Source organism: Rattus norvegicus, chromosome 8, assembly GCF_021556685.1.
Source record: "Rattus norvegicus strain SHRSP/BbbUtx chromosome 8, alternate assembly SHRSP_T2T, whole genome shotgun sequence".
Taxonomy (NCBI): domain Eukaryota; kingdom Metazoa; phylum Chordata; class Mammalia; order Rodentia; family Muridae; genus Rattus; species Rattus norvegicus.
The window spans coordinates 9,142,879-9,214,967 of NC_141541.1; the positions used below are offsets into that span (position 1 = coordinate 9,142,879).

General features: G+C 37.9%; 1 long non-coding RNA gene and 1 pseudogene across 1 annotated transcript; one reads left to right on the forward strand and one right to left on the reverse strand.

Moving 5' to 3' along the window:
• Nucleotides 1–639: 639 nt before the first annotated feature.
• Nucleotides 640–2,424, reverse strand: Hnrnpa1-ps14 (heterogeneous nuclear ribonucleoprotein A1, pseudogene 14; annotated as a pseudogene).
• Nucleotides 2,425–12,086: 9,662 nt separating this feature from the next.
• On the forward strand, nucleotides 12,087–59,677 carry LOC148003931 (uncharacterized). The gene is made up of 2 exons (XR_015628180.1): nucleotides 12,087–12,270; nucleotides 59,204–59,677. It is a non-coding gene; the product is annotated as an uncharacterized LOC148003931 (long non-coding RNA).
• Nucleotides 59,678–72,089: the final 12,412 nt, after the last annotated feature.

Genomic DNA, 72,089 nt, shown 5'->3' on the forward strand with positions numbered 1-72,089 from the left:
GTTAGCCTAGAATACTATATCCAGCAAAAGTTTCAGTCACCATAGTTGGAATAACTAAAATATTCCATGACAAAACCAAATTTAAATAACACCTTTCCATGAACGCAGCCACACAGAGGATACTAGAAATAAAATTCCAACCCAATATGGCTATCCTCAAGAAAATATGAGAAATAAATATTATACCATTAAAACCAACAGACGAGAAACACACACACACACACACACACACACACACACACACACACACAGCCACCAAAAATATCAAAATAACAGTAAGTAACAATCATTAATTCCTCTCACCATTAATAGACTCAGATCCCCAGTAAAAAAGCATAGGCTAATAGAATGGATATATAAACAGAATCCATCATTTGGCTGTACATCCCAGCAACAAAGATAATCATTATCTTATTATAAAGGGCTGAAAAATATTTTTGAAGCAAATGGACTTAAGAAACAAACTGGAGTAGCCATTCCAATATATAGTCTAACATAGACTTCCAAGTGAAAATGAACAAAAGAGACAGGGAGGAACATGTTACTCATCAAAAACACAAAAAAACAAAACAAAAAACAACAACAACAACAAAAATTCAACAAGAGGGCATCTTAATTCTACACATCTATGCCCCAAATTCAGTGGCACCCACTGATGTTCCCTCCTTGACCAAAATTGTCTTTGCCTCCAAAACTGCGTCCACAACCACCACCAGTTTCCAGAACCACTTCTACCTCTCTGGCTGGATGAAGCACTAGACATCTCTTGCTTCAACAGAGCCTTTCGTACTTGACAGTTGTGACCATTCACAGTATGGTATTTCTGAATAACAATCTTATCCACAGAGTCATGGTTATCAAAGGTGTCAAAAGCAAAAGCAAAAGCAAAATCCCTCCTTTTTCCACTGCCTCTGTCAGTCATAATTTCTCTTTTCTATTCTCTTTTCTAAATCTTTTATGTTTATTCTTTCTTTCCTTCCTTCTTTCTTTCTTCTTTCCTTCCTTTCCTTATTTATTAATTTATTTATTTATTCATTTATCTTTACACTCCAGATTTTATTACCCTCCTGGTCCACTCTCCACATGTTCCACATCCCATACCTCCTCCCCACTCCCCTATATGAGAGACTCCCATCCCACCAGACTTCCAAATTTCCTGGGGCCTCCAGTTTCTTAAGGGCTAGGTACATCTCTGATTAAAACCAGACCTGGGAGTCCTCTGCTGTATATGTCTTCGGGCCTCATATCAGCTGCTCTATGCTGTCTGGTTGTGATCCAGTGTCTGAGAGATCTCACGGGCCCAGGTTAATTGAGACCATTGGTCCTCCTATAGATTTGCCCACATCCTCAGCTTCCTCCAGCTTCTGTTCATTGTTTGGGTGCACATATCTGCATCTGACTCTTTCAGCTGCTTGTTAGGTCTTCTGGAGGGCAGTCGTGATAGCTCCATTTCTTTGTGAGCACCCTATAGCCTCAGTAATGGTGTCAGGTCTTGGGGACTCCCCTTGAGCTAGATCCCTCTTTGGGCCTGTCACTGGACCTTCTTTTCCTCAGGCTCTTCTCCATTTCCTTCCCTGCATTTCTTTAAGACAGGAAGAATTGTGAGTCAGAGTTTTGACTGTGGGATAGCAGCTCCATCCCTCACTTGATGCCATGTTTTCCTGTTGGAGGTGGGCTCAACAAGTTCCCTCTCCCCTCTTTGGGGCATTTCTAGGGTCCCCTGCTTTGAGTCCTGAGAGTCTTTTACTTCCCAGGTCTCTGGTACATTTGGGAGGGTGCTCCCAACTCCTCCCCCCCCCAAGGTTGCCGGTTTTCATTCTTTCTGCTGGCCCTCAGGGCATCAGTGCTTTTCCCCCACCCAATACCAGATCATGTTCCCCTCTTCCCCCAACCCCCATCTCCTTTCACTCCCTGTTCCTCTCTCTCTCCCAACTTGTTGTTGCTTTCTTCTCACTCCGAAGTGAAACTGAGGCTTCCTCATTTGGGCCCTTTAGCGTTTGTCTCTAACACATGGGCACAGTCATAATTTCTATCACTTCAATTTTTCCATAATGCTCAAAATAATCTAGTAGGTGATTTTCTTCAGTGCTTCTTTAATACCACCAACAAAAATATTTTCACAGTTAAGTGGTCACCTGGCTTCTGAGCTCTTGACACACCTCTCTTAGGTTCCACAACTCTTCCATCTATCTTGTGTGGTCTTGCATTCATGGCACCACCCACTTCCTCCACAGTGGCATATGTGACAATCCCAAAGTCCCTGTATCTCTTGGTGTTTGGATCTCTCATTACCATACAGTTGGTGAGTGTTCTCCATTGCTCAAAATGGCTCCTCAGATTCTCATTGGTTGTTTTGAAGCTCATCTCTCTGTTGAAGAGCTTCAGCAGCTGTTCCAGCTCCTTGGGAGACTCTGACTTAGACATGACAGCAAGGTGATGAGAGCCTTCAGCAATGCTTCCTCTGCAGCGTAAAAGAGCAGAAATGAATAAGTTAACGAACGTGCCCCAAGAGTTATTAAAAGTAAAAAATGATAAGCACTCTGTCTGGTTCTCAAAATAAATTCAATAGCTACCTATGCAAGTTGAATTTAATATAGATATTAATCATGCAATCATATCATTATGCAATTATAAAATGTGATAATTGCTGAGAAGAAAAATTATAGAGTATTTTATGTGAGTAAGATAGGAAGCTCTGATTTAATTTGGGGATTTAATGAAATCTTTCCTAAAGCCAATAAGTCTCACACACATGAGAATGCTCATTAATATGGTAAGCAGATATAAGTCTTTTAAAAATAAATTTAGGTTAGAAGGGCATACTGGGTACACTTTGAAAATGAGCTCACACTTCTTTGTACCCTTCCTGTTTTTGTAACATGCAAGAACGTTAGAGTGACTGATCCAGGACTGTTACTCATCTCAGAATTGCCAATCCTCCTACCTATCAGCAGCTGAAATGCGGATGCTCCATTGTCCCGGAAATTTATGTGGATTTTACTCTATATCACTATAGAAATATAGCAAGAGGCTGCATGTTTTCAGCTGAATGGTAACCTCAAGGATTCCTAAAATATAGTTAGCAGCAGAAGAGCAGCTAGGAGAAGAGGGACTCTGTTGTCAAACTGGAAGTCCAATGAATAAACCACATAAAGTAATAAAGAGTAGAGACAGCTGCAGTGATTCTTTGCTTTTGTTTTTGCTTTTTCTGTTTGTTTGCTTTTGTTGTTGCTGCTGCTTTTGTTATTGTTTTTAAACTTTAAGAACCCATAATAGTTGGCTACTTAGTTAAGTCTCAATAACTATTTATTCTAATATTTTAAATCATGTTTTTATATATTCACCAAATGTAATGTACTGGTCTGAGTGACCTTTTATAGAAGCTACTTGAATACAAGTTTTACAAGTTTTGTTTTAGTTTGTTTTGTTTGGTGAAAAAGTTCATATAATACAATGGGATCACAATAGTCTTTGTGTCATAAATGATAGGCTAAGATTGATGAGAATTACAAAATGCAAGAATATTGACTCATAATTCAGGCTTTCTTTGTCAGAAGGCACAAATCACATCAAATTCGTTTTAAATAACTCTATAACACTTGTTTCCAATTACCTATCTTACTAGTCTTGGCATAGTTACCAATTTTGCATCTTTATATCATAATGCTAAGATTCAAAAATACTATGAGGAGTTTGTTAAAAAGTCCAAATTTTGTTTTGTGATTCTAGCAATATACTAGAACAATATTTTAGGACAATATCCCTTTTTATATTTGATGACCTCTGTAGAGAGAGATTGAATTAATGACAAATAGAGATATGTTAAAAAAAGAAATAAGAAGAAGTGCAATAACTAAAAAGAAATTACTGCATAAATTTTCTGGGTTTTGACATAGGAGGAAGATGTCCCTATCTCCTCCCTGCAAAGTGCAGCAGTACATGCTAGTGCCCCCTCTGTAAACTCTTTAACCTACATATTGTAATGATTTAAAATTAAGTATGAATATATTTACATGCCTGCAAAGTCAAGTAACAACTATGTATATCTTTTTAATGTTTTTCCATAGTTTATACAGACTTACTACCTTATAAGTCAAGATGTCTTTACTTTATGGTAATTGAATTTTTTAATCTTTTAATTTTTAATATCTGTTTTTCAAAAGAGATGTGGGGGAGTCTGGTATGAATTGTTTTAAGAACTGGATGCTTTTTGGCAGAAATCAGCAAATTTCTCTAAATTTAAAACAAATAGAAAATAGTTTTAATTTTGTAAGATAAGAAGATTCCATGTATTGGCCAAGAAGGGAGTTAAAAGAGCCAAGTCAAATATGGAGGGAGCAGAAGTTAGATCATTTGTATTCTGCACAATATCAAAATGACACAAACTTTCCCTAATGCAAGAAAAATTTAAAATACAAAGATGTCCTAGTTTCATATCTATTTCTAGAGTAGAATAACCTTAAACATTGACCTAAGGGGAAAGAAGCCAATATTATCTTACAATTTCCAGTTAGACCCTATGGAATGAAGTACTTAAATCAAAGATGGTCACATTGTGTCTGCTGCAAACAGTGGTGATAAGTAAGGAATGCATGCCTACTGCATTTCTGGCTCTTTTCACTTGTGTATAGTTCAAAGACTACAGGGTGGATCTTTCTGCCTCAAAGACTCAATTAAGTAAAGTTCTTCACAGACTAACCCTCACTGAAATTCTCATGAGGTGATTGATGTGGGGTGTGTCAAGTTAACAATTCAAATCATCACAGAAAAAATTGCAATATAAATGAGAGGGTGAAAAACAGTTCTTAGCATGTGAATTGTTGAAAACAAATTAACTGAGAAACAAGTCACAGCCTGGATACACGGATGCCTATCATAAAAAGCCACATTGTCTGAAGCACTGATCTCCACTGTTCTCTGTGCATCAGGAATATGCAGAAGTCAGATCAATGTCAGGGGTAAGACCATATGAGGACAGGTCTGTCTGTATGTATCTGTGCTATGCCAGCATCATAAATGTCTACACTGGGTGTTTTCATGCTCCTTGTGTTTGTCCACATACTCAGCTATACACTGACCCATCCTGGCAGTAGATAAACAGAACATACCTACTTTCCTTTCCCGAATTCCCACTTTTATTCTCTTCCTTCCTGATCTTCTCCAGCATTGCAAAGACCCCACCTATCTTCCTGTTTGTATTGTTTTCTTTTCCCTTCCTTTTATATTCTCTCTCTACCCACCATTCATAATCTATGGTTTATTTACAGACAGGGAATTAACCTGGCAATTGTGTTTAAAAAATGAGATGAGAGAAAAATTTATGACTTTCTATTTAAATTCCTTTCTTTACACAAAGCTGTGCTGACACACCTAAAACATACTCATACAGCTTTTATGGAAACACCTGGTCATAAAAAAATCTGTCTTTCAATTTATTGTATTCATAGGCAATGACAACTGCTGAGACACTTTTATTCAAGTGAAATCTGTCACTCTAAATGTAGGCTAGCTAGTCAGATGGATTCAAGATTAACACTAACATTTGTCTTATAGAAAGTTCACCTGCCCCAAATAATTTTTGTTTGCTAATATGTTATATTCCCTAAGCTGGCATTTTTTTTTACATTCTTCATAGAAACATCAGTCATTGTGATTGATGCAAAAATGGGACTCTTGATGACTCAAGTTCTTTATTAAAGAACTTCTATTGAAACTCAAGTTCTATTAAAAATAATGGCACATTTACATCCATTGGAAAGCTTCATTAATACTTAATAACAGTCATTGTAAATAATAATTATCATACACATTCACCAAAGTGAACAAAGTAAATTTTAGTTCACTGATTTGGAAATCCCTTAATAATTGCCTCTGGACATTTCATAATGCCATTATTTTTGTAGGTAATTTAGAGTACAGACAACCTGGCACTATCTCCCTCAACTAGAAATATGAAGAAAATGATCAAAAATGAATAAATGAAATCAGAGATCTTTGGAATTATTGTTCATCCAGAATGAAGCTGTCATTGTTACAGTAACTTTTATAACTTAAACAATTGAAGAAAACACAGGTTTTAATATATTAGAGATTTTTCTGACTGTGTATACAAGGCCAAATCTGTAACATGGGTATATCTGACTTAGAACCATTAGGTCCCAGCACAGTAATTCAAAGCATTGATTTCCTATTATCCTGCAACCTTGGACAAGCAAGACAGCTCCTCAAGCTCAACTTAACATCTACAAAATGGTACTAGGATCAGGAAAATCAGGCAACCGTACATATGTAATAACATCAGCAAACATTATAGAGTTTTATATTGTTTTTCTGATACAATGTGACATTTTAAAATAGCTTTTTTTATTGGTCTTTTTTTCCTTACATAGACACCAGCAGTCTTGAAACATGGAATTGAACGTTTACAAAAATTTCATATAAAAATAATGTCAGAGACTGAGAACATAGTTCAGTTTGTAAACTGTTTACCTCAAAAGCATGAGGTTTGATCCCTTGCTGCCAAGTGAAAAGCCCTATATGTATGGCTGCTTCTAATTCCAGTGCAGGATACATTAACAGTTAGGAATCCTGGTTCTCATTAACCAGACAGCTAGTCTAGCCTAATCACTGAGCCCTGAATCCCAGTGAACGTCTCTGTCTCAAGAAAACAAGATTTTTAATTTCTGAGGATCAATAGCAAAGGTAGTTGATGTATGGCCTGCACACACACACACACACACACACACACACACACACACACACACACACACACACACACACACATTATATACCTTATGTTTGTCAGGGTTTCTATTCTGGAGATAAAACCCCATGACCATGACGAGGCATTGTTGAGAATGAAGGGTTTACTCATTTTACACTTCTGGGTAACAGTCTATCTCTGGAGGGACACAGCAGAAACTCCGGCAGGGCGGGGAGGTGGAAGCAGAAGTTCACACAGAGGCCACAGATGTGTCCAGCGTACTGGTTTCTTTTCCATGGTATCCTCAGCCTGTCTTCTTAAACTTTTCAGGATCACCATTTCAGGCGGGGAACCATCCACAGTGACTGAGCCCTTCCACATCAATCATTAAATAAGAAAATGCTTAGTATGACTCGCAGACCAACCTGGTGGAAGCATTTTTCCAAATGAGGCTCCTTCTTCTAATACTGTAATTGTTGTCAACATGAAGTAAAACTAGCAAGTACCTGATACTCAAAATGACATCCTCAATATTCAGGAAGCTCCAGAAAAAAAAAGATAAAATTAAGGACAAATGTAATCATACTAATAAACTCTTATTTGTACTGATGAGAATATAGATTACCTCACCTAAAGTTGATTTATAAAGTACATCACTATGAGTGAATGTTTCTCCAAATGGAGTAGACACATGATAACTTTTAAAAAGTTATTTGAATACTTTTTGAATTTGTAGAATGAATAGATGCAAACTAGCATTCAAACACTAAGAAAGCAACAGATATTGACTTGAATTTTAAACAGTTCAAAGTTTACAGTTTTCTGATAATATTTGATAAGATAAATTTAAATATAACAATAACATATATCTCCTGAACATTCAAATACATGCTGAGCATCTTCGAATGTTTAAAAAAAATCAATTTTCCGTTTCAAGCCCTGGATTCTGGAATGACAAACCAGAAATCTAAAACCAGTCTGAAATCAATTATTTCCTGATAAACACCTAGGCCATATGCTTTGGATCATTCCCCAACTAGCTCATAACCGATTTAACCCATTCACACTATGCTTTGTCTACCACTTGGTTAGTACCACTCCTTCAGTCTACCCTGGTTCTTCTTTTGCATAGTCTTCAGTGATTCCTCTGCTTCTCCCACAGCATATTTCTCAAATCCCTCTCTATGGCTCTCCCTTCACCTTCTTTTATTTTTCCACTACTTTCTAGAATCCTCGCTCTTCCTGTCAATGTCCCATCTCCTTTTCCTTAACTCATCTCATTGGCCTCCACCTTGTTTATTGACAGGTGATACTTATAAGAGATTCTCTTTATGATTAGATTTGAAGAACTCAAGGATCTTTGCCAAGAATACAACATATGCTTTGAGGAAAAACTTAATTTAAGTCACCATTAAGACCAGAGATATGTACCCAGTATCAGTGTCCACTACATCTTATCAAGATAACTGCCATTATGTAAACATATGACCTGCTCAACATACTCTCAAAGTTTCCCAGTACACTGAGATGAAGTATTTTTAGGAAAGTTATTTTGAACTTGGTAAAATGACCATTTATGAATGAATGTCAACCTCTATGGTTACCATGAATTAGAGGAAATGCTTCTTCTGATTCTGAATAAATGAAGCTATCCTTCACAAACAATGCTTACTAGCTTAAACTTCTGGCAGATGCCCATGATTGGGGTTAAAGGAGTGACCACTTCCTCTTTGGCAAGTTGGAAATAGTTTAGGAAAGATGAAATACTTGATTTAGAATCGCAAAAATACAGGGTAAATATCTAGAAGAAGACATTTAGGCCATTGGAAGATAGCTCGGGCAGTTAAGACCCTGCTGTAGTTATAAGGTCACTGAGTATGGAGTTCCACTCATCATCGAAGGAAAATCTGGTTATGGATATACATGTCAGTGACCCCAGCACTGGTACACGAGACAGAAATATCCACAAACTTAATTGGCCTAGCTGACCTTGTCAAATCAAAGAGTTCTGGGTTTAGTGAGAAACTGTCAAAAATAATAATAGAGGAAGATGCTAAAATTCTATCATCTGTCTTTGTACACGTGTGGGAAAAATATGGACCATATGCACATGTTTACACATGAACACATCCATATACTAATCTGTCTGTCTGTCTGTCTGTCTCTGTCTCTTTCACATACACACACACACACAGTGCTAATAAAGTCAAATGTCCCTGTTTTGCAATGTGCTTGGTTGATCATGCAGTGTGTCCCATGGACTCAGGTTTACAGTGCTAGAATTATCATGTGTTTGATTTATCTGTCTTGCTTTGAACAACATGTGCTCATAATTGAACAGGCAATTGGTATTTCTGTAACATGCATTCCACAAGAGTCACTCTATGCACCCAAATATGGTTATGGAAATATCATTTGTCTCTAAAGGCTTCTTGGCAACACAGTGTTGATTTATTCATAGTGTTTTGCAGCATACTATTCAACTCTCATAACATATCACTTCATAATTTTATTTATGTATCTCAGTTCCTTTGGGGCAAAGAATTGTGCTATTTCCCACACACCGGCTTCATAGTCAAGTGTCTCCTTTTCAATTCTGGTCCACACAAGCAAACAGTTCCGTTGGAAACATCTGAGCTATTTAGGAATGCAGACATAGTGTGCTTCTGCATTTCTTCTCCCAGAATGTTCTTTGGACTTATTTGCTTGTTTCTAAGTGTGTTGTTTCCTTGTACTTACCTGAGTTTAGTGTGACAGTGACATGTGAAGAATGTTAGCAGGATCAGCTCAGTGATGAAACCAGGTGAGTAGATACAGGTGACGATACCTACTACCTTGAAATATGATATTTCTCTTACTTCTCAGAGCATTTATTTCCCAGCCAACATTTCTTTGTATGCTACCTTGACTTAGAGTCATATCATAAAAATTTCTGCTGTCTTGGATACATCTGAACATCTGAAGGAAATAGCCCTAATCTATTTGCTGGCTCTTAATCATAGGCCTTTATCTCTCAAGTCTTACTCACTACTATTACACAGTCCTTACAAAATAAAGACAGGACATGGAAAGTAAAACTTCAACATGAAAATGGTATTTCATGCTGTATTTACTCTTAAGATAGTGCAGAAAGTAAGTAAAATTCACCCCATATACTAAAAGCCACACCACAGAAAATCTGTAATTTGTTTATTCTAAAAGATCTCAGAGATTTAGTTCTGTGATATACAGGTGAATTAGAAACTTACTTAATACACAGCAAAAAAAAAATCCAAAATGCTTCTGCCAAACATTCACTACACTAAAATATCTGAAAAGCAACATTTTGGTTAATTATCACTCAAAGCCAAAACCGTATTAGCTGGTGACATATAATAAAAACAGTGGCCAAGGGGTTATATGTATTCTATCATGGATATCAACGATAAAACATTGACTTTATGAATAGTTATAATAGGAAATTTAATAGTGCGACGCTTTAATAAAGTAAAAGGTCATTGAACTTAGACTCAGAAGGTAAGGACCTAGTTCTTCTATTGCTACACAATGAAATGAGCTGCCATGTGCTACTTAAATGTATTGTTCTGTATTATTAACTACAAATGAATACAAAGCCTGCTGCCTTGTAAAGATATATTGTTCAAATAAAATTAGAAAATATGTATAATTGTTTTCAGTCTAGAACAATGGTTCTCATACTTCTTAATTCTGTGACCCTTGAATACAATTGTTATGGTGACGCCAATAATAAAATTATTTTTGTTTGTACTTCCCAACTGCAATTTTGAAGCTGTTATAAATCATAATGTAATCATATCTGTGTTTTTCATTGATCATAGCTGACCCCATGAAAAGGTCTTTCCATTCCCAAAGGGGTCACCACTCACAAAGAACCCAAGACCTAGAATATTATAGGCACATATGAAATTAGAGTGTTTTTTGTTTTGTAAAATAATAGGAAGTAAAGGCAAGGTTTTGTGAGATTACATGGTATCCCCAACTCCCTTCATGCTCGGGGGAGAGGAAACCAATCATCTTCCAATAATGTACTAAAAACTTAAAAAATACTTCATTTCCCTTGTAGATGCTTTAATAGAGAATGAAAAAAAAAGAAGCTGGATAAAGGCTATCTTAGATCATTAGGTTATAATTGCAAACTATTATATGCTGATTTGTAAACAAGAGAAATTTATTTCTTCATGTCCTGGTAATTAGGAAGTCCAAGATCATGGCTCTGAAAGATCTGTCAACTAATTAAAACCAATTTCTTTCTTCATAGCTTATTATCTTCTTATTTTCACCTCATTATGAAGAAGGGATATAGAGACTGTGTGAATGTCCTTGATAAAAGGCACTAACACCTACACCTTCTCTTTTACTAACATAGCTACCTATCTTTAATTAAAAATTAAAATTCATTTAACTTTGAGATTATACTTTTATTGTATCATTTCTCATTTCCCTCTCCTCCCTCCAAACCAGCCCATATCTTCCTTGCTTTCTTTCAAATTCAAGGCTTTTATTTTATATGTGGTTGCTCTTCCACATATAAAAGTAGGTTCACACAAACATACACACAAAATTTATAAATATAACCTGTTCAATTGGCATAATTTTATTCAAATGTAGATATTTTAGAGCTGGCTATTGGATATTGGATAATCAATATGGTATGTTCTACATAGGGAAGACTATTTTGCTCACTTTCAGAATTCCTTCATTGCCTGGAACTCTTTGTGTACTGTTAAGAAATCATGATTTTTTTTCTTTGTTTGTATTGGTTTAGTTTTTACCTCATGGGCATTTTTAAATTAAAAAAAACGTGAATATCAATATGCATTTAAACTTAACCATAGTACACAGGTGAAGGTCAGAGGACAACTCTCAGGACTCAGTTCTCTCGAAGCACCATGTAGGTCTAAGAAATTAATTTCTAGGTGTCATGGAGCCCTCTGGCCCAGCCCCATTATGAGTCCTGGAAGGTTCCCAAATATCTATCAAACTTGGGATGTTTACAAACTGTGAAGTGTCCAGATTACTTGATACAATGTTTAGCATCTCAGCAAAATTATTATTGAATATTGTAACCAAATGTCCTGGATCTAAGATCTCTAGGATTCTTAAAATATTTACAAATTTAACAGTATGAAAAATGAAAAGATTTTTTCATTTCTTGCTATCTCATGCATATATGCATGAAAACATATATATTCCAATCTTTATAAAGTTATTTGTATGGATGAGTACTGGGGAGTTTGCAGAGAATAATGAGAGGAGATAAATGAATAAATTCACAAATCAAAAATACAAAAAGTAAAAATCAAAGAGAATTGAAAGGTGTATATTGTTACATCATTTCCTTAGAGAACCAGTGATGTCATACAGGTGAGGCAGTTACAAGATAGAATGAGATCTATCATTGGACAAGAAGGAATGATGGGTGGAAGAAAAATTTGAGGGAAGAGGAGTCTGGAACGGGAGGATATGGGAGACTAAAAAAGACTGGAGGAGAAGCCACCGAGAGAACATGGAGGCTGACGTTAAGATTCCACGCTGTACCTTTACAGGTTGTTATGAATGTCCTTAAGGGATAGATATGTACAGGGCTTTGTATGTTTAGGTGGGCAATGATATCTTATCAATTTATTGGACCAGAGGTTATTGTGTTGTGTGTTCTTCCTTGTGGCGATTTGACTTTGGGAGAGTGTGTGGCGGCAGAGATACTGGGCCGCCAAGGAGTTGTGATGTGTGTTTCTGGCAAGATATCTAGAAGATATCTTGGGGCACTGTGATGTCGGATCTAAGTGGAGGTAAAAGACAGTCTATCACTTTTAATGTAATTTTACAACAACAAACCAGTAGTATATTCATATACCCAAGCACACTGAATAAATTGAAAAATTTTTTGTCATGGATGACTATTTCAGGAAATATATTTTAGCTAAATTTATTTTCACTTAGTGAATTTCTCTTTTGTTAAATCTAAAGCTTTATGTATGTGAACAACAAAAGATTTCAGTAAACAATATAAAGAGAACCCCAGAGACTTCATAAATTGCAAATGAATATTCTTTGGAAATAAATTGGAAAACAAAGACAATGTTGAAAGTAACAAAAATGTTGCCTGAATGACAGTAAAGAATTTCAACAAATTCGTTAGACTGCGTGTATTTACTGCCATTTAGAATAATATGTTGGAAAATAAATAAATACACCCAAGATTCAGTTATATAGTGTTCATGGAATTAATGATTTTGACATGCTTTGCTCAGTTAACATTTTTAGATTGATATATATTCAAGCCCAATTTTTCATACTCAATTTTTTTCTGAAGACACAGCAAGAACATTTGTTTAAAACATGATTCCCATACCTAATACAATGCACTGAAAATTAAATAACACTTCTGTTTATTTCAACATGGTTATAATTCTAAATTAATATGTGATTATAAATTTTCATAGATTTGATACAAATAAGGATATAATTTTATATTTATATTATTTCACAGTAAATAGGTTTCAATTAAAGAGAATTCTTTAAAAATATTTTAACCCAAGAAGAATTCTATTTTGTTATTTATTCTATTTTTTTATTGAAAACAGATTTCTTTATACAATATATTCTGATTATGGTTTCCTCCTACCACTCCTTCAAGATCCACTCCACCCCAAATCATAACAAATATTTTAAATATTAGCAAGAACATTTCATAACTCTTAGTAAACAAAAAGAATGAAACAACTCAGTTATATTGATGAATTCACTGTTTGAATAAATAGCAGTCAGATGTTCATAGACATTTACCTAGTCTGAATTTATAGCTTTAATAAATCAAATTTGAGTAAAAACATGTTGGTTGAATTATTTTTGTCATAATACAAGTCAAGAGGCCTAAAATACTATTGATATTCTAATTATTAAATTTATTTTTTGGGAAGATTTTTCTCTAGAGCTCTGAATAAACCATGAGGTGATTCATCATATTATCATTCCATGACGTATGGGTCAATGCTTTTTAATGATAGAAGAATCCACCTGGAATCTCTGAGGCAAGTGATAGAAGTCAAATCTCAAAGACTTGTCAGATTTCAGAAAGGAGAGAGAATCAGGTTTAGGAACTAGGTTGAGAGACTGGAGAACTAGAGTTAAATTTTGTTTGAAATCAGCTCATAAGATTTGTCTTTGCCATTTATAGAGTTCTGAGCCTATGCACTTCATAGTCTTGGTTGTATACTCCCAACTACAGAAGATGTCTTTGTTACGTTAGCAGGCTAAGCCACCTCTGTGGAATTTCACTAAATTTTAATGTTGATTTGTTATAGTCATTTGCTTCACACTTGTTTCATATGGAAAACTTCAGATATATAGCTCTGCAGTGTCTGCAATGGTATGCCACCTATACTAATCAGTATATTCCTACTAGCACAGGGCTGTCCCAGTATGAGAAGGATGTACACTTACTGTGAGATTAATAAACAAGCCAGGATAGAGGCAGATATGCACTAAGTGCCAACCAAAAAAATTGGAAGCACAGCATCATTGGATTGCATAAGGATTTAGAGAAGAGTGAGTTTCAACTCCCCTAGTTCATACACAGAATTTACATATATTCCATCTTTTTTGAGCATCTGCCAGTTTATATTTTCCAGAAGAATATAGTTGTGTCTCCATGTACTGTGAGGTATATTCAGCAACTAGAGCTCAGTTTTGCAATAAGCAAAATCTCTCAGCTGTTGATGAATGCCAAGACCCAATCCCAGGAAAAGGGAGATGATCAATCTACTTCTTTTTTTTTTTTTTTTTTTTTATGAGCCATCTCTCGAGTCCTTGTCTCTGCATTTCAACTTTTCTTATTATAATTATATGTCTAGCATCAAATTTTTTTTTTATTAACTTGAGTATTTCTTATATACATTTCGAGTGTTATTCCCTTTCCCGGTTTCCGGGCAAACATCCCCCTCCCCCCTCCCCTTCCTTATGGGTGTTCCCCTCCCAACCCTCCCCCCATTGCCGCCCTCCCCCCATAGACTAGTTCACTGGGGGTTCAATCTTAGCAGGACCCAGGGCTTCCCCTTCCACTGGTGCTCTTACTAGGATATTCATTGCTACCTATGGGGTCAGAGTCCAGGGTCAGTCCATGTATAGTCTTTAGGTAGTGGCTTAGTCCCTGGAAGCTCTGGTTGCTTGGCATTGTTGTACTTTTGGGGTCTCGAGCCCCTTCAAGCTCTTCCAGTTCTTTCTCTGATTCCTTCAATAGGGGACCTATTCTCAGTTCAGTGGTTTGCTGCTGGCATTCGCCTCTGTATTTGCTGTATTCTGGCTGTGTCTCTCAGGAGCGATCTACATCCGGCTCCTGTCGGTCTGCACTTCTTTGCTTCATCCATCTTGTCTAATTGGGTGGCTGTATATGTATGGGCCACATGTGGGGCAGGCTCTGAATGGGTGTTCCTTCAGTCTCTGTTTTAATCTTTGCCTCTCCCTTCCCTGCCAAGGGTATTCTTTTTCCTCATTTAAAGAAGGAGTGAAGCATTCACATTTTGATCATCCGTCTTGAGTTTCGTTTGTTCTAGGGATCTAGGGTAATTCAAGCATTTGGGCTAATAGCCACTTATCAATGAGTGCATACCATGTATGTCTTTCTGTGATTGGGTTAGCTCACTCAGGATGATATTTTCCAGTTCCAACCATTTGCCTACGAATTTCATAAACTCGTTGTTCTTGATAGCTGAGTAATATTCCATTGTGTAGATGTACCACATTTTCTGTATCCATTCCTCTGTTGAAGGGCATCTGGGTTCTTTCCAGCTTCTGGCTATTATAAATAAGGCTGCGATGAACATAGTGGAGCACGTGTCTCTTTTATATGTTGAGGCATCTTTTGGGTATATGCCCAAGAGTGGTATAGCTGGATCCTCAGGCAGTTCAATGTCCAATTTTCTGAGGAACCTCCAGACTGATTTCCAGAATGGTTTTACCAGTCTGCAATCCCACAAACAATGGAGGAGTGTTCCTCTTTCTCCACATCCTCGCCAGCATCTGCTGTCACCTGAGTTTTTGATCTTAGCCAATCGCACTGGTGTGAGGTGAAATCTCAGGGTTGTTTTGATTTGCATTTCCCTTATGACTAAAGATGTTGAACATTTCTTTAGGTGTTTCTCAGCCATTCGGCATTCCTCAGCTGTGAATTCTTTGTTTAGCTCTGAACCCCATTTTTTAATAGGGTTATTTGTTTCCCTGCGGTCTAACTTCTTGAGTTCTTTGTATATTTTGGAAATAAGGCCTCTATCTGTTGTAGGATTGGTAAAGATCTTTTCCCAATCTGTTGGTTGCCGTTTTGTCCTAACCACAGTGTCCTTTGCCTTACAGAAGCTTTGCAGTTTTATGAGATCCCATTTGTCGATTCTTGATCTTAGAGCATAAGCCATTGGTGTTTTGTTCAGGAAATTTTTTCCAGTGCCCATGTGTTCCAGATGCTTCCCTAGTTTTTCTTCTATTAGTTTGAGTGTGTCTGGTTTGATGTGGAGGTCCTTGATCCACTTGGACTTAAGCTTTGTACAGGGTGATAAGGATGGATCGATCTGCATTCTTCTACATGTTGCCCTCCAGTTGAACCAGCACCATTTGCTGAAAATGCTATCTTTTTTCCATTGGATGGTTTTGGCTCCTTTGTCAAAAATCAAGTGACCATAGGTGTGTGGGTTCATTTCTGGGTCTTCAATTCTATTCCATTGGTCTATCTGTCTGTCTCTGTACCAATACCATGCAGTTTTTATCACTATTGCTCTGTAATACTGCTTGAGTTCAGGGATAGTGATTCCCCCTGAAGTCCTTTTATTGTTGAGGATAGCTTTAGCTATCCTGGGTTTTTTGTTATTCCAGATGAATTTGCAAATTGTTCTGTCTAACTCTTTGAAGAATTGGATTGGTATTTTGATGGGGATTGCATTGAATCTGTAGATTGCTTTTGGTAAAATGGCCATTTTTACCATATTAATCCTGCCAATCCATGAGCATGGGAGATCTTTCCATCTTCTGAGGTCTTCTTCAATTTCTTTCCTCAGTGTCTTGAAGTTCTTATTGTACAGATCTTTTACTTGCTTGGTTAAAGTCACACCGAGGTACTTTATATTATTTGGGTCTATTATGAAGGGTGTCGTTTCCCTAATTTCTTTCTCGGCTTGTTTCTCTTTTGTATAGAGGAAGGCAACTGATTTATTTGAGTTAATTTTATACCCAGCCACTTTGCTGAAGTTGTTCATCAGCTTTAGTAGTTCTCTGGTGGAACTTTTGGGATCACTTAAATATACTATCATGTCATCTGCAAATAGTGATATTTTGACCTCTTCTTTTCCGATCTGTATCCCTTTGATCTCCTTTTGTTGTCTGATTGCTCTGGCTAGAACTTCAAGAACTATATTGAATAAGTAGGGAGAGAGTGGGCAGCCTTGTCTAGTCCCTGATTTTAGTGGGATTGCTTCAAGTTTCTCTCCATTTAGTTTAATGTTAGCAACTGGTTTGCTGTATATGGCTTTTACTATGTTTAGGTATGGGCCTTGAATTCCTATTCTTTCCAGGACTTTTATCATGAAGGGGTGTTGAATTTTGTCAAATGCTTTCTCAGCATCTAATGAAATGATCATGTGGTTCTGTTCTTTCAGTTTGTTTATATAATGGATCACGTTTATGGTTTTCCTTATATTAAACCATCCCTGCATGCCTGGGATGAAGCCTACTTGATCATGGTGGATGATTGTTTTGATGTGCTCTTGAATTCGGTTTGCCAGAATTTTATTGAGTATTTTTGCGTCGATATTCATAAGGGAAATTGGTCTGAAGTTCTCTTTCTTTGTTGTGTCTTTGTGTGGTTTAGGTATAAGAGTAATTGTGGCTTCATAGAAGGAATTCGGTAGGGCTCCATCTGTTTCAATTTTGTGGAATAGTTTGGATAATATTGGTATGAGGTCTTCTATGAAGGTTTGATAGAATTCTGCACTAAACCCGTCTGGACCTGGGCTCTTTTTGGTTGGGAGACCTTTAATGACTGCTTCTATTTCCTTAGGAGTTATGGGGTTGTTTAACTGGTTTATCTGTTCCTGATTTAACTTCGATACCTAGTATCTGTCTAGGAAATTGTCCATTTCCTGAAGATTTTCAAATTTTGTGGAATATAGGTTTTTATAGTAAGATCTGATGATTTTTTGAATTTCCTCCGAATCTGTAGTTATGTCTCCCTTTTCATTTCTGATTTTGTTAATTTGGACACACTCTCTGTGTCCTCTCGTTAGTTTGGCTAAGGGTTTATCTATCTTGTTGATTTTCTCAAAGAACCAACTTTTGGTTCTGTTGATTCTTTCTATGGTCCTTTTTGTTTCTACTTGGTTGATTTCAGCTCTGAGTTTGATTATTTCCTGCCTTCTACTCCTCCTGGGTGTATTTGCTTCTTTTTGTTCTAGAGCTTTTAGGTGTGCTGTCAAGCTGCTGACATATGCTATTTCCTGTTTCTTTCTGCAGGCACTCAGCGCTATGAGTTTTCCTCTTAGCACAGCTTTCATTGTGTCCCATAAGTTTGAGTATGTTGTATCTTCATTTTCATTAAATTCTAAAAAGTTTTTAATTTCTTTCTTTATTTCTTCCTTGACCAGGTTATCATTGAGTAGAGCATTGTTCAATTTCCACGTATATGTGGGCATTCTTCCCTTATTGTTATTGAAGACCAGTTTTAGGCCGTGGTGGTCCGATAGCACGCATGGGATTATTTCTATCTTTCTGTACCTGTTGAGGCCCGTTTTTTGACCAATTATATGGTCAATTTTGGAGAAAGTACCATGAGGAGCTGAGAAGAAGGTATATCCTTTTGCTTTAGGATAGAATGTTCTATAAATATCCGTTAAGTCCATTTGGCTCATGACTTCTCTTAGTCTGTCTACATCACTGTTTAATTTCTGTTTCCATGATCTGTCCATTGATGAGAGTGGGGTGTTGAAATCTCCCACTATTATTGTGTGAGGTGCAATGTGTGTTTTGAGCTTTAGTAAGGTTTCTTTTACGTATGTAGGTGCCCTTGTATTTGGGGCATAGATATTTAGGATTGAGAGTTCATCTTGGTTGATTTTTCCTTTGATGAATATGAAGTGTCCTTCCTTATCTTTTTTGATGACTTTTAGTTGGAAATTGATTTTATTTGATATTAGAATGGCTACTCCAGCTTGCTTCTTCTGACCATTTGCTTGGAAAGTTGTTTTCCAGCCTTTCACTCTGAGGTAGTGTCTGTCTTTGTCTCTGAGGTGTGTTTCCTGTAGGCAGCAGAATGCAGGGTCCTCGTTGCGTATCCAGTTTGTTAATCTATGTCTTTTTATTGGGGAGTTGAGGCCATTGATATTGAGAGATATTAAGGAATAGTGATTATTGCTTCCCGTTATATTCATATTTGATGTGAGGTTATGTTTGTGTGCTTTCATTCTCTTTGTTTTGTTGCCAAGACGATTAGTTTCTTGCTTCTTCTAGGGTATAGCTTGCCTCCTTATGTTGGGCTTTACCATTTATTATCCTTTGTAGTGCTGGATTTGTAGAAAGATATTGTGTAAATTTGGTTTTGTCATGGAATATCTTGGTTTCTCCATCAATGTTAATTGAGAGTTTTGCTGGATACAGTAATCTGGGCTGGCATTTGTGTTCTCTTAGGGTCTGTATAACATCAATCCAGGATCTTCTGGCCTTCATAGTTTCTGGCGAGAAGTCTGGTGTGATTCTGATAGGTCTCCCTTTATATGTTACTTGACCTTTTTCCCTTACTGCTTTTAATATTCTTTCTTTATTTTGTGCGTTTGGTGTTTTGACAATTATGTGACGGGAGGTGTTTCTTTTCTGGTCCAATCTATTTGGAGTTCTGTAGGCTTCCTGTATGTCTATGGGTATCTCTTTTTTTAGGTTAGGGAAGTTTTCTTCTATGATTTTGTTGAAGATATTTACTGGTCCTTTGAGCTGGGAGTCTTCACTCTCTTCTATACCTATTATCCTTAGGTTTGATCTTCTCATTGAGTCCTGGATTTCCTGTATGTTTTGGACCAGTAGCTTTTTCCGCTTTACATTATCTTTGACAGTTGAGTCAATGATTTCTATGGAATCTTCTGCTCCTGAGATTCTCTCTTCCATCTCTTGTATTCTGTTGGTGAAGCTTGTATCTACAGCTCCTTGTCTCTTCTTTTGGTTTTCTATATCCAGGGTTGTTTCCATGTGTTCTTTCTTGATTGCTTCTATTTCCATTTTTAATTCCTTCAACTGTTTGATTGTGTTTTCCTGGAATTCTTTCAGGGATTTTTGCGATTCCTCTCTGTAGGCTTTTACTTGTTTATTAATGTTTTCCTGTGCTTCCCTAAGTGTGTTCAGGTCTTTCCTGAAGTCCTCCAGCATCATGATCAAATATGATTTTGAAACTAGATCTTGCTTTTCTGGTGTGTTTGGATATTCCATGTTTGTTTTGGTGGGAGAATTGGGCTCCGATGATGGCATGTAGTCTTGGTTTCTGTTGCTTGGGTTCCTGCGCTTGCCTCTCGCCATCAGATTATCTCTAGTGTTACTTTGTTCTGCTATTTCTGACAGTGGCTAGACTGTCCTATAAGCCTGTGTGTCAGGAGTGCTGTAGACCTGTTTTCCTCTCTTTCAGTCAGTTATGGGGACAGAGTGTTCTGCTTTCGGGCGTGTAGTTTTTCCTCTCTACAGGTCTTCAGCTGTTCCTGTGGGCCTGTGTCTTGAGTTCACCAGGCAGCTTTCTTGCAGCAGAAAATTTGGTCTTACCTGTGGTCCCGAGGCTCAGGTTTGCTCGTGGGGTGCTGTCCAGGGGCTCTCTGCAGCGGCAGCAACCAGGAAGACTTGTGCCGCCCCTTCCGGGAGCTTCAGTGCACCAGGGTTCCAGATGGTCTTTGGCTTTTTCCTCTGGCGTCCGAGATGTGTGTGCAGGGAGCAGTCTCTTCTGGTTTCCCAGACTTGTCTGCCTCTCTGAAGGTTTAGCTCTCCCTCCTACGGGATTTGGGTGCAGAGAACTGTTTATCTGGTCTGTTTCCTTCAGATTCTGGTGGTGTCTCTGGCAGGGGTCCTGCCGCTCCTGGGCCCTCCCCCACGGGAGCCCAGAGGCCTTATACAGTTTCCTCTTGGGCCAGGGATGTGGGCAGGGGTGAGCAGTGTTGGTGGTCTCTTCCCCTCTGCAGCCTCAGGAGTGCCCACCTGACCAGGCGGTTGGGTCTCTCTCTCACCGGGTCTGGGAGCAGAGAGCTGCTGCGGGCCGGGATCCGCGGGTGTGGGACTTCCGGTAAACACAGAACGTGCCCGGTTCTAGAGAAATTCTGCTTCCGTGTGTCCAAGCTCACCAGGCAGCTTTCTTGCAGCAGAAAATTTGGTCTTACCTGTGGTCCCGAGGCTCAAGTTCGCTCGTGGGGTGCTGCCCAGGGGCTCTCTGCAGCGGCAGCAACCAGGAAGACCTGTGCCGCCCCTTCCGGGAGCTTCAGTGCACCAGGGTTCCAGATGGTCTTTGGCTTTTTCCTCTGGCGTCCGAGATGTGTGTGCAGGGAGCAGTCTCTTCTGGTTTCCCAGGCCTGTCTGCCTCTCTGAAGGTTTAGCTCTCCCTCCCACGGGATTTGGGTGCAGAGAACTGTTTATCCGGTCTGTTTCCTTCAGGGTCCGGCGGTGTCTGTGGCAGGGGTCCTGCCGCTCCTGGGCCCTCCCCCACGGGAGCCCAGAGGCCTTATACAGTTTCCTCTTGGGCCAGGGATGTGGGCAGGGGTGAGCAGTGTTGGTGGTCTCTTCCGCTCTGCAGCCTCAGGAGTGCCCACCTGACCAGGCGGTTGGGTCTCTCTCTCACAGGGTCTGGGAGCAGAGAGCTGCTGCGGGCCGGGATCCGCGGGTCCAATCTACTTCTTAATATTTAGACATTTTATTTGTTTTATGGTCACGTACCAATAAATATACCAAAGAGAAGCACCAAGGTGTTTTTTTAAACAATGGGGTTTTAAATATATGTCTTTAATGTTTTGAGTTTATCTTGTAACCAATTATTTCAGATTTACATATTTGATCATTATTGAATGAGAAATAACAATTAGGTGGAAATCATTTGAAATTTAAATAATTTTACATGTTTTTTTATTAAAATTTAACCTCTTTTCCCAAGGGATCTTTTAAGAAAAGGGGATAGAATAATTGTTAATGAGTTAAAGACATAAAATAATTTTAAAGAAACAATGTTTTCCAGATAAGCCAGACATAATGCACATATGAACTCACAGTAATTAGACAGCATGTACAGGACTGCTGAAAGCTCCATCTAGGCAAAGTCTTGGCATAAAGTGTAAATGACATATGGAATCCCACAGTTATCTGAGAACTACAAGCATTTGCTTGCTGTTGGGAGAGGGAAATATTGTTGTTGCTGCTGTTGTTTTCAATGATGGGAAACTGATAGGCTAAGCACAACCTAGAACAAGCTCCAATTCTGCTAGATGGGCTAAATGGACAATCCAAACTTGGCTTAGTGAGAAAGAAGGAAAAAAGAAGATGTAATCTCAAAATGTTGTGGGAAGGGAGATTATGGGGTGAGAGGTTGGTAAGGAAGGGAATTGAGGAGCATTAATACGTTGAAAACATATCGTATGAAGTTTCAAAGAATTAATAATAATATTTTGAAACTAAAACTTTAAAATATAACATAACATTTTAATGTCAGGTCAATAATATTTGAATAATCAAATTATATTGAAATGAACACTGACAATTTTTCAAAATTTTCTGACACAATTAATTGCATTCAACAAAAAAAATTGTCCTAAGGAACTCGAGAAAGCCGCTCTGGCTCTTACGCCTCTGAGACGGTGATGTCATTTTGTCTCACCATGTTTCCTGCCTGCTCTTCATGCCAGTGTCTGTGTCTATCAAGAAGCCATTTAATCTTTGGCCACACATTCAGTCGGGATTTCTTTATGTGCATTGCTCCAGAAATGACTAGAACATTACTCTTCCCAGATATTAGATGGGAAAGTCTTACAGCAAAGCATTGTTACCACTATTAAGAGCTAATATTTGCGAAATACTAGTTAAATGTCAGGCTCTATGTTAAGTGTTGCAATGTGCCATTACTCTTACCTGCATTCTAAAACTCAATGGAATGGTATCTATCATTATCCTTATGTCACAGATTAAAAGGGGGCTTCAATACCACAGTGATACAGTCAGAAAACATCATTGTGTCTGATGTGATGTTTCTTCCAGATGGGAATGTTCTGATATTCATTTTAGGCAACAGCTTTACACACACACACACACACACACACACACACACACTCACCTACCTCACCTTTTCAAATTTTACACATGCACATCTTTTAATTTTTATTTAATTTCTTTTAAAAGCACAGCTATTGAGTTTTAGTTTACGGATCCCATAACTCATGTAACCAGTCACAGCAAAATAAAGTTTAGCATGTTAGTGTTGGACAATTCTGACACCATATGTATGTATATTTATTTATTTCTAAATGTATATGTGTGCCCGTGTAATTCTTATGTACATTATGTACAAACCGGTGCCCACAGAGACTAGAAGGAAGCATAGCATCTGGAGTCACAAGTACATGTGTGCTGCCACATGTGTGCTAAAGACTGAAAGCATTGTTAAGCGCAGATCCACCACTTTAGGTCCACTATGCAAATATTTTGATTTAAAAAGGAAGAGAGTCTAATTTCCATAATTTTATATCCTTTTTCTCTTGAATTAAACTGGCATTCTACAGAATGAGATAACAGTCAAGCATTGTGTGCAGTGTTGTGATAAAGACAAAAAACTAGGGCTATGGCTCTTTCTAAATAGAGGCAGACTGATTTTTATGTTCTCTTGAAAGAAATTGAAAAATGTATCATAAAGATTGATAGATATATTTTATGTGACAAATATACACTGACATATTTAAGAAAATTATCTTTATAAGGTAAAATTTCCATATATTGTGCTTATATATATCCATACAGCCTTCATATATGTATATATGAAATATATATTTATAAAATATATTTATCCAAATTATAACAAACACGATATTTATTTCGGGTAACTTTAGAAACATATTACAAATTAAAAATATTTTTTTTAGCTCATCTCCAAAATAAATACAGAAGTAGAGCCATAGCTTTTTTGGCAGAAGTTTTAATTAGCATATGACAAATTAATGGCTCTGAGCATGATCCTGAACAACGAGGAAATGCAATAATAATAAGGTGAAGAATGCAAAATAAAACTAACTTTTCAGTGTGTTAACACCAATACAAAGTACTTCTGCCCTACTCACTTTTCAGTTTTACATAGAAGGTAGCTATCAAACAATATACACACCAAGGACATTAGTTACTCCACCATATCTGTGAATATATACAGAGGTTCTGATAAAAATGTACGCATACTGGGAAATTTGTCACATGAAGTTGAAGCCAATCTTGACAGATGTTAAGCACTATTGACCATGTTTAATTTAACTATAAGTTGATAAACTATTATATATATTATAGGACAAAGTGAGTTTCTAATATATGTATATTTCATATATATACACACATAAATGTATGTTGTGTTGTATACACAAACACAATATATGGAGTGATTAAATCAAGCCAATCTATTACCATTCGTACCTAATCCCTATCTCTAAACACTTGGTTTATTTCTGATTTTACACTGACAGAAAAGCTATAAATATTCAACAGAATATTTAAATTTAATTTTTAATTTTGTTTCCAGATTTCAGTTTTAAGCTGAATTTTCAGTATAGACTACCAACATGCCATACCATACTTTATCTTAATGCTTACAGAAAGAGCAATAAAGATTCCCAGACAGCTCATCCAACACTTTTTTTCAATGGAAAAATAGTAGCTTTGTGCTCTACGGTGAAATGCAGTCAATAATTTACATGGCATTTCTCACATTTTAATTTTTTGTGTAAAATATGCTTGGTGTTGGCTAATATATTTAGACATCTTCAGGTTAGTACAGTGCTGTGAATGAGCATGTTTAAGGGGGTTTGGCAAAACTGTGATATTTGGGCTTGGAAGGCTGCCTCACACCTCTTTGCTAAATACCACAGACCACAAGCAAGGCTTAAGGCTGGACGATTGTCATGATTGCCGTGTGTGTGTGTGTGTGTGTGTGTGTGTGTGTGTGTGTGTGTGTCTGTGTGTCTGTGTGTCTGTGTGTCTGTGTGTTGTGTGTGTGTTTGTGTGAAAAGATCTGTAAAATATTAACTGATTTAACAGTGTAGAGATTTTGTTTCATGTCTTATCACTGGATATTCACTCTTATTTTTATCACAGTTACAGTATGAAGGTATAAAATTTAATGAAATTGTATGATGATGCATTGTTATAAAAATATCTCTTATATTTTAAGAGACTGGAACTTCTGCTGAGACTTACAAATAAAGACAATAGTACACTCAAGGTCACTTCCGACTCATGACTGCTATTCTATTGTGCATTCAACCTGTTCGTTTAACCTGTCATTAAGATAAAGATGTAACAGCCAAATTTACTTGCCTTGGATTTTCCATGCAATCAATTTTTGCAACCTAATCTAACATCTAATTTTAAATTATGTGCTAATCTTCTATGCAAAATACAACAGACAATATGTGTATTTGCATGTATGGTATAGTCAATCTTGGGAACTGTAAATATATGTTGAAAGAGGCCTTACATTGCATATCTCTTATGAATGTATTGATTGGTAACACTTTTTTGTGATCCATGTCAGATGAGCTCTTATTTATAAGACTGATAAATGTTTTTATAAAATATTTATTACCATATCCACATTCAGAAAATATAGGATAAAAGCTGTTCATTAGGGAGGAAAACACACACACACACCAGACAGGGGAACAGGAATAAACAAAACAGGACAGAATTTGAACAAGCACAGATTTCGTCCCACAGAACATACCTACAGGGAATTACAGAAGACACAGAGAACAATAAGTCAATAATTCAAATCTGGAGTGACATTTGGTTAACTTATGGTCAGGGAAATTGTTTCCTATTTGCACATTGAAGCACTGATGCATTGCTAGTGACTCTGGGTTTACCACTAATGCATCCAAACTGATGTAAATGTCTAACTGAAATTTGGACAGAACTTTGTCAAGGAAGGGATTTTATCTGCATTGTGCCATAAACCAAGAGAGTAGACCAAAAAAAAGAATATTAGACAGTGAGGAGAAAGAGTAGTGAACACAACTTACATTATATGCTCGAATATTTAGAGTAGTGATTACACTTTAAAAATCTGCCTATGTAGTAGCACTGCCAGTAGTTCAAACAATACTAATCCCCAAATATTTTAACTTTTCAAGAATAACAAAAGATAAGGATCATTTTCAGTTTTCCAAGGCCTATATTTACTAACAGATACAAATGTATTACTCTTGGTGAACACATTAAATAACCCCACAATGTTAAGGAGAGGATAAAAAGTTACACAGGAGCTGCTCTTATTTCTTCTTTCTGCTGATACTGCAAGGATTCGAGATAATTAGATTTATGAAACAACATAGCAGGAGCTCCCAATTTCAACATCATGACAGGACCATTGATAAAACCTACTCAGGCAGAAACCGAGTTGGAGAGACTGACAGTTTATTATTCCAGTTCTTCTAAGGAATGGAACTCTCCTTAGAAAGCTGAACCCATCCATCTTATTTTGAGTTGAGAGGTCATTAGTCTTTTTCTGCATTAAAATAAGCATGAACTGAACATTTCCAAAGTGAGCATCTTTCACTTACAACTTAGTTTTCTACCTATTCTGACATACATTTTCTTTTCTTTTCTTTTTTTCTTTTATTGATTATTTTTTAATTTATATTTCAAATGTTATTCCCTTTCCTGGTTTCCCTGGACATAAGCTTCCTATCCCACCCTCATCCCCTTCTTCTATAAGGGTGTTCACCTTCCCCGGCTACACCCCCTTCCCACCCCTGACATTCCCCTATACTAGGGGTTCAAACTTGGCAGGATCAAGGGCTTCTCCTTCCATTGGTGCCCAACAAGGCCATCCTCTGCTACATATGCAGCTGTAGCCATAGGTCATTCCATGTATAGTCTTTGGGTAGTGGTTTAGTCCCTGGGATCTCTGGTTGGTTGGCATTGTTGCTCTTATGGGGTTGCAAGCCACTTCAACTTTTTCAAGCCTTTCTCTAATTCCTCTAACATGGGTTCCATTCTCAGTTCAATGGTTTACTGGTAGCATTTGCATCTGTATTTGACATGCTCTGGCTGCTGACAGATATTTTCTAAGCTAGAGCCTCCTGATTTCAGCTTCAGAATATAGCTTTGACATAATGACAGAAAACGAGACTTGGAGGATTGAAATAAAATTCTTTGCAATTTTTGCCATTAAATCCCTTCATATGCAGATTTAACATAAATCACCAGTAATCACTTGGCATAAGCTTGAACTGACATGATACACAACTGCATTTCTTTTTTATCTGTTTTTCAATTGCAATTAGTGAATTTTCTTTATGTGTGAGTAATTAAATTTTTAAAAACACAGAAAACAGTGACACCCTACATTTAAGTTCAAGAATAGCAAAGAAGTCAAGTTCTCATCCTGCCATTCAGGATATTCAGTTAAAGACCAAATTAGATCTGAAACCTCTATGTCATTCATTAACTCACTTTTAACTGAGGGAGTTCTATGGGCAGAAACAGAATCATGTCAGAGAAAATTAGACTTCCCCTTAAAACTTACTGAAATGGTTTTGTGTATAGGTATGAAAATACCAAATAATTAAGACAAATTTTTTAAGAAAACTAAATTATATAAATTATAATTAAAAGGTATATATCAAATAGTATTTGAAACCTTATCCTCTGAGTAATTGAATCAGTTGTGCAGTGCTTACTATAATACCTGACACTGAAAGAAAAGAGGGGAGTTGGTATGCTCTATGTATAAACATTAAGGGGAGAAAAAACAAAGGATATGGTCTTCTACCTAGATGCTGATCAGTCCTGTAATGTACTATAAAAATGCTAAGGGTTTTAAACTTCGTGAAAATTAAACTGGAAAGTCACCAAAAAATAGTCACTGTTAACTGAGTGACATGATCAAAAATGGTATTCATAAAGGGTATTGAGGATTCAGTATCAACAATGGCTTAGGAGCTAAAATCCAACAATTATTGCAGACAGCAAGAAAAAGAAATGGTTTTCAAAAGACAGAGAATACATGGATGTTGGTAGGGTTTAGTTAACTCAAAATTATAAAGAATTATGACTATTGTTAAAATTCAGCTAATGTGTGAGCTAACTTATTTCTTCGTAGTTCATTGAAGTGGAAAATAAATGAAGCTATAGGAAGAATGCTACATACGAAAAGTTTTAGTAAGAGACAGGGTTGAATATGTATTTATAAACCTAATAGCTTTCCAGGAAAAAAAGATTATGCAGATTTAATGCTGCACAAGAAACAATGAAGTGCGGTGAGAAAGGAAACATCAACTAGCTTGTTGAAATGATAAAAAAGGTGAAGCCCAATAAATTATTTAATGAAGAAGAGTCAAGAAAAACACAATGTCTTTGTCAAAAGAGGAAATTAAACACATAGATGGAAATTCAATTTGTACATGCTCAGTCTGTGATACAGAAATCACCCAGGCCACATTGAGATGCTAATGTAAATTAAGGACCAGTATTATAGAAGCAAATGTAAGCAGGGGTAATGTGCTAGGTAATAGAAACTAATTGGTGAGATGAGTGAAGTACAGCAAACTTGGCTTTACATTGGTGATCACTATGCACTGTAATTAAGCCTTTTTATAATTTTATTAATGTTTATGTATGACACTTATTATTCATCAACTCTTGAGTCTTGAACAATGTTAAGGATAGAGAGAAAACAGTGGGGAATAAAGCCACATTCTTATTTTTACCACTGTGTAACTGGGAAGTTTAACACTTTGAAACTTCACTGAGCACATATGTCATACAGAGAGTAGGCTTGTCAGATGAATCAGAGCTATTATAATTATGTTATTGGTACAAGGATTGCCGTTTGCTTATCAAAACAAAGAGCATCCCACATGGGTAACAATATTGGATTTTTTAAGGGAGATGATAGGGGGAGAAACAAAACCTTTGCTTCCAGGGATATGGAGATTTAATAATATAAAAATATTAGCTCAAACATGCTCTGATTAACACTCAGCATAGTCTCAAAGAGATGTCTTCATTTTAATGCTTCTATTTAAGTAAAAAGAGTAAAAACCTGATATAAGGCTCTTTTATCAATATGACTTTTCAACACTATTATAAATATAAAAGACTATACCTTTTTTAAAAAGAGATTTTTTTCTGTTTTTCTACACTCATGATTATTAACACATAAGTATAATATCGCCTGAGATTCTTGTCTGATATTATCATATTTTAAAATCATTTTAGTTTTATATAGCATTTATTGTGACAACCTAAGAAAGAGGAAGACATGTTTGCTTTATGTACTTGTAAAAATTTCTTTGGATTTTTAAAAAAGAGTCAAGGATAGCCTCTTTCTGAATACATCCAAATAGGTTTTACTGCTCTGTAATGACTTTGAAAACCATGCATAAAACTCATTTAAAAACATGAAGTTTGACAGGTTATTTAAAACAGATGCCAAAGGTGTTTTAAATTTTATCCTATTTAAACTCTGATTTTTAATATTCATAAACTGCCAAGTGCAGTTACTTTTTACTACCAAGAGCAATAAGTTACAAAATAAAATGCATTTGGTCAATTAGATCATTTCTGGTGTGATTTGCTTAAAAGTATCATCTCCTAGCAAATAGTCCATGTTAGAGTTTCAAAATGAATGACTCAAAGAGCATCATTTTATTATGGTGATGGAAAGAGTGGAAATTCTTTAACTTGATCCTTCCTCCTGGCTCTGGTCTCTTCTTCCCCTAAGAAAACCATAGAACCCAACAGTCCTCTTCCCAAAGGCATGACACAGAAATCATAATTTGCCTGTGAGAAGCATATTATAAAACTTAGAATGACCATTCTTTGTCTCCTCCCTTAATGGGCCTTGTTCCTTATGAACCTCACTCCATATCTAAAAGAAGGAATGTTACACAGAAAAAGCAAGGAGGCCTTACAGGTACCCTAGTTCAATATTATGATACCATCTTATTTTGTTCAATCACATTTCTATATGACCATCCAGGTTTCTTGAAAATTGAACATAAAAGTTTTTCCTGGGTTTTAAGGCTGTCTTTCTGGTGCTAGCATAGTTATAGATGAGTATGTGGTGATAGCATAGTTGTTGTGGATAAGGATAGTTTTCCTATACTACATTAACCATTTACATAGTAAAACATCATTTTATTAGGCAAACAAAATACTTGAATGGCATACCCCAGGATATTTTGACTAAATTATCTAATTCAGTACTTCATTTCATAGTATTTCATTTCATATCATAAGATAGTTCAGTAGGTGATGTAGATTATCCTACTAGCATTAGAACCTGAGGTTGACTCCTGTCCAAGAAGGCAAATTATAAAAATGCTGGGTATAGTGGCACAGATTAGTAATCCCAATTCTGGGTAGATTCCTGGAGATCATTGGCCAGAAAACTTAGTCTATTCAAATAGGTTGAAGCCAAGGAAAGACTATTTCAGTTATAGATAGTCCTGAGGAACAATACCTACAAACCTCTATACACACATCCCCACACACATTGGAACTCATGTTACAAAAATCAGTTTACAGGTACATTTTCTATATGCCTGGATCAATTTATATCTCCATCGTTTTATATAAGCTTTGCGCACACCTGACTAGTATCAGTATATTTTTTTATTATTTTTGAAATTATTCATTTATCACATGTCAAACATAGGAACTCATTGAATAGAAAATTCTACACAGATTCATTTTTTATTTTGAATATGACAAGTAGTTATAAGCTTAAGAAACTCAAAGTACAGTAAAACATATGTTCATTATAATTACCAGTTATATATCTATCATGAGCAAGTTGTACATTTCTATTTGTCAGATCTCTGTGCTACTTTTTCATTTTCCTTCTTCTTTTCTATAGGTGAAATGTTTGCACAGTTTTGCCCATTTCTTCTCTAATTCGTAAATGAACTCCTTTCCATCTGCCCTCTGACCTTCCCTGCCAGAGGCAAAGCTTTCATCCATAACAACAATGACCTAGTTTATTAAATCATTACAGATGTTAGGCCACAGTAACTTTCAGAAGACAATGGCTTTAGACTCTATTAATACCTATTTGAAAAGGCTTTCTTGCCTTTACATAAATTTTATACCTTTATATGGTCCTTAGCTTTCTGCCATACTGAGTGTCCCTTTTTGATATGTTCAATTTTAATATGGTGCAGGGTCCTGACATTACCTAAATGTTGATGGGATCTTGTTAATCCTAGCTGACTTTTCAGCCCCAACTAAATTAGGTAATTTACTATCTCAGAAAAACAAAGATTTCACTTCCACAGATTCTTCTATATCACATGAACAGCTCCAGTATTCTTTGAAGAACCCTCAAATTTCTCTCTGAAGGTTACAAGGCAGGCTCAGTTATTTGCACTTCTCTCAGAATTTTTATCTTTGATGCTTCCACATTAAGTTCTGTGTACTCAATGGCTTTTCCAGTCGAAGATCCAAATACCACCATCATTGCAGCACTGCCAACCTTCAATGACCAATGTCTCTCCTAGCTTGCTTTTCTGTTACTATAATAAAAACACTGATCAGAAGCTGCTTGAGGTGGAAAGGGTTGCTTTGGCTTTCATTTCCACTTCATAGAAAACCTCAGCTACCATTCTTATTCAGTGCAGGCCTATTTGCCGAGGGATTTCACTACCCACAATGGGTTAAACACTCCTACACCAATCATTAATCAACAAAGTGACCTGTGGACTTGACAAGAGGCTAGTCTGATTAAAGTAATACTTCAACTGAGGTCTCCTTTTTCAAAGTGATTCTGATTTGTGTCAGGTTGACCAGTATTATGCATATAGAAATCTTTTAACTTTATTATTACCACACAATATATTTTAAGTAATCATTGTAGTTAAGCTATTACGGAGGTATACAAATACAAAATTCAAACTTCATCGTCATCAGAGTATTTTAAGTATGTATGATTTTGTATTAGTCTGAGTTATAACTCAAAATAGTGTCCTATTTTGTGTGATAAGTAATATAATCAACATATTAATACTATACATTAAGAAGTGGAAAGATGTTTTAAAGGCCGGTATGGATATCTGTGTGAGCATGTCAGAAGAGATACAGACAGGTGTGTGGTGCCATGCTGGTGCTGGGAATTGAACCCGGATCCTCTGGAAAATCAGCCAGTGCTGTCACTCACTCAGCCGTGTCTCCAGCCTATGGGGGAGGGGGAGGGGAGGGGGAGGGAAGGGGATGGGGACTTATGGACAGGAAACCAGGATGGGGAATAACATTTGAAATGTAAGTAAAGAAATATATCTAATAAAAATTTAAAAAATGACAAGATTTCTGTAGGCTGTTTACTTTATATGCTTGTTTTTATTAATATAAAGGGAGTTCATAATACATATTTGAAAGATTTTGATACAAACATTTTCTATTATTTGAAAAGTTTCTTTCTTTGCCGATTATACCAATATGATTGTGCATATTCAACAATGACATATTCAGATACAAGTTTTGTTCGTATTGAATATTTTATGTCTGTCTGAAATATGCATACCCTACTGTGGGGTATATAGACCCATGTTACCAGACAGAAAATGGGGAAGGTCAATCAGATTAAGGTAACCTGACAATTTTCATTACTGAGAACAGTAAAGGTTTGAATCTTCTCCTGACCTTGTTCCTGTCCTGGGACATGTGACAATAACACCCCACAGGAAGAATCATGGCAACCTGTCACATAGCATAAAGTCCAGAGTTCTCCATGCTAATGAAGCATCTAGATGGACAAGGGTTTAGCCAGTATGCTTCGCTTCCTGGACATTTCCTCCTGCAAAAGGTATTTAACCTCTAGTTCACCTGAAGTTGTATGTAATCATTTTCTACCATGAATAAACAGTATGGAGAAACAGAGACTGTCTCTCTCATCAAAAACCACCATGGAGGGAAGCTTTCGTTGCCTGCACTGTTTCTCACCTGGGCTGGGGTCTCCATTTTAGGCTGCATTCTGCCTTCTGTGAGTGGTTGTCAGTGAGCTACAAGTCCCACGCCTTAATGGCGGCAGAGAAGGAACATAGCAGAGCGCCCCTGTGTTTTGTGTGGCATCATAGCTGCCCAGCATGCATGCAGAACATAGACATATACCTTAATATATGTGTATGTATGTACGTGTTATATATAATGTTATATATATACAAAATACAGCAATATTTAATTGACAATTATGATATAGACACTGATAGATACTATATAGTATGAAATGTATAATATTTAGATATACAATAAACAACTTCTTTCGGACCATGCTTGTCATATTTTCAAAACTAAATTTATTTATAATAAACAGATTTTGCTGCTTTTCTTCCTATTATTTTATGAAAATTCAGATGCAAATAACTTTCAACTTCTTTTGGTAAAATTAAGGGAATCTGTCAGAAACAGTTAACAAACTAATGTGGTCATTTCTTAATGTTTGTAGCAGTTATAGTCTATAAAGTTGACAAAAGGTGAAAAAGAAAAATTCTAAAAGAGGAGCTGGGGAGAAGGCCCAGGGTGTAAGAGAACCCAGTGTTCTGCCATAGGACCCAAGTGTGAGTTCCAGCACCCTTGGGGGTTGCTTAGGACTAGATAAAACATTGATTCTGAGCCCAAGGGGCACTATAAACAGTAAAATCTCCAAAAACTAGCATAAGAAAGAAAGAAAGAAAGAAAGAAAGAAAGAAAGAAAGAAAGAAAGAAAGAAAGAAGGAAGGAAGGAAGGAAGGAAGGAAAGGAAGGAAGGAAGGAAGGAAGGAAGGAAGGAGGAAGAAAGAAGGAAAGGAAGAAATAAAAAAGAAAATTGAGGGATTCAGCACAGAAACAAGGAAAAGATACATTTTGATTCATGAGAAAGTAGATAAAGAAGCCAGAGGTGCTCCTTTGATTTCTTCTGGGAAAGTGGTCACTCACAGATTAAGTGATTCTTCATTGCCTAATGCAGGAAACAAAAGCATCATAACTGTGGATTTTCATTCACAGATAACCTTTTGTATCAGAATAATTCATAACCTTATAAAATATGAGTAATGACAGTCAACTTAATACAAACAAGCAAACCCACTATGTCAGCAGAGATTAGGTAAGAAAATGAGTATTAGTGTCCTGGGCTCTTTTCCTTAATTTTTTTTTGTTTCTTTTTTTCGGAGCTGGGGACCGAACCCAGGGCCTTGCGCTTCCTAGGTAAGCGCTCTACCACTGAGCTAAATCCCCAGCCCCTCTTTTCCTTAATTAAAAGCTCTTTTCAAACACCTACTTTGGGCATCAAAACGTTTTAAACTTGAAGTTATATGACTTCATACAATTATAGAATTATTATTGTATTGTTATGCAATTCTTTCTATTTGAGGTATTTTATTTATTTACATTTTTGTAAAATATACTATACTGCTTTACAGTAAATGAAATTAGAATCTCTTTAATTTTTTTAATGTAATACTTTCATTTTTGTTTGGGAATTTCACTTAATGCATCCTGATCACCCTCACAGGTCCACCCTCTCAACCTAGTGCCCTTACTTTCACTCAGTCACTGTGGAATGGTCAAACTCCTATTGACTACCCTCTTAAAGAAAAGTGAATCCTTCTGCACTCCACCCTCACTGGTAGCCAACAGTTGTAGAAAGCTGGATTACAGCATCCTTATATTTTTTGAGTTCTTTTGTTGACTCCCTGTCTACATTGTTGCCCTTTGGATAGGGGTTACCACAGAAGTCTTATTTGTCTCTTTAGCTGTGAGTCCTTAGTCATTTTTACAACTGCAGAAGCTTGCTAACCCTTAACAGTAGTCAGGATTATGGATAGCCACTTGCATTCCAGCATTTGCATGGCTCCTGGTTAGCATCTGGGCCCAAAGACATGCCACAGATCACAAACATGTGATGGCCCTTTGTAGTAACACGGGTCACAAGGACACTGCAGCAGAATCATGAACCCAAAGATTGTCCCCCAGCAGCATCATGTCGCAAGGACATTATCATAGCATCAGGAGGCACTACAGGCCAGACACATGAACTTTAGTGGTAGCTCCAGATTTTGACAACTTGGGTTAACCTCTCTCCATAGTGTAATCATAGCCCCTTTCCTCCATCTTTCCCACTCCTTCATCACAAACTAGTTAGTTGCAGAAGGATTGGAAACTACAGTATCACTCCACATATAGAGCCACAAGGCTCTACATCCAAATACTAATCGCCACGTGTCATTGGTCTGACTCAGGCCTCTGATCTCTGAAGCACCATAAATAATGTGCCAATGACACAGGATCTCAGCTTGGAGCAGGGTTCCTAAGAGAGGGGTGTTTGAGAGTATCAAAATGACAGGACTTGTAGTCACATAGTGGGTTCAAACTGGCGGTCTAGGTTCTGCTGAGATGGCTTTCTAGATTGTTCTCTCTCTCTCTCTCTCTCTCTCTCTCTCTCTCTCTGCATGTGTGTACATATGTGTATGTGTGTGTGTGCATGTGTGTGTGTATGAGAGTATGTATGTGTGTGTGTGTGTGTGTGTGAGAGAGAGAGAGAGAGAGAGAGAGAGAGTATGTGCGTGCGTGTGTGTGTGTGTGTGTTCTGATGCAGATAGCTTTTTCTTTCCTTTTTTTTTTTTTTTGATTTTTTTTTATTTATTTATTTTTTTTATTAACTTGAGTATTTCTTATATACATTTCGAGTGTTATTCCCTTTCCCGGTTTCCGGGAAAACATCCCCCTCCCCCCTCCCCTTCCTTATGGGTGTTCCCCTCCCAACCCTCCCCCCATTGCCGCCCTCCCCCCATAGACTAGTTCACTGGGGGTTCAGTCTTAGCAGGACCCAGGGCTTCCCCTTCCACTGGTGCTCTTACTAGGATATTCATTGCTACCTATGGGGTCAGAGTCCAGGGTCAGTCCATGTATAGTCTTTAGGTAGTGGCTTAGTCCCTGGAAGCTCTGGTTGCTTGGCATTGTTGTACTTTTGGGGTCTCGAGTCCCTTCAAGCTCTTCCAGTTCTTTCTCTGATTCCTTCAATAGGGGACCTATTCTCAGTTCAGTGGTTTGCTGCTGGCATTCGCCTCTATATTTGCTGTATTCTGGCTGTGTCTCTCAGGAGCGATCTACATCCGGCTCCTGTCGGTCTGCACTTCTTTGCTTCATCCATCTTGTCTAATTGGGTGGCTGTATATGTATGGGCCACATGTGGGGCAGGCTCTGAATGGGTGTTCGTTCAGTCTCTGTTTTAATCTTTGCCTCTCCCTTCCCTGCCAAGGGTATTCTTTTTCCTCATTTAAAGAAGGAGTGAAGCATTCACATTTTGATCATCCGTCTTGAGTTTCGTTTGTTCTAGGGATCTAGGGTAATTCAAGCATTTGGGCTAATAGCCACTTATCAATGAGTGCATACCATGTATGTCTTTCTGTGATTGGGTTAGCTCACTCAGGATGATATTTTCCAGTTCCAACCATTTGCCTACGAATTTCATAAACTCGTTGTTTTTGATAGCTGAGTAATATTCCATTGTGTAGATGTACCACATTTTCTGTATCCATTCCTCTGTTGAAGGGCATCTGGGTTCTTTCCATTTTCTGGCTATTATAAATAAGGCTGCGATGAACATAGTGGAGCACGTGTCTCTTTTATATGTTGAGGCATCTTTTGGGTATATGCCCAAGAGAGGTATAGCTGGATCCTCAGGCAGTTCAATGTCCAATTTTCTGAGGAACCTCCAGACTGATTTCCAGAATGGTTTTACCAGTCTGCAATCCCACCAACAATGGAGGAGTGTTCCTCTTTCTCCACATCCTCGCCAGCATCTGCTGTCACCTGAGTTTTTGATCTTAGCCAATCGCACTGGTGTGAGGTGAAATCTCAGGGTTGTTTTGATTTGCATTTCCCTTATGACTAAAGATGTTGAACATTTCTTTAGGTGTTTCTCAGCCATTCGGCATTCCTCAGCTGTGAATTCTTTGTTTAGCTCTGAACCCCATTTTTTAATAGGGTTATTTGTTTCCCTGCGGTCTAACTTCTTGAGTTCTTTGTATATTTTGGATATAAGGCCTCTATCTGTTGTAGGATTGGTAAAGATCTTTTCCCAGTCTGTTGGTTGCCGTTTTGTCCTAACCACAGTGTCCTTTGCCTTACAGAAGCTTTGCAGTTTTATGAGATCCCATTTGTCGATTCTTGATCTTAGAGCATAAGCCATTGGTGTTTTGTTCAGGAAATTTTTTCCAGTGCCCATGTGTTCCAGATGCTTCCCTAGTTTTTCTTCTATTAGTTTGAGTGTGTCTGGTTTGATGTGGAGGTCCTTGATCCACTTGGACTTAAGCTTTGTACAGGGTGATAAGCATGGATCGATCTGCATTCTTCTACATGTTGCCCTCCAGTTGAACCAGCACCATTTGCTGAAAATGCTATCTTTTTTCCATTTGATGGTTTTGGCTCCTTTGTCAAAAATCAAGTGACCATAGGTGTGTGGGTTCATTTCTGGGTCTTCAATTCTATTCCATTGGTCTATCTGTCTGTCTCTGTACCAATACCATGCAGTTTTTATCACTATTGCTCTGTAATACTGCTTGAGTTCAGGGATAGTGATTCCCCCTGAAGTCCTCTTATTGTTGAGGATAGCTTTAGCTATCCTGGGTTTTTTGTTATTCCAGATGAATTTGCAAATTGTTCTGTCTAACTCTTTGAAGAATTGGATTGGTATTTTGATGGGGATTGCATTGAATCTGTAGATTGCTTTTGGTAAAATGGCCATTTTTACTATATTAATCCTGCCAATCCATGAGCATGGGAGATCTTTCCATCTTCTGAGGTCTTCTTCAATTTCTTTCCTCAGTGTCTTGAAGTTCTTATTGTACAGATCTTTTACTTGCTTGGTTAAAGTCACACCGAGGTACTTTATATTATTTGGGTCTATTATGAAGGGTGTCGTTTCCCTAATTTCTTTCTCGGCTTGTTTCTCTTTTGTATAGAGGAAGGCAACTGATTTATTTGAGTTAATTTTATACCCAGCCACTTTGCTGAAGTTGTTTATCAGCTTTAGTAGTTCTCTGGTGGAACTTTTGGGATCACTTAAATATACTATCATGTCATCTGCAAATAGTGATATTTTGACTTCTTCTTTTCCGATCTGTATCCCTTTGATCTCCTTTTGTTGTCTGATTGCTCTGGCTAGAACTTCAAGAACTATATTGAATAAGTAGGGAGAGAGTGGGCAGCCTTGTCTAGTCCCTGATTTTAGTGGGATTGCTTCAAGTTTCTCTCCATTTAGTTTAATGTTAGCAACTGGTTTGCTGTATATGGCTTTTACTATGTTTAGGTATGGGCCTTGAATTCCTATTCTTTCCAGGACTTTTATCATGAAGGGGTGTTGAATTTTGTCAAATGCTTTCTCAGCATCTAATGAAATGATCATGTGGTTCTGTTCTTTCAGTTTGTTTATATAATGGATCACGTTGATGGTTTTCCGTATATTAAACCATCCCTGCATGCCTGGGATGAAGCCTACTTGATCATGATGGATGATTGTTTTGATGTGCTCTTGAATTCGGTTTGCCAGAATTTTATTGAGTATTTTTGCGTCGATATTCATAAGGGAAATTGGTCTGAAGTTCTCTTTCTTTGTTGTGTCTTTGTGTGGTTTAGGTATAAGAGTAATTGTGGCTTCGTAGAAGGAATTCGGTAGGGCTCCATCTGTTTCAATTTTGTGGAATAGTTTGGATAATATTGGTATGAGGTCTTCTATGAAGGTTTGATAGAATTCTGCACTAAACCCGTCTGGACCTGGGCTCTTTTTGGTTGGGAGACCTTTAATGACTGCTTCTATTTCCTTAGGAGTTATGGGGTTGTTTAACTGGTTTATCTGTTCCTGATTTAACTTCGATACCTGGTATCTGTCTAGGAAATTGTCCATTTCCTGAAGATTTTCAAATTTTGTTGAATATAGGTTTTTATAGTAAGATCTGATGATTTTTTGAATTTCCTCCGAATCTGTAGTTATGTCTCCCTTTTCATTTCTGATTTTGTTAATTTGGACACACTCTCTGTGTCCTCTCGTTAGTCTGGCTAAGGGTTTATCTATCTTGTTGATTTTCTCAAAGAACCAACTTTTGGTTCTGTTGATTCTTTCTATGGTCCTTTTTGTTTCTACTTGGTTGATTTCAGCTCTGAGTTTGATTATTTCCTGCCTTCTACTCCTCCTGGGTGTATTTGCTTCTTTTTGTTCTAGAGCTTTTAGGTGTGCTGTCAAGCTGCTGACATATGCTCTTTCCTGTTTCTTTCTGCAGGCACTCAGCGCTATGAGTTTTCCTCTTAGCACAGCTTTCATTGTGTCCCATAAGTTTGGGTATGTTGTATCATCATTTTCATTAAATTCTAAAAAGTTTTTAATTTCTTTCTTTATTTCTTCCTTGACCAGGTTATCATTGAGTAGAGCATTGTTCAATTTCCACGTATATGTGGGCATTCTTCCCTTATTGTTATTGAAGACCAGTTTTAGGCCGTGGTGGTCCGATAGCACGCATGGGATTATTTCTATCTTTCTGTACCTGTTGAGGCCCGTTTTTTGACCAATTATATGGTCAATTTTGGAGAAAGTACCATGAGGAGCTGAGAAGAAGGTATATCCTTTTGCTTTAGGATAGAATGTTCTATAAATATCCGTTAAGTCCATTTGGCTCATGACTTCTCTTAGTCTGTCTACATCACTGTTTAATTTCTGTTTCCATGATCTGTCCATTGATGAGAGTGGGGTGTTGAAATCTCGCACTATTATTGTGTGAGGTGCAATGTGTGTTTTGAGCTTTAGTAAGGTTTCTTTTACGTATGTAGGTGCCCTTGTATTTGGGGCATAGATATTTAGGATTGAGAGTTCATCTTGGTTGATTTTTCCTTTGATGAATATGAAGTGTCCTTCCTTATCTTTTTTGATGACTTTTAGTTGGAAATTGATTTTATTTGATATTAGAATGGCTACTCCAGCTTGCTTCTTCTGACCATTTGCTTGGAAAGTTGTTTTCCAGCCTTTCACTCTGAGGTAGTGTCTGTCTTTGTCTCTGAGGTGTGTTTCCTGTAGGCAGCAGAATGCAGGGTCCTCGTTGCGTATCCAGTTTGTTAATCTATGTCTTTTTATTGGGGAGTTGAGGCCATTGATATTGAGAGATATTAAGGACTAGTGATTATTGCTTCCCGTTATATTCATATTTGGATGTGAGGTTATGTTTGTGTGCTTTCATTCTCTTTGTTTTGTTGCCAAGACGATTAGTTTCTTGCTTCTTCTAGGGTATAGCTTGCCTCCTTATGTTGGGCTTTACCATTTATTATCCTTTGTAGTGCTGGATTTGTAGAAAGATATTGTGTAAATTTGGTTTTGTCATGGAATATCTTGGTTTCTCCATCAATGTTAATTGAGAGTTTTGCTGTATACAGTAACCTGGGCTGGCATTTGTGTTCTCTTAGGGTCTGTATGACATCAGTCCAGGATCTTCTGGCCTTCATAGTTTCTGGCGAGAAGTCTGGTGTGATTCTGATAGGTCTCCCTTTATATGTTACTTGACCTTTTTCCCTTACTGCTTTTAATATTCTTTCTTTATTTTGTGCGTTTGGTGTTTTGACAATTATGTGACGGGAGGTGTTTCTTTTCTGGTCCAATCTATTTGGAGTTCTGTAGGCTTCTTGTATGTCTATGGGTATCTCTTTTTTTAGGTTAGGGAAGTTTTCTTCTATGATTTTGTTGAAGATATTTACTGGTCCTTTGAGCTGGGAGTCTTCACTCTCTTCTATACCTATTATCCTTAGGTTTGATCTTCTCATTGAGTCCTGGATTTCCTGTATGTTTTGGACCAGTAGCTTTTTCCGCTTTACATTATCTTTGACAGTTGAGTCAATGATTTCTATGGAATCTTCTGCTCCTGAGATTCTCTCTTCCATCTCTTGTATTCTGTTGGTGAAGCTTGTATCTACAGCTCCTTGTCTCTTCTTTTGGTTTTCTATATCCAGGGTTGTTTCCATGTGTTCTTTCTTGATTGCTTCTATTTCCATTTTTAATTCCTTCAACTGTTTGATTGTGTTTTCCTGGAATTCTTTCAGGGATTTTTGCGATTCCTCTCTGTAGGCTTTTACTTGTTTATTAATGTTTTCCTGTGCTTCCCTAAGTGTGTTCATGTCTTTCTTGAAGTCCTCCAGCATCATGATCAAATATGATTTTGAAACTAGATCTTGCTTTTCTGGTGTGTTTGGATATTCCATGTTTGTTTTGGTGGGAGAATTGGGCTCCGATGATGGGATGTAGTCTTGGTTTCTGTTGCTTGGGTTCCTGCGCTTGCCTCTCGCCATCAGATTATCTCTAGTGTTACTTTGTTCTGCTGTTTCTGACAGTGGCTAGACTGTCCTATAAGCCTGTGTGTCAGGAGTGCTGTAGACCTGTTTTCCTCTCTTTCAGTCAGTTATGGGGACAGAGTGTTCTGCTTTCGGGCGTGTGGTTTTTCCTCTCTACAGGTCTTCAGCTGTTCCTGTGGGCCTGTGTCTTGAGTTCACCAGGCAGCTTTCTTGCAGCAGAAAAGTTGGTCTTACCTGTGGTCCCGAGGCTCAAGTTCGCTCGTGGGGTGCTGCCCACGGGCTCTCTGCAGCGGCAGCAACCAGGAAGACCTGTGCTGCCCCTTCCGGGAGCTTCAGTGCACCAGGGTTCCAGATGGTCTTTGGCTTTTTCCTCTGGCGTCCGAGATGTGTGTGCAGGGAGCAGTCTCTTCTGGTTTCCCAGGCTTGTCCGCCTCTCTGAAGGTTTAGCTCTCCCTCCCACGGGATTTGGGTGCAGAGAACTGTTTATCCGGTCTGTTTCCTTCAGGGTCCGGCGGGGTCCTGCCGCTCCTGGGCCCTCCCCCACGGGAGCCCAGAGGCCTTATACAGTTTCCTCTTGGGCCAGGGATGTGGGCAGGGGTGAGCAGTGTTGGTGGTCTCTTCCGCTCTGCAGCCTCAGGAGTGCCCACCTGACCAGGCGGTTGGGTTTCTCTCCAGCTTTTTCTTTCTAATCTAAAGACAATCTGGTTGAGACAGCGCTCTCTGCTAGTAAAAATTCCGAAGCGCTCTGGATAGATCATGAGTTTTCTGACCAAAGTCAGAAAAATTCTTGGACCTTCCAACGAAGTCAGAAATTCTGGTAGAAAAAATTCTAAAAGTAATTCTCAAGTTTTCTGTTCAAAGTCAGAAAGACCAAAAAAAATCTTCCTTAAAAATTGGATATTGTTTATTTATATTTCAAATGTTATTCCATTTCCTGATTTCCCAGACATAAGCTCCCTATCCCATTCCTCTCCCCTTCTTCTAAAAGGGTGTTCACCTTACCCAACCACCACCCCTTCCCACCTCCCCACACTGATATTATTCTACACTGGGGGATCCAGCCTTGGCAGGACCAAGGGCTTCTTTTGCCATTGGTGCCCAACAAGGTCATCCTTTGTTACATATTCAGCTGGAGCCATGAGTCTGTCCATGTGTAGTCTTTGGGTGGTGGTTTAGTCTCTGGAAACTCTGTTGGTTGGTATTGTTGTTCTTATGGGTTTGCAAGCCCCTTCAGCTCCTACCACGCATACTCTAATTCCTTCAACCTCCAATGGGGTCCTCTTTCTCAGCTCAAAGGTTTGCTTCTGTATTTGTTACATGCTGGCTGCTACATCAGGCCCCTGTCAGTTTGCACTTCTTAGCTTCATCAATATTGTCTAGTTTTGGTGTTTGTATAAGAATGGGCTGGATTCCCAAGTGAGGCAAGCTCTGAATGGCTATTCCTTCAGTCTGTGTTCCAAACTTTGTCTCCATATCCCCTCCTATAAATATTTTTGTTCCCTCCGTTTAAGAAGGACTGAAGCATCCACACTTGGTCATCCTTCTTCTTGAGATTCATGGAGTCTGTGGATTGTATCTTGGGTAATTTGAGCTTCTGGGCTAATATAGACTTATCAGTGAGTGCATGCTGTGTGTGTGTGTGTGTGTGTGTGTGTGTGTGTGTGTGTGTGTGTGTGTGGTGTGTGTGTGTGTTTTGTCATCAGGTTGCCTCACTCAGGATGATATTTTCTAGTTCCACCCATTTGCCTATTGATTTCATGAAGTCATTGCTTTTGATAACTGAGTAGTACTCCATTGTGTAGATGTACTATATTTTTTGTATCCATTCCTCTGTTGGAGGTCATCTGGGTTCATTCCAGCTTCTGGCTATTATAAATAAGACTATGAACATAGTTGAACATGTGTCTATGTCATATGTAAGAGAATCATTTAGGTATATCTCCAGGAGTCATATAGCTAGGTCCTCAGGTAGTACTATGTCCAATTTTCTGAGAAACCTCCAGACTGATTTCCAATGTAGTTTTACCAGCTTAAAATCCCACCAACATGGAGGAGGGTTCCTCTTTCTTTACATCATTTCCAGCATCTGTTGTCACCAGAATTTTTGATCTTAGCCATTCTGACTGTGAGATATGAGATGGAATCTCAGTGTTGTTTTGATTTGGATTTCCCTGATAACAGAATGTTGAACATTTCTTTAGGTGCTTCTCAGCCATTCTATATTCCCAAGTTGAGAATTCTTCATTTATCACTTTACCCTATTTATAGAAGGGTTATAACTGGCTCTCTGGAGTCTAACTTCTTGAGTTCTTTGTATATTTTGGATATTAGCCCTCTATCAGATGTAGGACTGGTAAAGATCTTTTCCCAATCTGTTGATTGCCCTTTGTCCTAATGACAATGTCCTTTGTGTTACAGAAGCTTTGCAGTTTTATGAGGTCCCATTTGTCCATTCTTGATCTAACATTATAAGCCACTTGTGTGTTCTTCACGAAAATTTCCCCACTGCCTATGTGTTCAAGGTTCTACATCACTCTTTCTTCTATTACTTTGAGTGTATCTGGTTTGATGTGGAGGTCCTTGAGCCACTTGGACTTAAGCATTGTACAGGGTGATAAGAATGGATCAACTTGCATTCTTCTATATGCTGACTTTCAGTTGAACCAGCATTATTTGTTAAAATTTTTATCTTTTATCCAGTGGATGGTTTCAGCTCATTTGTGAAAGATCAAATACGTGGGTGGGTTCATTTCTCGGTTTCAATTCTATTCCATTGACCTACCTGCCTGTCTCTGTAACAATACCATACATTTTTTTATGACTATTGCTCTGTAATACTGCTTGAGGTCAGGGACTGTGATTCCCCCAAAATTTATTTTGTTGTTGAGGATAGTTTTATCTATCCTGGGTTTTTTTGCTATTCAAATGAATTTGCACATTGATCTTTCTAACTCTATGAAGAATTAAGTTGGAATTTTGATGGGGATTACATTGAATCTGCAGATTGCTTTTGGTAAAATGGCCATTTTTACTATATTAATCCTGCCAATCCATGAGCATGGGAGGTCTTTCCATCTTGTCAGATCATGCTTCTTTCTTCAGAGATTTGAAGCTCTTGTCTTAGAAATTTTCACTTGCTTTTTTAGAGTCACAGCAAAGTGTTTTATGTTATTTGTGACTATTGTGAATGGTGTCATTTCCGTAATTTCTTTCTCAGCCTTTATCCTTTGAATAGAGAAAAGCTACTGATTTGTTTGAGTTAACTTCATACACATCCACTTTGCTGAAGTTGATTATTAGGCTTAGTAGTTCTGTGGTATAACTTTTGGGGTCACTTAAGTATACTATCATATCATCTGCAAATAGTGATATTTTGATTTCTTCCTTTCCAATTTGTATCCCTTTGACCTTTCATTATCTGACTGCTTTGGCTAGGACGTCAAGCACTATATTGAATAAGTAGTTAGAGAGTGGGCAGCCTTGTCTAGTCTCTGATTTTAGTGGGATTGCTTCAAGTTTTTCTCCATTTAGTTTGATGTTGGATACCTGTTTGCTGTATAATGCTCTGACTATGTTTAAGTAGGGGCTTTGAATTCCGGATCTTTCCAAGGCTTTTAACATGAAGGTGTATTGAATTTTTTCTCAAGTTCTAATGCGATGATCATGTGTTTTTTTTTCTCTGAGTTTGTTTACATAGTAGATTACATTGATGGGTTTGAAAAAATTCTTAGAAAGCTGTGTCCACTTATCAGACAGCCTTCTCTAGGTACCTTCCAGAAAACATCTAAAAGAGCTTTGTCAACTGTTTAAGTAATTACTGGGATTTGGTCAGATTTCCTGTTAGAAAATATTCTACAATAGCTATGAAAAGTTCTAAAAGAGCTGTTTTAGTTCTCCACGGATTTTTCTGACCAAAATTAGAATCATGTTAGAAAATATTCTTTTTTTTTCTTTTTTTTTTTTTATTAACTTGAGTATTTCTTATATACATTTCGAGTGTTATTCCCTTTCCCGGTTTCCGGGCAAACATCACCCTCCCCATCCCCTTCCTTATGGGTGTTCCCCTCCCAACCCTCCCCCCATTGTCGCCCTCCCCCCAACAGTCTAGTTCACTGGGGGTTCAGTCTTAGCAGGACCAAGGGCTTCCCCTTCCACTGGTGCTCTTACTAGGATATTCATTGCTACCTATGAGGTCAGAGTCCAGGGTCAGTCCATGTATAGACTTTGGGTAGTGGCTTAGTCCCTGGAAGCTCTGGTTGCTTGGCATTGTTGTACATATGGGGTCTCGAGCCCCTTCAAGCTCTTCCAGTTCTTTCTCTGATTCCTTCAATGGGGGTCCTATTCTCAGTTCAGTGGTTTGCTGCTGGCATTCGCCTCTGTATTTGCTGTATTATGGCTGTGTCTCTCAGGAGCGATCTACATCCGGCTCCTGTTGGCCTGCAATTCTTTGCTTCATCCATCTTTTCTAATTGGGTGGCTGTATATGTATGGGCCACATGCGGGGCAGGCTCTGAATGGGTGTTCCTTCAGTCTCTGTTTTAATCTTTGCCTCTCTCTTCCCTGCCAAGGGTATTCTTCTTCCCCTTTTAAAGAAGGAGTGAAGTATTCACATTTTGATCATCCGTCTTGAGTTTCATTTGTTTTAGGGATCTAGGGTAATTCAAGCATTTGGGCTAATAGCCACTTATCAATGAGTGCATACCATGTATGTCTTTCTGTGATTGGGTTGGCTCACTCAGAATGATATTTTCCAGTTCCAACCATTTGCCTACAAATTTCATAAAGTCGTTGTTTTTGATAGCTGAGTAATATTCCATTGTGTAGATGTACCACATTTTCTGTATCCATTCCTCTGTTGAAGGGCATCTGGGTTCTTTCCAGCTTCTGGCTATTACAAATAAGGCTGCGATGAACATAGTGGAGCACGTGTCTTTTTTATATCTTGGGACATCTTTTGGGTATATGCCCAAGAGTGGTATAGCTCGATCCTCAGGCAGTTCAATGTCCAATTTTCTGAGGAACCTCCAGACTGATTTCCAGAATGGTTGTACCAGTCTGCAATCCCACCAACAATGGAGGAGTGTTCCTCTTTCTCCGCATCCTCGCCAGCATCTGCTGTCACCTGAGTTTTTGATCTTAGCCATTCTCACTGGTGTGAGGTGATATCTCCGGGTTGTTTTGATTTACATTTCCCTTATGACTAAAGATGTTGAACATTTCTTTAGGTGTTTCTCAGCCATTCGGCATTCCTCAGCTGTGAATTGTTTGTTTAGCTCTGAACCCCATTTTTTAATAGGGTTATTTGTCTCCCTGCAGTCTAACTTCTTGAGTTCTTTGTATATTTTGGATATAAGGCCTCTATCTGTTGTAGGATTGGTAAAGATCTTTTCCCAATCTGTTGGTTGCCGTTTTGTCCTAACCACAGTGTCCTTTGCCTTACAGAAGCTTTGCAGTTTTATGAGATGCCATTTGTCGATTCTTGATCTTAGAGCATAAGCCATTGGTGTTTTGTTCAGGAAATTTTTTCCAGTGCCCATGTGTTCCAGATGCTTCCCTAGTTTTTCTTCTATTAGTTTGAGTGTGTCTGGTTTGATGTGGAGGTCCTTGATCCACTTGGACTTAAGCTTTGTACTGGGTGATAAGCATGGATCGATCTGCATTCTTCTACATGTTGCCCTCCAGTTGAACCAGCACCATTTGCTGAAAATGCTATCTTTTTTCCATTGGATGGTTTTGGCTCCTTTGTCAAAAATCAAGTGCCCATAAGTGTGTGGGTTCATTTCTGGGTCTTCAATTCTATTCCATTGGTCTATCTGTCTGTCTCTGTACCAATACCATGCAGTTTTTATCACTATTGCTCTGTAATACTGCTTGAGTTCAGGGATAGTGATTCCCCCTGAAGTCCTTTTACTTTTGAGGATAGTTTTAGCTATCCTGGGTTTTTTGTTATTCCAGATGAATTTGCAAATTGTTCTGTCTAACTCTTTGAAGAATTGGATTGGTATTTTGATGGGGATTGCATTGAATCTGTAGATCGCTTTTGGTAAAATGGCCATTTTTACTATATTAATCCTGCCAATCCATGAGCATGGGAGATCTTTCCATCTTCTGAGGTCTTCTTCAATTTCTTTCCTCAGTGTCTTGAAGTTCTTATTGTACAGATCTTTTACTTGCTTGGTTAAAGTCACACCGAGGTACTTTATATTATTTGGGTCTATTATGAAGGGTGTCTTTTCCCTAATTTCTTTCTCGGCTTGTTTCTCTTTTATGTAGAGGAAGGCTACTGATTTATTTGAGTTAATTTTATACCCAGCCACTTTGCTGAAGTTGTTTATCAGCTTTTAGAAAATATTCTTGAAGTACTGTTTGTACTCTCTAGTTATCCACAGAATGCTTAGCTCTCACTACAGAAAAATTCTAAATATGAACTGTCACTTTCTGCTAGATCATCTCATGCAGACTAAGAGCCCTAGGTTTTTTTTTTACATATCAATTTAGTTATTTATTCCAGGTTCCCTTTTGTTTATCCTATGAATCAGCTTCCTGTGACCCCAGCACCTTGACTCTTAGGAGATAACAAGTTTATTATTTTTTTAAACTTTGTAAAATAACTCAGAGAGCTGTCTCCCTGTGTTAAGCACAGACAATAAGCTATCTGGGTGGGACCCATCCTGAAATTACCATTTCTACCACACCTGGGCCTAGACATTTTGTGCTATAGGTCAACTTAGAACTCTTGAATCTGCCTGGTTTGTATCTGCCAGATAAGCTGACTCATTAATGCAGCTGTTTTGCTTCTTTAGATTCATGAAGCCCCTCCTATAATTCATATTGTATCCTAATTTTAGGAGAAATTATGATTTTTTAATGTTGTTTTTTTGTTTTTTATTAAATTTTTTATTCATTTATATTTTAAATAATATTCCCTTTCCTGGCTACTCTTCCACCAACCCTACATATCATCCTTTCTCATTCCCCTTCCTTTTGCCTATGAGGGTGCTCCTCCACTCACTCCCACTTCACCCCTCTAGCATCCCACTACACTGGGGCATTAAGTCTTCCTCCCTTCTCATTAATGTCCGATAACCCATCATCTGCTACTTATGAGGCTGGAGCCATAGGTCCCTTCATGTATACTCTTTGGTTGGTGGTTTATTCCCTGAGAGCTCTGGATGGTCCAGTTAGTTTATATTCTTCTTATAGGTTGGCAATCCCCTTCAAATCCTTCAGTTCTTTTCTAACCTCTTCCTTTGGGGTCCCAGGGTTCAGTCTGATGGTTCCCTGTAAGTATCTGCATAGGTCAGGTGCTGGTAGAAATTTTGAACCCATGTTTTTAAACTTTTTTCCACAGACTTAAGGGTCTCTTCTGAAGGTCACAGTATTTACTATGGTGCTGAGACATTACCCACATTTTTGTCCTCCAAATTCATGCAATCTGTAATTATCATGGAGTCATTAGAGTTAACAAGAAGAACATTCCTTAAACAAGGAATGTAAAATATGTATATAAAACAAGCCTTATGAGAACAGTAACCATCAACACTCATTGAGGCATATGCCTGCTGTCCATATCCCAGAAACAGGAACCGTATCTTTCTGTTTCTACCAAAACCATAGTGTACTTGGCAATACTGGATCATAGACAATATTTCTTTGGTCATAGCCCTGCTGGTTTTCATCTTTAGTAGGAATCACATTTTCCAAGATGTGTTTTGCAGCAGTGGCTCTTCCACTCTATCAGCTCATGGATGGAGTAGCTATTGGAGTTAACCAACATGAAGCACTGAATCTGGGCCTTGAAGGCAGCTGAGTTGGTCAGGCAACCCTGGGTCCAGACTCTGGGCAACTCTGGGTAGCTGCCCACTGGGCAGACACAGATGCTATACTGTAAAGTGCTACTTATTGTGATAGTGTTTATTTTTGAGACATTTCTAGGCTTTCCACTTAGTCATTTCTAATTTCATCTACTGCTGGCTACTGAAACACTGAGGATAAAGGTGCTGACATTTACTTATTATCAGAATGGTAAGCTGGGAAGATAGCTCTATGTCAACTTTCAACAAGGAAGTCCCTATAAGCTGGAGCGCACAAATTCAGTTTCTCTCTCAGTGACAAAGCAAACAAACACCAGTAGTCATGGATAATTTTGCCTTATGCTAGATCTTTGTCACACTGCCCCCTGATTACTGCTACCTCATTTTCTAGTCTCCTTGCTGGTTTGAAGTCTAAACTCCTAATGCACTTGTTCAGAGTTTATGAATTTCAATATACTTTTCTTTCTCCCACTTTTCTAAGTTTAGATGGTACAGATTCATATAATGTTCCTTTGATCTTGCCCCAAACGCTCTAGACTACATATTTGCCCAAACACTTGCCTTCTACCATCTGACCATGCATTCTTATTTACTGCATTCTATCTGGACTTTCTTAACTCCAATAGCCAGCTGTCATGGCCATGTGTTTATAACTAACTTACTCCATGGCAGCTTCCTCCTTACGCCATCTTCTTCCTACTCATGGTTTTTCTCTGACCCCAAGCCCAGAACACCAAGCCTCACCTGTCTCAACTCTGCTTATAAACTGTAGGCATCTTTTATTCACCAATCAGTAATAATTTAGGGAATAAGATCACAAAGTATCACTTGTGTATCGATTCGCCTCTCTCCAGGGGCAATAAGGCCTTAGGAACAATATTTAGCATTACAATTCAAGCAGCAACCCCCTACAGCCTTCACTGTCAAATACTGGACAAACATGTCAGTCTTCAGCACATCATCCCCTCTGAAGTCTTTAACAAGTCTACTGGAAGTGGGAGTATAGGGTGCAGAAATGGGACACAGGAATGTCTGTTGCTAATACCAGTTTCTTCTGGAGGTCTAACTTTTTATTTTGCTTTCCACATTGGCTCTTGAAACATTCAGTTCTACTGTTCTTTTTCCTAATACACAATTTTAGGAAAAAACTATACTACCTCTAAAAAAATGTCTACAGAATTCTTATAAGGTGAGAGAGGTCTGACTCCTAGAGGAAGACATTTCAAATTCTGTTATTTCAAATGTGGATAACAAATACAGAAAACCATGAAATTGACTGCCCAATCTGGCATAGCTTCATCGTCCCTGACATATATTTTACACTGTATGGCTAATTAAATTATAAAATGTTTCTTGGGGTTGGGGATTTAGCTCAGTGGTAGAGCATTTGCCTAGCAAGCACAAGGCCCTGAGTTCGGTCCCCAGCTCCTAAAAAAAAAATAAAAGAAAAAAGAAAAGAAAAAAAAAGTGTCCATAAAATGTTTCTCATAATTCTCAATGTTTATCATGTATTTTTCAAGTTTCTATGTATTGTTTTAAATATTTATTTTTATTTTGTATTTTTGAGTGTTTTGTCTCATGCATATTAGTGCTCCTGAAGGCCAAATGAGGACACTGTATCCTCTGCAATTGGAGTTAAGAACAGTTGTCAGCTTTCATGTTGCTGCTAGGAATCAAACGTGGGTCCCCTGATATAGCAAGAGCTATTAACTGATAAGCCATCTCTGTAATATTTCTAAATCCTACTTTCTATATTGCTCATGAAGAATTTAATACATTTATTTTATATGTTCAGGACTTGATGTCATATATTTTCTTCACATAATTTATCAATTATGCTTATATCTGATTTTCGCATGTTGGTATGGTTTTTAAGCCTGTAGTGGTTAAACTATTATTAAACCTATTACTATTTCTATACTTCAAATCAATAAATAGTTTGATAACTATGTCAATTAAAAAGAATCTCAGAGTTCACATAAAACTGTACTTTTTGCCTATTAACATTCTCCCTCCTGTTTCTTTGTTATTCGCCATCACCAGCTATATTATGTATATTTTTAATTTTCGTAATTTGTGGTTTCTCTCAGGTGTCAATAAGGTACAATGTTTTCTCTTCTTTGTTCTGTGTTTCTGAACAAAGAATGGTTGCTACATTATAGGCACTCAATATGTACTTACAGAGTGACCGAACAGTATGGTGAAAAGATTTCTTGCTAACATTAGATACCTAAATATGTTGGAGAAGGATAATCAAATAATTATGGCTTGCATCTACTAAGTACTTGCTAACAGGCATTGCATTGTTCACATACAATCTCATGATTGGATTTCATCATAGTGAGTAGGAGTAAAAACATTCCATGTAAGAGACTTCTGGACATAAAACACAGTCCTTACCTATTCCTTTATCTTATAAAGTTTATGTAGATCTTCTCAAGCCTTCAGCTGTTGTGCTGTAACATTATTAGTACTTATTATATAGTACTTAACTAATAACATTCTGTAATGCTCCTGAAAATGGTGCTAACTCTAAGTGAGGATATTCATTAGAGAAACACAAACTTTCTTGTAGAATATAGAGAAATGTGAGATTAGGAAACATGTGACCATCACAAGGCAATTTGCAGTAACAACCTTAGGCCACTTTGAATCCAAACTTGCATTACTAAATTAACCAATATGCTGCCACTTGGAATGTGATTTTAAAACCAGGAGAAACCAGACTTACTGGGATTTAAGAATGTGGAATGAAATGAAAATTTCCAAAGAGATGTCATTTTTTCACTTCAGATTTCAGTAAAGAATGATGAAACTACTTATGTCCAGGGTTTTATCTTAGATGAATTGGAAAATAACTCCCTAGACATACTGATTTCATAATATGCTGAAAACATACATGTGGACCATGATTTGATTAATATGATCAATATAGAGAATAGGTATCTTCTCTCTCTTTTCTCTTTTTCATTCCTCCCTCCCCCTCTTTGCTCTTGTCCTTCCTCCACAGTCCCTCGAAGTTTGTTCATTTGCACAGATAGAAATTTAGTCATCTGAATGCTAATGACAGCTGAGATAAATTGTCTTAAGTTTTTGTGTTGCAATAAGTAATGAATCTTTATCAGACAAATATGATTCTGGATATATTTATATTTGGACACATGAAAGAGAAAGAAGGAAAATGCAAGTTACGAAATGTGTTACTAATGTTTTCTGGAAGTCTACAACCTAGTTGCCCCCAAAGATGTTAAAAGCCATCTGTGTGTTTTTCTTTTCATGAACTGAAGTAGGATCACAGGGTTAGCTCTTATTTATACAAAGAAAATGACTGCAGGATATTGAGTGGGTGGTTATTGATTTCTGAAATCTTTGCCAAATATTTCACATTTTATTTGGAAGGAATTGAGAGTCGAAGGAGGGAGAGATACAGAGAGGGAAGGAGGAGGAGGAGGAGGAGGAGGAGGAGGAGGAGGAGGAGGAGGAGGAGGAGGAGGGGGAGGGGGAGGGGGAGGGGGAGGGGGAGGTAGAATCTGAGCCCACATCTATTTTCTATTAAAGACACTAAAATATTTTTGCCTGAATCAGTTATTATTAATATTTACTTTTGATTTGTTTCAGTCTGCAGATGTGTTTATTAAAAATGTTTGTGTATTGCCACTAGTTTAATGTCCCTTTCCTCATTTTATTATTTTATATACGCAACTGCTTTTCTGCATATATATTTCTGTACACTACTGGCAATCTTGGTGCCCACAGAAGCAAGATAAGAAATCAAATCTCATGGAACAGTAGTGACAAATTTTGTTAGCCACCATGTTGAGTGTTGGGAACAGACCCCAGGTCCTCTGCAAGGACACTCAGTGCTCTTAACATCTAAGCAGTATTCCTAAAACTCTGACACTTATTTACTTATGTAATCTCTTACTCTATGTGACCAGTAATTTGTCAAAAACATTCAAATATAGTAGTAGACAAGCACCTGATTTCTAAGTAAGAGAAAAACCCACTCAACATCACTTATTGTATATGTGTATATACACATATATGTGTGTTAGTATTTATGTTTGTCTGTGCATGGTAAATTCTTCATTTTGATGTTCTTAACTATATAAATTGTGGCAAATTGCTCTACTTATCAAGTTCCCTGCTTTATCTTCTGGAAAATAAGTTGAACAATATTAGCCTTGAGGAACTACTGTCAAACCTAACTATGGTATTTAATTTGTGGTGATCTGTGCAGTTTTTAGAAGCAGCAGCAGCAACATCTGTAGTAAGAGTCTTTACTTTCTTGCTTTCTGTTCTTATACACATACACCTGAACATTTAGACCTAGAATCCAGAATCCCACAGTCTTTCTGTGTATTTCATATTGTGTACTAAAAAGTAAAACTGAAGAAAATAGAGAATACAACAATATTGCTGCCTAGTACAGGAGTTAGTGAGAATCAATATCGGGTTGTCATTGCAGCAGCGTTTGAATACAACTGAGACAGATGAGAGCAGAAACCCAGAAATATATATGAGTAGGATTGACGAAGGATAGGAAAGGCAAGTTGCTCATTTATGCATTAGAGGCAGAGATTGATTGCAGGATTCACTGACTTACAGGTTTAAACTATTCTTCAGTGACTCATGATTGCTTTCCATGTGGGTCCAGGTAGATGCTTTAAGGCTCTTTGCTTTTCTCTGCATCTATGTAACCTTTAAAGTTGATAATATAAATGTACAGTAACAGTTCAAAACACCATTTTTGTGTACTAGAAGGGAGTCAGAGGGCACTCTCCTGAAGGGCACAAGTTGCTCACTCAGCAGCCTGTGCAGGATGATTCTCACGCCACGGTCATGGGATTTGCAAGTTTGATATTTCATTCCCAAGTTTGGTGTTAGACAGGGTGTTTAATAATATTCTTTGAAATATTTGTCTCAGTTTTTGTTTCAATCAAGGGACACTCTGACCAAAGCAACTAATAAATGAAGCACTAAAGTTGGCCTTTGGTTACAGTTTCAGTTGTAGGTGCTGGAACAGTAGCTTATACCTTATTGCCAAGGTGAAGGCGGGGTGGGGGGAGATAGGGAGAGAGCGAGAGCTGACCTGCCTATTGAAATCAAAACATCTGCCCCCAGTGACATTCTTGCTAATCCTTCCTGAACAGTGTACCAATTAGGGAGCCAACATTCAAATCTGGGAACCTGGAAGCCATTCTCATTCCAATCTCCACAGTGTTTCACTGGGTTTTCTATTAGTCTAATTATATACATATGAAAAATGTACATAGTTATTTGTATGTTATGATCTAAAACATGTTCTTTAAAATAAATTCTAGCTTTTGACCCTCCTAGTTCTTATCTAGAGTGGTAACACATTTAGTAAAATAAGGGTCCTTTCGGTGAACTAAATCACACTACTTGACTGATTACTGCAGATAAAAATGCTATTGCATGGAGTTTTTATATGATACTATGCAAATTAAGACTATAGGCATAATTCTAATTATGAACAAACAGGGAACTCAGAGTTTCAATCCTAGAGATTTACTGGAAATTTCTTTGTGCATTTTAAAAGACCAGTATTATTCACAATTGTGAATACTGAACTGTAGGAAAGAAACATATTCATCAAGGTAGAATAATTTTGTCCCTCTGTCTGTCACCTGGAAAGGTAAGCTGGAATCAGGAGTCTTTAGTGTTCTGTTCTTTGATTCAGAAAATCAAATCTGCACAATGATTAGGTGACTTAATATCTTCCATCCTTTGGGGTATGTTGAACTCTATATAAACTAACTAATGCATTGTTTCCATTAAATATAGGTGATTTTGCTTCTAAACAGGTCTTCTTTTAATTAATAAAAGAATGTTAGATTTCCAAGTGCCCAGGATCACTGTTTTTAAGAAAATAAGTAGCAGTGTGGCTTATTTTTTTTTTTAGATTCATCCAGGATCATAAATCTTTTATGAGCTGTGTTCAAAATACACAAAGAACAAAGATAAATATTACTAGAATTCTTTTTTAAACTTTGGAAAAAGTAAAAAGACAAAAACTGTATAACATTTGGAATTGAAGCAGTCTCCCAATATAGCTCCAATGCTTGGCTTTTTGGAAGTTAGAAGCACATATTTTAATAGAGGAATATCGTTCCAGTTCCTTTCTCAATGAATACTACAAAATCAGGTCATTGTGAATGGTACAAAATAACATACTGCTATAAAAGAAACTGTGGATTTCTCATGGAAAGCAAATGAGGTTTCTGTTAATTATTTTATATCATTTTCATTTATTGTATTGTAGAGTGCCATGAATATCAAAATTTCAAAAGCACCAAAGTACTGTGAGCTGTTGTTTTGAAAATTTTGCATTTTGCAACTTCTGAATAGCTTGATGTTATCGATACTGAAATCTCTTTGTCTCCCACATCAAAAACAAACGCAATGCATATCAGTTTGAAAACAAAACATTTTCTTTTGTTCCTCAAAAGGTTAAAGACTTAAGCAGTAAAATGGTTGTTTGTGGAAAGCTTTACGCAGAGATGCATAAGACAAGTGCATTTTTATTAAAATTCTGTTTATGGGCTCTCATTCAGCCTGAGAGCATGTGTGTAGGTTATTAAAACAGTCAGTCTCTAATGGGCAATGGGCATGCTGCTGAGCATTGGACAGCATTTCCTTCTCACTGCTCCATAATCTAAAATAAATCCAGAAAGAAGTCAATTGTCAACCCTTGAAAACTCTAAGGAGGCAGAATGAAGGAGGAAATTGAAGTAGATGAGTAATTTAAAAAGGTTTAGTTTAGACAATATTTGGACTTAATAGTACTTTTCATATAGTCTAAACGGATAATTCTGCAGCCTCAGGAACATCATTTTGGCAAATTTGGCGATCTCTCTATGTAGATGCTGAAGATGCATTATAACCAAGCTTCTCTGCTACAGACTGATCTCTTCTATGATAGTATGATGAGTAAGTTTGCAAATGTTTAGGTGGGATTCACTTCAACATTTGTAGTGTTTTTATTCTGAGAGAGATAAGCCAGTAATGTTAACAAGGCTAAAGAAAGGTGTGGACTGTGGAAGACATAAAAGGGAAGTGTTGGCAAAGCAAGCAGCAGGTAAAAATTTAACCCGAAGATCTGCAGAGCAATCTGTCTGCAAGATGGTTGAGGGCCCCAGGGCAGCAGTTTTGAAGGCTACCTGGCACACACTGGAGTTTCTTTTCCTTTTTTACTTCTTATTATTCTTTTTATCGTTTTTCCTTTTTTTTTTTACACTCCAGATTTTACTTCCCTCCTGATCCATTCCCTGACTATTTTACATCCTGTATTTCCTCCATGAACCCCTGTTTCCATGAAAATGTCCCCACCCTACCCACAGGACTAGACTTCTAAAATTCCTGGACCCTCCAGTCTCTTGAGGATTAGGTGCATCTCTGACTGAACCCAAACCTGGCAGTCCTCTACTGTATCTGTTGGGGGCCTCATATCAGCTGTGTATGCTGCCTGGTTGGTTATCCAGTGTCTGAGATATCTCGGGGGTCCAGGTTAATTGAAACTGTTGATCCTCCTACAGGGTCACCCTCCTCCTCAGCTTCTTCCAGCTTTTCCCTAATTCAAGCACAGAGGTCAGCAGCTTCTGTTCATCAGTTGGGTGCAAATATCTGCATCTCACTTTTTCAGTTGCTTGTTGTGTCTCTCAGAGGGCAGTCATGATAGGTTCCTTTTTGTGAGTGAGCACTCCGTAGCTTCAGTAATAGTGTCAGGACTTAGGGCTACCCCTTGAACTGGATCCCACTTTGGGACTGTTGCTGGACTTTCTTTTCCTCAGGCTCTTCTCCATTTCCATTGCTGCAGTTCTTTCAGACCCGAACAATTCTGGGTCAGAGTTTTGACTGTGGGATGGCAACCCCATCCCTAACTTGATGCTGTCTTTCTGCTGAAGGTGGGCTCTACAAGTTCCTTCTCCCCGCTTAGGGCATTTCATCTTGGGTCCCTCCCTTTGAGTCCTGAGTAACTGAGACCTGCAAAGTCTCCCTCTGGTTTCCTCTCAGGCAGGAATTTTGATAAGTCAAGCACTGTTGGTAGCTTACAGTCGTCTTAATCTGCTTTGGACATAAGGCTCATCATGTTTACACACCTGCCATACTGGCTAGCATCATTTTCATAAAGCCTGTATAAAACAGGCATTCCAATGTTTTTCTTGTTGTTGTTTGTTTTCCTTTAGTTTTGTTTTGTTTTGTTGTTTCATTTTGTTAGTTAGTTTGGTTGGTTGGTTCTTTTTTTGCATTGGACACACAGCATTCGAATATATGTGTTTTATGAAAATTATGAAAGCCCAGTGGCTTTTATGGTGGCACAAATCTGTAATCCTTTAAATTCATAGAGAAAACAGACTGAAGGCAATAAATAGATCCTGTTCAAACTGTTCTACATAACTAGTTGCAATCCACCTAGAGTTAAATCTGAGACTCTTAAAAGCCCCAAATATACAATAAATAAGGTAAAACTACACTAAAGAGAATAAAATTTGATTATTAGTAATTATAAAAAGTGTAAGTAATTCACAGAGTTAACATTGCAGAGGGATCAAAAAGCTGAGGTCCTATCACAGAAACTCTTAACACTGGATATCAATACAATTCAGTATCATTGATTAGGACTCCCAGACCCCTGAGTCAAAAAGAAGACAGTAGTACTGAGTTAAGATCACAAAGTGTGGAGCAGAGGCTGAAGGAAAGGCCATCTAGAGACTGCCCCACCTGGGGATCCATCCCATATATAAACACAAAACTCAAGCACTATTGTGGATGCCAAGAAGTGCTTGCTGACAGGAGCCTGATAGAGCTGTCTCCTGAGAGTTTCTGCCAGAGAATGACAAATACAGAGGCAGATGCTTGAAGCCAACCATTCGATTGAGCACAGGTACCTCAATAGAGGAGTTATAGAAAGGACAGAAGGAACTGAAGGGAATTGCAATCCCACAGGAAGAACAATATCAACCAACCAGACCCACCAGAGCTCCCAGGTACTAAACCACCTACCAAAGAATACACATGGAGGGACCAATGGCTCCAGCCACATATGTAGCAGAGGATAGCCTTCTAGAATATCAATGGGAGGAGAGACCCTTGGTCCTGTGAAGGCTTGATGCCACAGTACAGGTAAATTCCAGGTCGGGGAGCCAGAAGTGGTTGGGTGGGTAAGCACCCTCATAGAAGTAGGGAAAGAGAGAATGAGATAAGGGGATTACTGGAGAAGAAACAGGGAAAGGGGATAACATTGGAAATGCAATTAAAGAAAATATCCAATTAATAAAAGAAAATCATCTCAATGGTCTTGATTCTGCAGCCTCAGGAACGTTGTTGTGGCTGGGGAGTCTGCTCAGCAGTTAATAGAGTCTGCTTTGTTCTTCCACAGAATTTGTTCTCATTCCTAACTCCCAAACAGCAGCCCACAACCCTCTGTAACAACAGTTTCCTAGAATTTGACACCCTCCTCTGGTCTCTAAATGTACAGACATCCATGCAAGCAAAACTATCATAATATAAAAATGAATCTTGTCAGCAAGCACTTCTTGGCATCAGCAATAGTGACTGGGTTTGATATCTCCTGAGAGGTTTACTGATACAGATTAATATGCTTACAGCCAACAATTAGACAAGGACCCCAATGGAGGGTTTAGAGAAAGGACTGAAGGAGTTGAAGGGGTTTGCCGCCCCATAGGCAGAACAACAATATATCAACTAACCAGACCCTGCAGGGCTTCCAGAGACTAAACCACCAAGCAAAGAATATGAAGAGTGCCCCCGCCCCAATAGACCCATGGCTCCAGTCACATATGTAGCAAAAGCATTGTCTGGCATCAGTAGGAGGAGAAGCCCTTGAGCCTGTGAAGGCTCTTTTTCCCACTGTAGGGGAATGCCAGGGTGTTGAGGTGGGAGTGGGTGGATAGGAGAGGGCATCCTCAAAGAAACAGGGGAAGGGGGGACAGAAAGGGAGTAAATGGGAATACATGAAATGTAAATACATAAACTATCCAATAAAAATACAATTAAAAGAAAACAAAAAATTAAAAATGACTCTTTAAAAAAATACCTGGATACTTATCAAAATCATCTGCCCATTTATTTCTTCCAGTAATTCTACAATTTGTTGTGTGGAAACAAGGTCCATAACAGAAGAAAATTAGTGAAATCTTCCAAAAGGATGTTTTGATTCTAGGCTTGTTCCAACAAGAACTAAACAATGCATGTGCACATGGTGTGTCCATGTGTGCGACATGGTGAGTGCACAGATGACAGAGAACAACCTTCTGAGGTGTGCTTACACATTGTTCTGAGGCTCAGTCTCTGACGTTGTCATGAAGGCTGTGCACACCTCTCCAAGATGGCTACACTAGGAGTTTAAGGAGATTCTCTTCTGTTTCCAACTTTCTGGCGGAGCATTGACAGTCTGTGTTTACATGGTATCCTGGGAGTAACTCAGATCTTCAGGCTTGCAAGCCAAGTTTTTTAACCTACTGTGGCATTTTCTGGGTCTTCCCCTGGTCTTTTTAATGCACTTCTTTATATACTATGCTAAGAGTTTCTAAAATAAATACAGTTACAGTGACTTAATGTTGTTGTCCTTTAATAAAATAAAGAAACTTTACAACTACATAGATGCATATATCTCTCCACTGTTATTTTATGGAAATATAAAACTACATGATATATTTAATTTATGCACACATGAATATACAGCCCTGTATTAATCTGTAATACACAATATATCTACAGCTGTTTTCAAATGTAATATAAAATGCCATTTATTTCCTTTGGCTATCATCTTTATTATAAATAAATGAAAGGAAAGATATATTTTCATATTTACGTAGTCAGTTACTATGGCACATGTCTCTATTCACTACAGATGATCCACTTTGCATTTCCTTTTCTTCAGTATATAAAGCATTTTTGTGGGTTTCATACAGGCATGGGTTTTTGAAATTTTATCTGTTGTTTCCCATTGAGATAGGTTTTATGTAGTACAGATTGTCTCGAACTAATTATAGTGTCAACAACTACCATGACATTCAGATATGTCTGACTCAACATCTAGAAACATGGCATTACAGGCATGTTCGGTAGAGTTCTGTGCCCTGAGCCAAGGCCTCCATGTGTGATAAATACGAGCTTTACCAATTGAACCTGATCCAAGCCTTAAAAATGTTGCATTTTGGGCTTTAATTGTATTACAGTTGATATGTGTGTGGAAAGCGATATTGTATTAATTTCCTTCTTATATACCTGAGGTTAGATTATTTCTTTTATTCTATCTTTATGTTTACCAAACATTTCCCTTTTATTTATCTTTTATTACATATATTCCACACATATGTAACATTCAAATATTGAATTTTCCAAATGTACACGTTGCTCCCATTTGATTTCCTTGTGATGGATTTTCTGCATAGGAAGATATTGTCTTTTGTTCCCTTTCAGAATAAATGCTGTATCTTGTGAATATATACAAATGAATCTACATCCTATAGCAGAGACCCTTGCTCAACTCTGTTCATTATTGCTCTATTCTTAACAAGTAAACATAGGAACTGACCTACATTTCCCTCAGCAGATGAATGGACAAAGAAAATGTAAGGTATATTTACACAGTAGAATAGCCCCCATTCATAAAAGAAAAGAAAATAATGCCTGCCAGTGGTGGCTCTCATCTTTTATCCAAGCACTGACAAGGCAGAGACAGACCAATTTCTGAGTTCAAGACCATACTTGTCTACAGAATGAATTCCAAGCTCATCAGGGTTACACAAAGTCTGTCTTGAAATCAAACAAGCAAACAAACCAATGGTGACATAAAATTTAAAAAGTCATAAAAATTGTAGGAAAATGATCAACAGAAAAGCTATTCAAAGGCGTATGAGTAGGTCATTCATCTCATAATGTTCAGGGATTACCCCTTTCTTATAATTTTTTTTATCTTATCTTAATTTTTTTCTTATCTTTTTTTCCCTTCCAGTGTTCCACATATATATTATGGCATTCAGTTTGTTTCTTGGGCTCTTTTTGTCTGTCTGTTTGGTTTTCTGTCTGTTTGTTTTATCCTATTCCAATGTATCAGTTTTTGCTTTATCTTATTTTATTGTATTATTATCCACTAGAGGCCTGCTTATTTTCTAATGAGAAACAGAAAGGCAGTAGACCCACATCAAGGGAGTTGGGGGAGGAAATAGGAAAAAGAGAGGAAGGAGAAACCATAATCAAAACATATTATATTAGGAGAAATCTGTGTTCAATAAAAGAAAAAATATATGTACTTTTCTCTAATTTTAGTACCTGGGCTATTTTTAAATGCAGGTTGTCTATTTTCTTAACATAATACATACTATTTATGGTTCACATAAGAGTACTTAAAGTTCTAAATAAGTACAAAGGTATATTGTCTCTTAAAAAAAATCCAAGCCCCAGATTGATTTTTGAGTAATTTACGTGTGTTCTGTTCTAGAGGACGAGAGTTTGGTTACCAGGACTCGAGTCATGTAGGACACAAAACAGCCCATATTTGAAGGATCCAATTGCCCTCTTCTGGTTTTAAGTGGCAGCTGCACTCATCTGTATACCACCCCTCCCCCCCCCACATAAACATATATACAAACACACTCACATATGGACATACTTTAAACATTAAAAAGGGAGATTTGAGAGATGTCACATCAGTTATGAACATTTGTCTTACAGAGGACCCAGGTTTGGTTCCCAGCACCCACAAGGTAGTTCTTAAATATCAGTAACTCCTGTCCCAGGGTATCTTATGCCCATAGGCACTTCAAACACATGATGCACTTATTCATATATGAGAGTCAAAGCACTCACACATAGTTAGATAACTAAATAAAAATAATATAAAAATACACAAAAACTCATGGGAACCTTCCCTGTAACGTCTTTTCAAGATTTATGTATCTGTTTACTTATTGTTTAAGCATGTATTTAACTTCACTAAACTAAAACTGAAAAATCTAGTATCCTATGTTTGATGGTATCTTTAACACAATTCTATAACTTTTTCCTCAGTGGTATGTGTATAATTTGAGTGTAGCATGTGTATTTCAGTTTTTATGTTGATTTTTTTAGTAGTGTTTAATGGTGTGATGGGGAGAGGTGGTAAGTGTCTAGTTTTCCCACCAGCTATTTTTAGACTTACCGAGAACAAAATTTCCATGGTGATATTATCTGGCCCTTATTACACTGGCTGGATCCTGTTCCCAGACAGAATAAAAAAACCTGATCACATAAAATAATAATAGATGTTGCACCAAGAACTTATTAGTAAGATTCAGAATACATAGGAACTGAATTGGGAGAAATGAAATGGACTAAAATAGATTTATAACTCTTGTTAAGCTATGGGTTTTCCAAATTTTCTCAGTAAGAACTCTGAGGTTTTAAGGTTACAAGCTATTATGGTGAGTATAAAACTAGCAATACATTTACATGTTTATAACTATTTAGATCAGGGGAGTACAGTTATGATATCATCTACACAAAGTTACACTCTTCATCTTATATACTTTTTTTTATGATTCTTCACACATGTGTCTAAAGTTCATCAAAACTCTACCAGAAAATATAGAAATACTAGTAGACAATTATATAACAAAACCGAAGCATAGTTACATTAGCAGTGACTTAGGAGTTGGGCTCATTTAATATTGAAATGGCTATTTCTGTATTTGTTGGCTTTTTCCTGAACTCAATGTCTGTGCACATCTTATAATTGAACTCTTTAAGAGGAATATTAAAGGTGTCAATATTTCATATGTCAAGCCAGGAATATTTGTCTCACTAAGCAATATCATTGCAAATACTTATCAAGGAGAGTGATATTGCTTAACAAAAGCACACCATCAAACTCTCCAGAAAACAAAGTAAAACAAAATATTAAGCTGAATCAAAGTGGAACGAAATTTAGAAAACAGCCTAATTTTTCTGAGCCATTCAAGCCACATAAGAAGCTTGACCCCTGAGAGACACAGCCAGAATACAGCAATCACAGAGGCGAATGCCAGCAGCAAACCACTGAACTGAGAATAGGTCCCCTATTGAAGGAATCAGAGAAAGAACTGGAAGAGCTGAAGGGGCTCGAGACCCCAAAAGTACAACAATGCCAAGCAACCAGAGCTTCCAGGGACTAAGCCACTACCTAAAGACTATACATGGACTGACCCTGGACTCTGACCCCATAGGTAGCAATGAATATCCTAGTAAGAGCACCAGTGGAAGGGGAAGCCCTGGGTCCTGCTAAGACTGAACCCCCAGTGAACTAGTCTATGGGGGGAGGGCGGCAATGGGGGGAGGGTTGGGAGGGGAACACCCATAAGGGAGGGGAGGGGGGAGGGGGATGTTTGCCCGGAAACCGGGAAAGGGAATAACACTCGAAATGTATATAAGAAATACTCAAGTTAATAAAAAAAAAAAAGAGGACAACAAAAAAAAATTTGGAAATAAAAAAAAAAACTGGGTTCAGAGCTAAACAAAGAATTCACAGCTGAGGAATGCTGAATGGCTGAGAAACACCTAAAGGAATGTTGAACATCTTTAGTCATAAGGGAAATGCAAATCAAAACAACCCTGAGATTTCACCTCACACCAGTGAGAATGGCTAAGATCAAAAACTCAGGTGACAGCAAATGCTGGAGAGGATGTGGAGAAAGAGGAACACTCCTCCATTGTTGGTGGGATTGCAGACTGGTACAACCATTCTGGAAATCAGTCTGGAGGTTCCTCAGAAAATTGGACATTGAACTGCCTGAGGATCCAGCTATACCTCTCTTGGGCATATACCCAAAAGACGCCCCAACATATAAAAAAGACATGTGTTCCACTGTGTTCATAGCAGCCTTATTTATAATAGCCAGAAGCTGGAAAGAACCCAGATGCCCTTCAACAGAGGAATGGATACAGAAATGTGGTACATCTACACAATGAATTTTTAATCAGCTATCAAAAACAATGACTTTATGAAATTCATAGGCAAATGGAGGGAACTGGAAAATATCATCCTGAGTGAGGGAATTCAATCACAGAAAAACACACATGGTATGCACTCATTGATAAGTGGCTATTAGCCCAAATGCTTGAATTACCCTATATGCACAGAATACATGAAACTCAAGACGGATGATCAAAATGGGAATGCTTCACTCCTTCTTTAAAAGGGGAACAAGAATAGCCTTGGCAGGGAATAGGGAGGCAAAGATTAAAACAGAGGCAGAAGGAACACCCATTCAGAACCTGCCCCACATGTGGCCCATACATATATAGCCACCCATTTATACAAGATGGATGAAGCAAGAAGTGCAGGCCGACAGCAACCGGATAAAGATCTCTCCTGAGAGACACAGCCAGAATACACCAAATACAGAGGCGATGCCAGCAGCAAACCACTGAACTGAGAATAGGACCCCCGTTGAAGGAATCAGAGAAAGGACTGGAAGAGCTTGAAGGGGCTCGAGACCCCATATGAACGACAATGCCAACCAACCAGAGCTTCCAGGGACTAAGCCACTACCCAAAGACTATACATGGACTGACCCTGGGCTCCAACCTCATAGGTAGCAATGAATAGCCTAGTAAGGGCACCAGTGGTAGGGGAAGCCCTTGGTCCTGCCACGACTGAACACCTAGTGAAAGTGATTGTTTGGGGGGAGGGCGGTAATGGGGGGAGGTTGGGGAGGGGAACACCAATATAGAAGGGAAGGGGGGAAGGGTTAGGGGGATGTTCGCTTGGAAACCTGGAAAGGGAATAACAATGGAAATGTAAATAAGAAATACTCAAGTTAATAAAGATTAAAAAAAAAAGAATGATAAGAATGATGTCAAATCAACCTGCAACTCAAAAAAAAAAAAAAAAAAAAAAAAGAAGCTTGACCCCAGAGTAAGGCAAACATCTCTGCTATTTTTTTCATCCTCAGGAATGCTATGTTTTTCATTGAGAATACTTTCCACCAGGGGAGGTGCTGGCACACTTAAGCCTCTGACTAGGAGCAGGTTGCCCTGTACTTGGGTAGAGTTTCTGAACTGACTCTGCATAACGTTTCACCCAGTTTTACCAAACAGCAAAATAATTAGGCAAATTTTTGCTATGTTAGAAAGCAGCAGAAAGATTATTGAACAGCAATTCCCAAGACCCAGCTTGTTTTAGGAAATCTGTCAAGGATACAAAGCTAGACATAGGCTATATTTTATCTGTTAATTATATTATTTTTATCTCTTTGAATATCAGGTTCTCTTGTTCATAGATAAAGAACTGTGGTGAAATTAAAAGCACAGTGGCGATGCATAGCCCTTGTGGATTTTATAATAGCATTGTAATAATAATGAAATGTACATATGGTGCCGCCCCATGCATGTCCTGTGCACACTGCTTCAGTCTCTGTGAGTTCATAAATTTATTGATCATATTGATTTACAGGACCTTGGTGTCATGGTGTCCTCCATCCTCTCTGTTCTTACATTTTTTCTGCCTCATCTTCCACAGGGGTTCCAAATCTCTGACAAGAAGGATTTGATAAGGACCTTCACTTATGCTAAGTTTCCCAAGGTCCCCCACTCTTATGGGTCTGTATATTTGTTACCAAGCCAGAGGAAGCTTCTGTGATGATGGCTGAGCAAGGCACTCTACTTTGAATATAGCAGAATTTCATTAGGAATCATTTTATTGTCATGTTTTCTTAGTAGAACAGTAATATTTCATCCCAGGCTCCTGGGCTATTCAGTCTTAGAATTTTGGACACCCACAGTGTTTTGTGGAGCATCAGTGTTTTGTGGAAATAGTGTTGTGTTGAAACACTATGATCAAAACAACTTGGGAAGAAAATGGATCATTTATTTACCTTACACTCCACATTATAGTTATCATTGAAATATATCAGGACAGAAACTCAAACATGGCTGCAACCTGGGGTCAAGAGCATGGTCTCTTGCAGAGACCATGGAGGGATGCTACTTACTGGTTTGTTCAACCTACTTTCTTGTAGAAGCCCAGAACACCAGTCCAGGGATGACCCCTCCCACAATCATCTGGTCGCTCCCCATCTATCACTAATATTAAAGATGCCCTGCCTACAGCCCCATTTAAAAACATTTATTTGTTTTCATTTGAGGCTCTCTCTTCTCTGATGATGATAGCTTGTGTCAACTTGACATAAAACTAGCCAGCACAGCAGGTATGGGTTTGCTATTATGGAATGAGACTAAAATCAAGTCCGATATTGACTGATAATCCCAACAAAAGTTGGGCTACATTGCATATCTTGAAGGTAGAACAGTACTGTAGAGTAACTGTTTTGTGGTCGGATTGGTGTTTATGTTTCTCATTTGGTAGTACTCAGAGTACCATCATCTACCAAAGAAACTAGGCCTTCTATATAGGTACCAGTTTGATTTCTTCACATGTAGTGAGTTGTATAGGTGTTGTCTTCAGCAATGAGGCCTTGTCGTCAACTTGGGGAAAGCAACCTATAATTTTGTCCAGAGCCTGAATTGTTTGGAGATTTCCATGGGACACCTCAATTAGATGTAGTCCAATACCAGGATTGGAATCTTCCTTCAGTGGCAAGAGATGACCAATTGGGAATTTGTCCTCCCCGATTAGGTAGTTTCAATTATATCACCTTCAGATATGTATATATTTTAAGATGCTTATACTATAATAGGTTTCCATATTACCCCCATCTTTATGTATTCTCATGCTCCTCTTCTCTTCCTCTCATTTAGTCCTTCCATTTCAGAATCTACCACCTCTACCTATCTAGCTCCATTTCCTTGGGTTATCTGTACACATTCACCAATCCACCCTCAACCTTTTACTCTATGCATAACTTCTGTGCATCTCTGGATTGTAACTTAGTTATCATTGATATAGCAGCCAATGCCCACATATAAGCAAGTGCATACCATATTTGTCTTTCTGAGTCTGGGTTATTTCATTCAGAATGACTTTACTGTTCCATCCACTTACTTGCAGCTTTCAAGATCTCATTTTTTTTATTTAATTGCTGAGTACTATCCCATTGTATAAATGGATACATTCATTTTATCCATTCATTTGTTAAGAGACATCTAGGTTGTTACCAATTTATGGCTATTATATGTTGACCATTAGTGAACATGTTTGAATAAATGTTTCTGTACTTTGGGTACATGCCCAAAAGTGGTTTGTCAGCACCTTTAGTTAGGCCAATTCCCTGTTTCCTAAGAAAATTCCATACTAATTTGCTTAATGGCTTTACAAGTTTGCAATCAGGCCAGAAATAGATGAGTGTTCTTATTTCACATCCTTGCCAGCATGAGCTAGCTAGCTTGATTTCTTTGTTTGTTTTGTGGGTGTGTTCATTTCTTTCTTTCTTTGTTTTTTCTTTCTCTCTTCATTCCTTCCCTCTTTCTTTTCTTTTGTTCTTTCTCCTTGTTCTCATGTATGTAAAATGAATTCTCTAATTTTGATTTAAACTTCCCTTATGATCTATCCAATTGAACATTTCATCAAGAAACATCGTAGCCATTTGAGTTTTGTCTTTTGGGAATTCTATAACTCAGTTGGATCTATAACTCAGTTTTAATTGAATTGTTTGGTTGATTTTGAGAATTTTGAGTTGTTTACATATATTTAAATATAGGCCTTCTATCAGATATATGGTTGATAAATATTCTTTCTCATCTCATAACCTAGAAACTTCAGGGTGTTGTTGTTGTTGTTGTTGTTGTTGTTGTTGTTGTTGTATTCCATTGATCTATTTGCCTGTCTTTGTAGCACTATCTTGTGGTTTTTATCACTATTGCTCTTTAGTACAGCTTGACGTCCGGGATGGTTATTCCCCTAAAAGTTCTTTTATTTTTGAGAATTGTTTTCACTGTCTTGTGTTGTTGTTGTTGATCCAAATGAAATTGAGAATTACTTTTTCTATCTTTGTGAAGAATTGTGTTGGAATATTGATAGGGATTATATTGAATCTGTATATTAATTTTGAAAAGATGGCTGTTTTTACAATGTTAATCCTGATCCATGAGTATGGCAGATCATTCTTTCTTCTTCAATTTCATTCTTGATTGACTTGAAATTCTTGCCTTGAAATACACATCTTTCACTTGCTTGGTTAGAGTTACATCAAGATATTTTATATTTGTAAAAATTGTGAAGGGTGTCATATCCCTTATTTATTTCTCATCTGTGTGTCCTTTGTGTAGAGGAAGGCTACTGATTTGTTTGAGTTAATTTTTTGTCCAGCCACTTTGCTTAAGTTGTTAATCAGGTGCAGTATTTTGGGCGTTGTTTATATATACTATCATATCGTCAGTAATATCGTGACAACTTCTTTTCCAATTTGTATCCCTTTGACTTACTTTTGTTGTCTAAATGCTAAACCTAGAACTTCCTATACTATACTTAAAAAATTAGGAGAGAGTAGCAGCCTTGCCTTGTCCCTGATTTTATTGGGATTGCTTCAAGTTTCTCCCCATTTAATTTGAGGTTGGCTATTTGTTTGTTGTATAGAGTTTTTATTATATTTAGATACATACCTTGAATTCCTGATCTTTCCAAAATTTTTAACAAAAACAAGTGGTGTATTTTGACAAATACATTTTAAGCATCTAATGAGATGATCGTATGATTTGTTATCCTTTGACTTCATTTATAAGGTCATTACATTGATGGATTTCTGTATATTGAACTGTTCCTGCATCCCTAGGATTAAGCCTTCTTTTTTTTTTTTTTTTTTATTAACTTGAGTATTTCTTACTTACATTTCGAGTGTTATTCCCTTTCCCGGTTTCCGGGCAAACATCCCCCTCCCCCCTCCCCTTCCTTATGGGTATTCCCCTCCCAACCCTCCCCCCATTGCCGCCCTCCCCCCAACAGTCTAGTTCACTGGGGGTTCAGTCTTAGCAGGACCCAGGGCTTCCCCTTCCACTGGTGCTCTTACTAGGATATTCATTGCTACCTATGAGGTCAGAGTCCAGGGTCAGTCCATGTATAGTCTTTAGGTAGTGGCTTAGTCCCTGGAAGTTCTGGTTGCTTGGCATTGTTGTTCCTATGGGGTCTCGAGCCCCTTCAATCTCTTCCAGTTCTTTCTCTGATTCCTTCAACGGGGGTTCTGTTCTCAGTTCAGTGGTTTGCTGCAGGCATTCGCCTCTGTATTTGCTGTATTCTGGCTGTGTCTCTTAGGAGCGATCTACATCCGGCTCCTGTCAGTGCAGACTTCTTTGCTTCATCCATCTTGTCTAATTGGGTGGCTGTATATGTATGGGCCACATGTGGGGCAGGCTCTGAATGGGTGATACTTCAGTCTCTGTTTTAATCTTTGCCTCTCTCTTCCCTGCCAAGGGTATTCTTGTTCCCCTTTTAAAGAAGGCGTGAAACATTGACATTTTGATCATCTGTCTTGAGTTTCATTTGTTCTAGGCATCTAGGGTAATTCAAGCATTTGGGCTAATAGCCACTTATCAATGAGTGCATACCAGGTATGTCTTTCTGTGATTGGGTTAGCTCACTCAGAATGATATTTTCCAGTTCCAACCATTTGCCTACGAATTTCATAAAGTCGTTGTTTTTGATAGCTGAGTAATATTCCATTGTGTAGATGTACCACATTTTCTGTATCCATTCCTCTGTTGAAGGGCATCTGGGTTCTTTCCAGCTTCTGGCTATTATAAATAAGGCTGCGATGAACATAGTGGAGCACGTGTCTTTTTTATATGTTGGGGCATCTTTTGGGTATATACCCAAGAGAGGTATAGCTGGATCCTCAGGCAGTTCAAAGTCTAATTTTCTGAGGAACCTCCAGACTGATTTCCAGAATGGTTGTACCAGTCTGCAATCCCACCAACAATGGACGAGTGTTCCTCTTTCTCCACATCCTCGCCAGCATCTGCTGTCACCTGAGTTTTTGATCTTAGCCATTCTCACTGGTGTGAGGTGAAATCTCAGGGTTGTTTTGATTTGCATTTCCCTTATGACTAAAGATGTTGAACATTTCTTTAGGTGTTTCTCAGCCATTCGGCATTCCTCAGCTGTGAATTGTTTGTTTAGCTCTGAACCCCATTTTTTAATAGGGTTATTTGTCTCCCTATGGTCTAACTTCTTGAGTTCTTTGTATATTTTGGATATATGCCCTCTATCTGTTGTAGGATTGGTAAAGATCTTTTCCCAATCTGTTGGTTGCCGTTTTGTCCTAACCACAGTGTCCTTTGCCTTACAGAAGCTTTGCAGTTTTATGAATTCCCATTTGTTGATTCTTGATCTTAGAGCATAAGCCATTGGTGTTTTGTTCAGGAATTTTTTCCAGTGCCCATGTGTTCCAGATGCTTCCCTAGTTTTTCTTCTATTAGTTTGAGTGTGTCTGGTTTGATGTGGAGGTCCTTGATCCACTTGGACTTAAGCTTTGTACAGGGTGATAAGCATGGATCGATCTGTAATCTTCTACATATTGACCTCCAGTTGAACCAGCACCATTTGCTGAAAATGCTACCTTTTTTCCATTGGATGGTTTTGGCTCCTTTGTCAAAAATCAAGTGACCATAGGTGTGTGGGTTCATTTTTGGGCCTTGAATTCTATTCAGTGGTCTATCTGTCTGTCTCTGTACCAATACCATGCAGTTTTTATCACTATTGCTCTGTAATACTGCTTGAGTTCAGGGATAGTGATTCCCCCTGAAGTCCTTTTATTGTTGAGGATAGTTTTAGCTATCCTGGGTTTTTTGTTATTCCAGGTGAATTTGCAAATTGTTCTGTCTAACTCTTTGAAGAATTGGATTGGTATTTTGATGGGGATTGCATTGAATCTGTAGATTGCTTTTGGTAAAATGGCCATTTTTACTATATTAATCCTGCCAATCCATGAGCATGGGAGATCTTTCCATATTCTGAGGTCTTCTTCAATTTCTTTCTTCAGTGTCTTGAAGTTCTTATTGTACAGATCTTTTACTTGCTTGGTTAAAGTCACACCGAGGTACTTTATATTACTTGGGTCTATTATGAAGGGTGTCGTTTCCCTAATTTCTTTCTCGGCTTGTTTCTCTTTTGTGTAGAGGAAGGCTACTGATTTATTTGAGTTAATTTTATACCCAGCCACTTTGCTGAAGTTGTTTATCAGCTTTAGTAGTTCTCTGGTGGAACTTTTGGGATCACATAAATATACTATCATATCATCTGCAAATAGTGATATTTTGAATTCCTCTTTTCCGATCTGTATCCCCTTGATCTCCTTTTGTTGTCTGATTGCTCTGGCTAGAACTTCAAGAACTATATTGAATAAGTAGGGAGAGAGTGGGCAGCCTTGTCTAGTCCCTGATTTTAGTGGGATTGCTTCAAGTTTCTCTCCATTTAGTTTAATGTTAGCAACTGGTTTGCTGTATATGGCTTTTACTATGTTTACGTATGGGCCTTGAATTCCTATTCTTTCCAGGACTTTTATCATGAAGGGGTGTTGAATTTTGTCAAATGCTTTCTCAGCATCTAATGAAATGATCATGTGGTTCTGTTCTTTCAGCTTGTTTATATAATGGATCACGTTGATGGTTTTCCGTATATTAAACCATCCCTGCATGCCTGGGATGAAGCCTACTTGATCATGGTGGATGATAGTTTTGATGTGCTCTTGGATTCGGTTTGCCAGAATTTTATTGAGTATTTTTGCGTCGGTATTCATAAGGGAAATTGGTCTGAAGTTCTCTTTCTTTGTTGGCTCTTTGTGTGGTTTAGATATAAGAGTAATTGTGGCTTCATAGAAGGAATTCTGTAGTGCTCCATCTGTTTCAATTTTGTGGAATATTTTGGATAATATTGGTATGAGGTCTTCTATGAAGGTCTGATAGAATTCTGCACTAAACCCGTCTGGACCTGGGCTCTTTTTGGTTGGGAGACCTTTAATGACTGCTTCTATTTCCTTAGGAGTTATGGGGTTGTTTAACTGGTTTATCTGTTCCTGATTTAACTTCGGTACCTGGTATCTGTCTAGGAAATTGTC